The sequence below is a fragment of the Neovison vison genome, chromosome 13 (genome assembly GCF_020171115.1).
Source record: "Neovison vison isolate M4711 chromosome 13, ASM_NN_V1, whole genome shotgun sequence".
NCBI lineage: Eukaryota > Metazoa > Chordata > Mammalia > Carnivora > Mustelidae > Neogale > Neogale vison.
In genome coordinates this window covers 88,468,077-88,540,165 of record NC_058103.1, presented here as the reverse complement: position 1 = coordinate 88,540,165, position 72,089 = coordinate 88,468,077, and positions in this window count along the sequence as shown.

Here is a 72,089-nt window from a genome sequence, read left to right as displayed (position 1 = left end):
GGTCATTTATTCGTTCATCCCATATTGAGTAAGGGCATCCCTGTGCCGGATACCAGCAGTAGGAGCCAATTACGGGGGAAAAGACTAATGGGATCCTTACTCCTGGTGCTTAAGGTCTAGTAGCTCATTCCTCTTTTTCTCTCTCTGGCTGACAGCGTGGCCTTGCCCTTCCTTCCATTTAGTGATCAGACAGCTGAGTGGCTTGCTCAAGTGAAGAATGTGGTTCCTAGGGAGCTAAGAAGGAACTCCAGGACCAAAGCTTTACCCTCAAACCAGGCCAGTCACAAATGCTAGGGATTGAGTGTTCCCTGCCAGACACTGGTAATTAACCAACAAAAACAACCTATGATTAATGTTAAGATCAGAACAAGTTCCAAACTACCAGCAGAGTCAATTCCCCTCTAACTTCTTTTTTTCCAGGATGACGCATGTGTGTGGCAGCCCTGGGGATGTGTTGCCGAGATCCTTCTTGCCGCAAGAGCTAGTGGTGAGGCCCGCTGTCAGCAGCAGGGTCCCTGGGGATCCGGCCCGGCTTTGGGACTGATCGAGCACTGCCCAGGCCATCCTAGCCAAGACTGAGCTCACCGAGGCCCAGGAGCCCAGGGTTTCATCTCTCCCACCAGTCTTGGCCCCTGGACTTCTTACCCCACCCTCCTTTCTGCCCTTTACTGTTCACAGGGGTCAGGCCTCTGTCATCGTCGGAGGCCTTTCCCTACCCACTCCTGCTTCCTCTCCTCTTTCCCTTTCTCGGGGCTTATCTCTGGCAAATCTCTCAGATCCCTAACTTGGTCTTGGCGTCTGCTTCCTGGAGGACCCAACCAGTTCATTGTGCACCATCTTTTTTCTTTTGAGAAGTTACCCACTTACTTCTTACTTAAGAGACTTCGCATTTGCTTTTGGCTTTCTTTTTCTTTTCTTTTTTTTTTTTTTTTTCTGGATTAAAAACTCCCAAATCTGAGGTTCTAGTTTATTTGATCGAGGCCCACTTCAGTTTCAGTAATAAAGGAGGTGATGAGGGACCCTGGCAAGTAATCTGTGTAAAACAAACAAATCAGGAATGATATCAGTAACTGGCATTTAGCTCAAGAATGTCCCTGAGCCTGGCACAGCCTGGGACAGCCCTTGGCTGTCTTTCATGGAGCTGGATTGTGCCGGCAGACACAGGTGTGCGGCTGCCCCTGCCACACATGCTACCATAGCTTTCGGCACCGTGAAATCAGTGACTGCGTGAGAATGCCCATCCCAACACCTGTACCATTCACCTGCTTCTTCTTCAAGGCCTAACTCATCTCTCTTTTTTGTGAAGATTTTTCTGCTCTGTCTGGGAGCTTCTCTCAGTACCTTCGGTGTGCCGGTGGCGGGGTGGACACAGTTGCCACAGTGCGTGGCAATTACGGAACACGGGACTCCTCCCTCACTGGGGTGTGAGTCGGGGCGGAATGATGTCCATCTCAGATATTTTATTATTCTCCTTGGAGGTGTGGAACTAACATTTTGTAGGAGCCCAGTAAGTGCCGAGTGAGTAGTAGGTGCGGGCCTGTCTGGAACAAGGCAATGAACTAGAAACTTCTGAGGAGGCTCTTCAGCCCGTGAGTCCAGTTCTAGCTTTTGGCCTGAGGCATTCTTGGGCATCTGGTCAGTTCAGTAAATTTTGGCTGTTTTTCCCAGCAGGTGAAAAGCAAGGAGCAGAAGGGAGGAGTCCAACCCTGGTTCCTCATCAGATTTTGGTTTCCTTATCTCTGAAAGAGGAGATTGGCCAGATAATCTGCTGGGGTTTTCTAGCTCCAGGTGTGTGCCTTTGAGGACACGTGGCTGTGTCATCCACTGGCCACCTCCTTCCTTGTGGCTACCTGAAGACAGATTCCCCCCTCACTGTTGCCTGAACATCTCCCAGAACTACTTGCTCAGGTTCGGTGCAGAGAGAAACTCTTCTGCCTATGGGCATGGGCTCAGACTTGAAGGAACCCAGAAAGGAGAGATAAACATCTATCAGGCACCTACAACAGCTGATGTTTTCATGGATGTGACCTAATTTTTTATTCTCTACGACAACTCTGCGAGGTTAGTATTATGATTTCTAATTTTAAAGATGAGGAAATGAGACTGGCTCAGTTGGTTAAGAGGCTGCTTTCAGCTCAGGTCATGATCTCGGGGTCCTGGGATGGAACCCTGCATCTGGCTCTCTGCTCAGCAGGGAGTCTGCTTCTCCCTCTCCCTCTGCTCCTCACCTGCTTGTGCTCTCTGTCAAATAAATAAATAAAATCCCATAAAAAGAAAAAGAAGTAAATGAGACTCACCAGGCAAAAACAAAAAACAAAACAAAACAAAACAAAACAAAACCCAAGTGCCATAAGTCACATAGCTAATGAACTAATAGAGCCACGTGTCCAGATCTCCCCTGCAGAAGGAAGGCATGAGTAAAGGGACAGAACTCAAGAGCATCGAGAGTGTTTGGGAATCAGGAAACAGTGCAGACAGAGGGTGGAAAGCAGAGAGCATTTAAAGGGGGAGGGGTGAGACATGGCTGGCATGGTAGACTGGACATGCCCATCCGCCACTGACCATGGACTTGATAAAATGTGTGCTCTAGGGAACCATGGACAGTTTTGAGTACAGATAGACATACTCAGAATCATATATCACAAAGGTTAATCTGGCTGTGGAGTAAAATAGGGAGTGAATGGGGAAAGTCTATGGAACAGCCTTCCTCCATGTGAAGCCGCCCGGCAATCAGTGCCTTCTCTCTGCAGAGCACTGTGCTCCACACTGACACATACAGAGATGAAATAGACCTGAGTCCTGCCTTCAAGGAACTTACTATCTCACAAGAGATGACATGAAGACGGCGAGAACAGAGGGTCTTAGAGATGGAAGTGCTAAGGGGTACATTTGTATCCCTGCCCCAGGAAGTTCTCCCTTGGATAAAACCCACTGGTTTTAAAGGAGTCAGAAATGAGATTTTGGACATCTCATGTACTGCAAATTGGGTCTGAATGTTTGCCTCTCAATATAAAAACAAATTGTCACTCCCCACCTTTTCTCCTTCTCTCTTAAGCCTCCAGTCTCCTTCACACGGGTGAGTCAAGGTGTTAGAGACCGCGGAGGGCTTCACCTGCTCAGGTCCAGGTTGGGACCACAGTCTTGAGGCAGGGAGGCCAGAGCTTGCTTTGCTCCCAACTCCACCTGGAATTAAGGATCCTCTTATTAGCTCCCCCTCTTCTCCACCGAGTCCAGGACTTCCATTAGCTCACCAGGGTCCTCATATCCCTCTGCCTTGGGAGATGTGGAGCAGCTCCTGCTTCTGTTGTCTTTGGCTTAATGTGTTACCTGTGTGTTACTTTGCAGGTGCTCTGCACATTACAGACTGATCTGCACCTTCCGCTGCCCACTGAGTGCTTATGTATCAGTTCTTGGATATTTCAATTACAGTTTCAGGAGGGACATTCCTAGCTTTTAAAGCAAATTAAATTTAAAGCAATTAAACTTTAATTGAAATATCCAAGAAGGGGATACGTAATTTGAAATGAACATGCAGGCAAGAGAGGAACCAACACATTATTATTTTTTCACCACCCCCCCTTTCTTTTGGCTTCTCCTTTTGTGTGTTCAAGCCTCTCCTCTATGCCCAGGATTGTGTTGCAAGAGATGGAGCAAGGGGATCTGTTATTTAAGTATTTTCCAAAAATTCATAGAATGCTCTATGCCAGGTGTTTGCCGGAGACCCTCATGTTTTGGATTCCAGCTCCTCAGCAAAGAGCTGCCACTAGTTAGGTTGGTGCCTGTCTTGTTGATCCTGACTGCTTGAAGATCATGCTTCCATTTGTTTTTAGATGTTTCTCTCTCTTCGACAACCACCTGCACCCCACACAGCAGCCAGCAGGGAGAAAAGCCCATGGAACGAGAGCACAGAAAGTGAGAGGAATCCTAAACTAGAACCAAACCACAGCTCTTTACAAGGCTCCCCACCCTTGTCATCGACTTTCCCTTTTTGCAAAGTACTCAGGAACCTGCAGTAACCTTCATGCTAATACTGATAGTAGGAGCTTATCATCACTACCTAGGTTTGTGTCATTAAATATTTAGAGTTCCACCCAGCACAAGGTGCTGTGTCACACTTACACCTGGTGGCAGTTTCTCCAGAGCTGCAAAATCACAATGTAATAAGGTCAACCTGGAGGAAGAAAAGCTTTGAGAATCCAAAGAGCCCCGTTCTGATCCCACCTCTGCCACCTGGCCTTAGTCTGTTGATGATTTAAGAGAGGCTTGGAGAAATGAGTTAGTGCTTCTAATCTCAGCACTTCTAATCTTCTCTCATCACTGTTTCCTTATTTTCCTTCCTTCCCTCCTTTCTATCTTCTTTCCTTCCTTACTAACTAATTTATTTATTTATTCAAGCTTATTTATTTATTTGACAGAGAGAGAGAGAGAAAGAGAGACTACAAGTAGGCAGAGAGGCAGGCCGGTGGGGTGGGGCAGGAAGAGGGAAGTTGGCTCCCTACTGAGCAGAGAGCCCAATGCAAAGCTTGATCCCGGGACCCTGGGATCATGACCTGAGCCGAAGGCAGAGGTTTAATCTACTGAGGCACCCAGGCACCCCCTTCCTTCCTTATTTAACCATCCTCCTCCCTCCCTTCTCTCTTTCTCTCTTCCTTCCGTTTCTCAGCCCAGCTGACCATCAACTCCATTGCCTTAGTTTGTAAGTAATAGCTTCTAGAACATAATGCACACCCAAAAAAGCATGATTGTTATTCCCAGCTCTCAGAGAAAAAAGAAAGAGAAAGTCACTCTTTGCCTTTATTGATGAACTACTAGGGAAACTGAGTCCCTTGTCTCTTAGCAATTTGTAGAAAAGTGGTCATTAGGGTTGAGACCCCAAAATGCTGTTCTCCTTAGCTGTAAGCTTTAAAAGAGGTTTTGGGGAAACCAGTGAAGGTGGGAATGAATTACATGTTGCTAGATCTTCTGTTCTCCTAGCCTGTCTCCTTGTCATGTAGTTTACCTAGGCTATGTGTTATAGCTTCTACCCAACAGAGTTGAAAGAAATTAGTTCATGGTGACCAAAGGTTATTTACTAAGTTCTTACTGGACTGGCAGGTAGCAAGTATGCATCCAGTGCTTTCTTTTGAAGGGGTCAGTGATGTACAAAGTTACACTTCTTGCGACTTTCTCAGGGGCAGAGGTTACTGAAGATGATGGCATTTTAGAAACAAGATTTGGAGAGAGGGCTTGACAAGCAGTTGTTTCCTATTTTGAGACTTACATGAAAATCCAGACACACACACACACACACAGAGTTTTGTTATATATTAAACGAATCACCTTTATTGCAGAGAATAGTATATAAAAATTGGGGTGATCTCAGAAAATTAAACATGTAAGGTCATGCTTGTGGCATGCAAAATCAGAAGCTGCAAGCTGTAAAGGATTTAAAAGTATGATCTTAGAAACAGTAAATGCAAACTTTGTCCCTTAGTGCTGTCACAACCCAGGAGTAGCTATGGGATTGGGGTGGGTTATCAGCTAAGGCATCTGTGGACATTCTGGATTCAAACTGGAAGAAAGGAATCGTCTAGCAGCTACTTTCCGTTTAATCTCAGAAGACTAGAGGAGATGCTCTTGCTGAAATATGCAAAACATGAGTAAAGATAAATATATTAGTCAGCTGGTGTCATCAACTGCTACCCAAATTCGCTGTGGTATGACTCTCGCCTTCTGCTCATTCGGACCAATTTGGGTTTAGGTCAAGACCCTGGAAGATTAAGAAAGGAAATGAAGTATGCCACAGTAACCACATTTCTAGGTGCAAAAGGATATGTAGGAAAATTTTATCCTAATCCTCATTACTTTAACCCAATAAAAGGAAAAAAGACATGGAGGGCAATATTCTACTCTGTGAAGGCCTAAATTAAGATGTATTTCTTTGAGTGGACACAGGGGCTGTGAGGATATTTGACTGCCTTTTCCCCATGGTAGCAGGATAGAGAGGCCAAGAATATTCCACATGGTCCTTCAGTACTCCAGTCTTCTCATAAAAACGCAAATCAAATTGTGTCACCTTCTGTATTAAACTGTCCTGTGGTTTTCCATTTTTTGGTTATTCTTGCCCTGGTCCAGTCCTTGGATTCCTACTTTGGTCTACACAGCCCTGTAAAGCCCTATGAAGTCCTGGCTCCCACACAGCCCCCCAACCTCATCTCAGGCTACCTCCCCCTTATCGACTGCAGTCCAGGCACAATGGCTTTCTTTCTGTCCCTTGAGCATGTAGAGCGTGCCCCTGCCTCAGGGCCTTTGTACTTGCATCCTTAGTCACTCTGACCTCAGCTTTTTGAATGGCTCCTTCATCTCATCCTTTGGATCTTAGTTCACTGACATCTCCTCCATGACCTTGTTTAACCTCTTAAATTAACTTAGGAAACCCTCACAATTATATAACCCTATTTTATTCTTTTCATAGTCCTTATCACTTTGTAGAATTACTATGCTTATTTAACAGTTTACTAGTTTATTGACTGTTTCCCAGATGTAGGTTCCTGGCACATAGTAGGTCCAGAATAGTTTGGGTAGGTTGGTGAATGATGTCAACCTGCCCACTACCCCATCTCCACAGCACTGACATGCTTCATGGATGGGACATAGCTTTCCTTTTGTAAAATGAGTCCAAGTGCCTGGTTACTACAGAGAAAGAGCTAGCCTAGGACCTACACCAGAGCACTTTTCAAGCTCTTGGAGTTTAGGGACAGCTCATGTATGGCATCTGATATTACCCAAGAGGGGCAGTATGATAGTCTCCAAAGACAGCCACCACCAATGTCTTTCCTCCCTGTGTAGGCATGCCACTTGACCCCTCAAGAGGTGCAAACCATTTCCTCTTCCCTTGAATCTAACCATGCTTGTGATTTGTTTTGACTAACAAATAGAAAGCAGCAGAGTGATGGTCTACATCCTCTGAGCCCAATCCTTATTAGAATTGGGAACATCTGTTTCCTCCTTTCTGGAAGCCAGCTGCCATGGAAGAAGTCCCAAACTCTGAGAACACTGTGCTTTGAGAAAGCCCATGCTATCCATGTAGAGAAACCCAGGGAGGAGCACTGGGGCATGGAATATATGAGTGAAACCTTGAATCTTCCAGTCCAGCCCATTAATTCAGCCTAGGGACTGACCCTAGACCATGTCCCTTGAAGCAGAAGAACCTACCGACTGAGCCAAGTCAACCTACAGCATCATGAGAAATAAATCATTAGTATTTCAAGACAGCACATTTGGGGCTGGTTTGTTGTGCCACAGGCAGCTGATGTCAGGCTGTTGTTGCTATGAAATTTTATACAACCAAATCCCGGGGCCTGAAGACACTTTGAGATTCTCAATCTTTAATCTGCCAAAAAAAAAAAAAAAATCATCAGGGCATACTGTTAAAAGGCAGTTTCTGATTCTGTAGGTCAAGAATGGGGTCGAGAGTCTGTATTTCTCAGCAGCTCCTAAGTCATGTGTATACTGATGACATAGCACACGGAGTGCTCTCAGAAGGGCAGGCTAGTCCCCAGGCTCCAGAAAGTTCCAAATGAAATCGTTGTAGAAAATCCATGTGTATTTGAGGAAAGACGAGTTTGCCGAAAAGGTTCTGGTCAAGTACATTTGGGAGACACTCCCGGCTAGATTCTACCACTAGAGGTTCACAACATAGATTTGCTGAGGGAAAGCTCTTAGAGTTCCTCCAGCCAGGAAACTTGTTTGGCTCTGATTAGCGCAGTGGTTCCTGGATCCGCTTTGTGATACCTATTAACGTCTTCAAGATCTGATGTTCTGTGGATCATTCCTGGAGAACCACAAAACCACCGTGCATGCGTGTTTTTTAATTGACTTAGCAGACTTCTCGCTGTCCCTCAATAATAAATCCTATGTCACAGATTTTCCTAACCCAGATGTTCGTTTTTTTTCTGGATCTAACCTAACACCCTGACTCTTGCTGAAGTGTAAGAAGTCCTTCTTCGTTTCTCACAGAGCCAGAGGACAAGCATCTCCTCATTGTCCAGCCCACTCTGTACTTGAACGTCTGCCTTCCTTCTCCAGGTCTTTGATCTTCCACTTCTTCCCATTTTTCTTCCTGTTTCCCAGAACTCCATTTTCTTTTTCCAGCTCTGTCGCTTAACTAGCTCTGTGACCTTGGAAGACTGTTTGGATATCTCTAAATAACAACCCCCGGGTGCAAGGTGGTGATACTTTTAGTATTTGGGTGAGTTTTATATGCATCAATCTATGTGGAATGCTTAGCGTAAGGCCTGCAGTCCTAATCACTCAAATGTCAGCTTTTGTTGTCACCAGTCTGGGTCTCAGCTCTGTCCTGGAACTCCAGCTCTCCAGCGTTAGGGAGGGTCATGTCCCACTAAGCTGGGGAGAAGGGGAGAGAAAGGGGAGGGGGGGCGTGCGGCCGATCGAAACTCCTCTAATTCCACTGCCTGATTTGAGCTGCTATTCTTAGCCACCTTCACACCAAATCTTCCCCCCCCCCCCCCCCCCCCCCCCCCCCCCCCGGTACTGCTGAACAGCTTCAGAAAGTCCAGGCTAAAGTTAGAATCCAAATCTGTGTCTCTGGAAGTCCACCCACTCCTCATCTCTGGGAGCTGTTCTTTGAGGCCGACACTGGCACTTTAAGGGTTATCTGCTATTTTTACATTTTTGTTGTCTCTTTGTCAAAACAAATCAGGGATTGTCTCCCAGAAGCCAGACTCAACACTGGTAGGTTTCCCACTGCAACGTGGCTCTATACAACGTCACCTCTACCGTCTGCCCTTTATTCCAGAGGCTACCTGTAAATGTGGCTGAATTCTTTGCCACTCTTGTTCCCCAGGAGCTTAGGAGAGAGCAGGCAGCTTCTCATCCATATTAAAAAGCTGTGGCACTTTTCTTTTCACTGGCTCCTCTCCCCTGCCATTTGCAGACCCCACTAATAGCATCACACTGTGAGGCTCTGCTCCTATAAAGGGCGCACAGAGTAATGCAAGCTGTCCCCACTTCTCTCTTCCGTGGCCTTAAAAGGAAGGAGCCCTGGTCACAAGACCAGCTTCCTTTTCCATGCCGTGGGAGAAAAATCTGCTGGATTTTGTTTGCTTTCAAGCGTCATATGGTTTCTTCGTGTGTGCCGATCTGATGGCGTTGTTATCATGTTTCTTGTGGGCACCCACAGATGTCCTTCACTCGGGCTACATCCGAAAGCCAGAGCAGAGGGCTGAGGGCAGCAGGACTTCGGCCGAACGCGACAATTCAGCTTCTCCATGTGAGGGACGTTAAAGCTCCCATTTCCATCTAACTCCTAAATAGAGGGGGACCCATGCCGATAGCTAGCGAAAATGTAACATGACAGATGATCCAGGCACTGGGCTAACAAAACATCGGAGCTGTAATCTCATCTGTGGGGGCATCTGCATTCCCTTTTGATGGCAGCTACCTGAGGGGTCTCAGGAGAAGGGAGGGGACATAACTTGCCTGGGGAGCACCTGCGTCTCACCCCTGTCTGCTCCACACAGCAAGGAGGGTGCTGTCGCTCCTATCTGAAAATATTTGGGAGGGAAGTCATTCCATAGCTAAGTCTGACCAATCTTATGGGGGTTTCATGACCCCAAGACAGGAAGCGTTAGTCTGAAGTTTCTGACTATTTGCGTCTGAGAGAAATCTGTGCTGGAACGAACCAGTGTTCTTCTCTCATTAGCTTCCCACAGATAGGATCCAGAGAAGTTGCGACTTGAAACTGCAGCGCACATATGGTGCCCGTCTTAGGACCGTTGTGGATCCAAAGAAAGTTTTCTTTTCTTTTTTTTTTTTTTTAAAGATTTTATTTATTTATTTGAGAGAGAGCGAGAGCGAGAGAGAGAGAGAGAGAGAGAGAACAGGAGAAGGGGTGAAGACCAGAGGTAGAAGCAGACTCCCTGGGAGGCAGATGGTTAACTGACTGAGCCACCAAGACGCCCCTACAGAGAAAGTTTTTATTACCGTTCTCATTACAATATTTATTCTGCTTCTGATACAAATTATAAAGGATAAAGTGGCCATGCCTTTAGTTTCAAGGTGTTTTTGTCCTGCATTTTTTTTTAAGGGCCTTGCTCCTCAGAGTATGTCCCAAGGACCAGTAGCAGAGCACCTGATAGCTTGTTATAAATGCAGACTCTTGGGCCTTCTGGTGACTCAGTCCTTAAGTGTCTGCCTTCGGCTCAGGTCATGGTCCCAGGGTCCTGGGATCGAGCCCCTCATTGGGCTCCCTGCTCAGTGGGAAGCCTGCTTCTCTTTCTCTCACTCCTCCTGCTTGTGTTCCCTCTCTCACTGTCTCTGTCAAATAAATAAAATCTTTTTTTTTAAATTAATTAAGTTATTTTCAGCATAACAGTATTCATTATTTTTTCACCACACCCAGTGCTCCATGCAATCCGTGCCCTCTATAATACCCACCACCTGATTCCCCCAACCTCCTACCCTCTGCCACTTCAAACCCCTCAGATTGTTTTTCAGAGTCCACAGTCTCTCATGATTCACCTCCCCTTCCAATTTCCCCCAACTCCCTTCTCCTCTCTAACACCCCTTGTCCTCCATGCTATTTGTTATGCTCCACAAATAAGTGAAACCATATGATAATTGACTCTCTCTGCTTGACTTATTTCACTCAGCATAATCTCTTCCAGTCCCGTCCATGTTGCTACAAAAGTGGGGTATTCATCCTTTCTGATGGAGGCATAATACTCCATAGTGTATATGAACCACATTTTCCTTATCCATTCGTCCTTTGAAGGACATCATGGTTCTTTCCATAGTCTGGCAACCGTGGCCATTGCTGCTATAAACATTGGGGTACAGATGGCCCTTCTTCTCACAACATCTGTATCTTTGGGGTAAATACCCAGGAGTGCAATTGCAGGATCATAGGGAAGTTCTATTTTTAATTTCTTCAGGAATCTCCACACTGCTCTCCAAAGAGGGTGCACCAACTTGCATTCCCACCAACAGTGTAAGAGGGTTCCCCTTTCTTCACATCCCCTCCAAAACATGTTGTTTCCTGTCTTGTTAATTTTGGCCATTCTAACTGGTGTAAGGTGATATCTCAATGTGGTTTTAATTTGAATCTCCCTGAGGACTAGTGATGATGAACATTTTTTCATGTGTCTGATAGCCATTTGTATGTCTTGATTGGAGAAGTGTCTGTTCATATCTTCTGCCCATTTTTTGATATGATTGCCTGTTTTGTGTGTGTTGAGTTTGAGGAGTTCATTATAGATCCTGGATATCAACCTTTTGTCTGTACTGTCATTTGCAAATATCTTCTCCCATTCCGTGGGTTGCCTCTTTGTTTTTTTGACTGTTTCCTTGGCTTTGCAGAAGCCTTTGATTTTGATGAAGTCCCAAAAGCTTATTTTCGCTTTTGTTTCCTTTGCCTTTGGAGACATATCTTGAAAGAAGTTGCTGTGGCTGATATCGAAGAGATTACTGCCTATGTTCTCCTCTAGGATTCTGATGGATTCCTGTCTCACATTCAGGTCTTTTATCCATTTCGAGTTGATCTTTGTGTATGGTGTAAGAGAATGGTTGAGTTTCATTCTTCTACATATAGCTGCCCAGTTTTCCCAGCACCATTTATTGAAGAGACTGTCTTTTTTCCACTGTATATTTTTTCCTGTTTTGTCAAAGATTAATTGACCATAGAGTTGAGGGTCCATATCTGGGCTCTCTACTCTGTTCCACTGGTCTATGTGTCTGTTTTTATGCCAGTACCATGCTGTCTTGGTGTTCACAGCTTTGTAGTAAAGCTTGAAATCAGGTAACCTGATGCCCCCAGTTTTATTTTTGTTTTTCAACATTTCCTTAGCGATTTGGGGGTCTCTTCTGATTCCATACAAATTTTTGGATTATTTGCTCCAGCTCTTTGAAGAATACCAGTGGAATTTTGATCAGAATGACATTAAAAGTATATATTGCTCTAGGCAGTATAGACATTTTAACAATGTTTATTCTTTTGATCCAAGAGCATGGAATGGTCTTCCATCTTTTTGTGTCTTCTTCAATTTCTTTCATGAGTGTTCTGTAGTTCCTCAAGTACAGATCCTTTACCTCTTTGGTTAGGTTTATTCCCAGGTATCTTATGGTTCTTGGTGCTATAGTAAATGGAATCGATTCTCTAATTTTCCTTTCTGTATTTTCATTGTTAGTGTATAAGAAAGCCACTGATTTCTGCACATTGACTTTGTATCCTGCCACACTGCTGAATTGCTGTATGAGTTCTATTAGTTTGGGGGTGGAGTCTTTTGGGTTTTCCATATAAAGAATCATGTCATCTGCGAATAGAGAGAGTTTGACTTCTTCATTGCCAACTTGGATACCTTTTATTTCTCTTTGTTGTCCAATTGCTGTTGCTAGGACTTCTAATACTATGTTGAACAAGAGTGGTGAAAGTGGGCATTCTTGTCTTGTTCCTGATCTCAACAGGAAGGCTGCAAGCTTTTTCCCATTGAGGATGATATTTGCTGTGGGTCTTTCATAGGTAGATTTGATGAGGTTCAGGAATGTTCCCTCTATCCCTAAACTTTGAAGCGTTTTAATCAGGAACAGATGCTGGATTTTGCCAAATGCTTTTTCTGCATCAATTGAGAGGACCATGTGTTTCTTCTCTCTTCTCATATTAATTTGTTGTATCACATTGATTGATTTGCGAATGTTGAACCATCCTTGTAGCCCAGGGATGAATCCCACCTGGTCATGGTGGATAATCTTTTTAATGTGCTGTTGGATCCTGTTTGCTAAGATCTTGCTGAGAATCTTAGCATCCATATTCATCAGTGATATTGGTCTGAAATTCTCCTTTTTGGTAGGGTCTTTGCCTGGTTTGGGGATCAGGGTAATGCTGGCTTCACAGAAAGAGTCTGGAAGTTTTCCTTCTGCTTCAGTTTTTTGAAACAGCTTCAAGAGAATAGGTGTTATTTCTTCTTTGAAAGTTTGGTAGAATTCCCCAGGGAATCCGTCGGGTCCTGGGCTCTTGTTTTTTGGGAGGTTTTTGATCACTGCTTCAATCTCGTTACTAGATATTCGTCTATTCAGGCTGTCAATTTCTTCCTGGTTCAATTTTGGGAGTTTATAGTTTTCCAGGAATGCATCCATTTCATCTAGATTGCTAAGCTTATTGGCATATAACTGTTGATAATAACTTCTGATGATTGTTTCTACTTCCTTGGTGTTAGTTGTGATCTCTCCCTTTTCATTCATAATTAAATGCAGACTCTCAGGCCTCATCCCAGAATTATGGAATCAGAGGCTGTATTTTAACAGCATCCCAAGTTTCTCTGTGTACACCAGACATTTGGGAGCCACTGTCTTCTGGAACTAAAAGCTTGAGGGTGGGGGACAGATGTCTAAGGCTAAGACAATTGCTCACCAGGCTGGTGGCACCTTAGAATCACCTGGGGAACTCTAGAACGTATTACAGACTGGGTCCCATTGTTTCCGGTGCTGCATTCATTTATCTAGGGCGGAAATATGCGAAAAAGTTTCTTGGGTGCCATCAGGGCTTAGCTTCATGGCCCAAAGGAAAGCCAAGTCCTGGCTGTGTAGCGTTGGACGAGCCGTCATGAGGATGTGGATCTGTACAAGGACGAGGACTCTCTAAATCTTCATGGACGTAAACCAGGCTCAAGGAAGGACATTAGAATAAACATCATAGTTCACAATAAAGCCCTAGCCTGTGTAGATTGAGTGATTGATTTTTTTTTTTTTTTTGAGATAGCAATAAAAAGGGAGCCATGGGAACTAGGTTCAGAGAGAGTCAAGATTTAGAAAAAATGCACCAATGTTATTCGGACTCCGTGGAGGGAGTGTTTATGGACAACATCTAATATCCTTCATTCAATGTTTGAGCATCTTTTGTTTAGGGCATGTGCCTGTTTTAGGGCTGCTGGAGTTAGGAAATAAAAAATACAGGATACTCTCTCGAGTCTGAATTTCAGATGAACAAAGAATAATTGTTCAGTGTACCTTTCTAGTATGCAATATTTGGGACATACCTTTAAAAAACCGTTCACTGTTTATCTTAGATTACCTTAGCTGGGGGGGGGGGTCCTGTGCTTAATCTGGCAACCCTCACCTGTTTAAAATAGTGAACCTCAATCAATGCTTCCAGACACAATGGTATATTCAAAAAAGAGGCCCTTGATGCACTGTGAGAGTGAGTGGCTGTGTGTGGGTGTGAAAGGTATTGAAGGGGCAGGGATGCTCACTGTTGGGAATGAGAAGGGAGGGGAAAAAACACCATTAATGGTAAAAAGAATGTCAGGAAAAAATTCACCTATAAGTTAAAGACTGAAAACACTGAAGAAGGCTTCATGAAGGAAAATTTTTTTCTATGATAAATTGATTTTTGTGTGTGTGTGTGTACAATTATAGAAGGGATATATGCTTATAAAAATTTCCAACTGTGCATACAGGTATAAAATAGAAAACACATGTATTACAACCTTTCATTGTCATCCCTAGAAGTTATTGCTCTTAACTTTCACTTGTGTATCCTTCTAGAAATTCTGTAAATTTAACGTGTATATATAAGATTTTTTTGAATTTCTTTTTTTTTTTTAAGATTTATTAGAGAGAGAAAGAGCATGCACATGCAGGCAAGGGAGAGGGAGAGAAGTAGACTCCCCTTTGAGCAGGGAGTCCAATGTGGGACTCGATTTCAGGACCCCAGAGTCAGCTCACGACCTGAGCTGAAGGCAGACACAACCGACTGAGCCACCGAGGTGCCTTCAATTTCAATTTTTAAAAGCTTTTACATACTTCTGCAAGTTGCTCTTACGTTTACTTAACAGTATGCTTAAATATCTTTTCCCATATATGCATGTAGGTGTGCCGACCTGATTTTTTTAACAACTGTATTATAATTTATTTACTTGTAGGTCTATTTTCATTGATCATTTATTTAAGGGACACTGAAAGGTACTTTCTCTGTGCAGAGCTTCCTCTGTGTGGGGCCATAAATGGTTGTTTCTCATCATTCATATTCAATTTACCTTTGATACCTGAACTGAGTATCAGTCCAAATAGCATCCCCTCCAGGGAGCCTTCCTGTTCGCTGCAGCAAAAGAAGCTTTGTGCATACCCAAACTCTCAGTCTTCCTAAGCAGTTACCCTGTGTGGTTTCTTCAGTGGTGATTATTTCCATCTGAAATGATCTTGCATGTTGGTTTCTTCCATGCTTGATTGCTTCCTATCTGTCCTCCCCTACTGCCATTTAAGCCTGCGGGCAGGAACACTGTTTAGTTGATGACTGTCTCCCCAGCACTGAGAATATCACAAAACACACAGTGGGTATGCAAAACATATCTGTTAATGGGTGAATGATCACATGATGGACTTGAACATACGGTGGTATATATCAAGATAGACAAGGCATGACCAGGGAGCCCATGATTTCTTGAATGGGGCCAGCAAGTGGAAATCACTTTAATTTAAGGCATGCTGTTTTAAGAAAGGGATACTGTCCGTGCTATGGGGAGCCCATGCAAGCACAATTCACGCAGAGGGGGCAGAAAGCAAAGGTGTCCCTGACTGGTGGAGACTGTGGGCATGGTTGCCCAAGGCAGAGAACCTGTCTAGACGGAGTCTGGAGATGGTGGCTGCCCAGCATGTTTGGGGAGTGGTACCTTGACCACCACCAAAGGAGCTCAGAATGCATTTGCAAAGGCACCATGGGTTGTGGAGGGATTTGAAGGCTGTACTGAAGAACTTTGATTTTTTTCCCCCTCTAAGCCCTGAGATATATGAGAGGTTTTTAAGGTGGAGAGTGGTGGGTTAATTACCTATCCTGAGAAGACACTATTGTCAGCAATGGAAATAATTGTTGGAGGAAGGGGACATAGGGACCAGGAAGAGGTATTAACAGAGGAGAGAGATCTGCAGGTGTGGCCTTTCCTGATGGAGAATTAGTTACTTTGATGTTTTCCCTCAAGATCAGGAATTTGCAAAGGAGGGCCCGAGGGCAAATCTGGCCCACCCCTATTTTTGTCAGTGAAGTTTTATTTGGAAACAGCCACACCCATTCTTTTACATATTGTCTGTGGTGTGGTAGTAGCTGAGACCCAATGGCCTGAAAAGCCAAACAGATTTCCTTCCTTACTCTTTCCAGACAAATTTCGCTGGTTCCTAGTCAAGATTAACAACATCTATATATCCTAGGTCTTGGGCGCTCAGATCAGTGGTATGGTAAAAGAGAGCAAGCTCTGTCCCAATCCTCTGAGAACCGAGAGTCACACTTTCCCCATCAACCAGCAGCAGCTGTTTGCCTTGAGCTTTGTCCTAAATTCCAGCGGAGTTAGGAGCCGTGAATGGCCGAAGCCAGGATACACAGCTCTGGAAGGCTGATTGGGAAGGAGATTGTCATCCCTGGGCAGCTACCACATAGCTCAACTTCCTCAAGAACTGACCTCTGCCTTTGCAGAGCCCACACAGGACGGCTGCGCTCAGGGCCCTATCTCCTTGCCTTTGGAGCTGCTTGCCACCCTGTCTCCAGTCTCCAGTTGGACTTCCTCCAAGCACAAGTCAGAGTTTCCTGATCTTCCTTAGCATAAAGTAGAGCGGCCATGCCAAGACCCCCTTTCAGAATGCTGAGGGACTTTACATTCACGCGCACATGGAGACTTATCTCAAAGAGCCTGAGTGGGGAACCTCACACTTGGCAGACAGCATGTTACCAGCAGCCCTGTTGCTAGGATACTTGTCATCTGATTGATGTTTCCAAGATCCTGGTTGAAATCCCTTTGTTTCCTGAGTCTTAAGGCTAAGTCTTCAAGTTTGTATGTTTTAAATGGAGTCTGCGGTTATTGTCTAAAGAAATGAGTTGACATTTTCAACAAGCTGAAAATGCCCCAAAACATCATCTCTCTGTTAGTAATAGTGACACAGACTTTCCATTTTGGTGAATGGCCCTACCGTTCCTCACTTCAAGATGCTGGGTGAAGGGGAGTTTCCTTGCTGACTTTTCTCACCTTGCTTTTTCTTTTGACCTACCCACTTAACAATCAGTTTTTGCATAGAAATAGCTCCTACTTCTTTCTAGATTGGAGAGTTTGTTTGGAGGTTTTTTACTGGGATCTCACCAGCTGCTCAGGGGAAAGCTAATTTCCTTTTGAAAATTGCCATTCTGACGGCTGCACATATTTGATTGCATCGCCAATAGGAACTGAAGGACATGTATCTTCATGCTGAGTGATATACCAGCAAGCTAAATAAAAGTGATCCTACTCTTGCAACCAAAAATAGATAACATTGATGGGAACTGACCCTACTGTGACATACACAAAATTAACTTTCAGGCTCTCTGAGCCATTATCCTTCAACCAGAGGCCTGGATGACTGCCAGTCAAGAGAGACAAGCCATATGTATTAAGGCTCTTTGAATAGAAGAACTAAGCGGTAGTTTCAGATAAGTTTCACATTGAAAGTGACGAGGGCAGATGCTTCAGTTTATAGGCAATGATTTGCAAATGAGCTATTTCATACCCTGACAACTCTAGGTGGTGTGCTTCAGGCCATGGAGCTTAGGGGCAGTGATTCTCAACTGGGATGATTTTGCATACCCTCCCCCCAACAAGGGAGTGTGTGGTAATGTTTAGAGATATTTTTGATTGTCACTACTGGAAATGGGGATGTTACTGCCATTTAAAGCGGCCGGGGATGCTGCTCAACATTGTACAGCACACAGGACAGCACCACATAACAAAGAATACAAATAGGGCCAAGGTTGAGAAACCCTGTCCTAGGAATTCAGTTCTTTTACCATGGTTGATGATCGGCCTGGGCAGACAGATAACGCTACATGCGTGCTTGTAGTAAAGTGTCTGCAGTGAGACCCATGAAGCCCACTCAGTAGGTCTCACTGGGAAGCAGAGGTGGGACAAGGGAGTCTGCAGTGAGTTGGGGTTGGTGGGGGTGGGGGGGCGTGGTTTCCATGCCCGGGTGTGTGGAAGGAAAAGTTTGGTCTGGGGACAAATGGAGGAGAGTTTGATAGACAGTAAGCGATGATCCTATAAATGGGAGCAGTGGAACGCCTGGGTTGGGGGCAGGTGAAGAATTTCTTGCGAGTGCACACATAGCTTTGTGCGTTCTGGCCTCTGTGCCCACTTTTGCTCCAAGTGTGATGCTCCATGAAGCACCCCCTCCTCCGTGGAGGGAGAAGGATTTCCACCACTCCTGGTGCTCCCCCTGCTCACCTCTTCTTCCAACTCTCCCTTCTAGATGGACCTACAGGAAAGCAGTAACAAGCTGTCTCCTGGAGACCCCTGGGCAGCTCTCAGCAAGTGAAGAGTATTTAGTGAGCTCCTGGAGAGGGACAGTCATTCTCCAAAATGATCCAACCTTGCTAAAACCGTTCTGGGAAAAATCAGGAGCCAGATGGGATTGCTTATCATCAATATCATTACTTAATATTGGCTTAGGGATTCTAGTGAGCTCAATGGTGTTTTAAAAAATGAAATAGTTTGTATAAACTTCAAAAAATGAGAGAAAATAATCCCTCTTGCTGGATCTGCAGTTGTATTCTTGGAAAATTAGTGTCTAGAAAAAAAATACTAGGAGGAATAAAAGGATTGTGTAGGTGGCTATGTATAAGATAAGCACATACAAATCATGAGATTTTCCCCATATTACCATAAGCACCTAAAATAAACATGCAGAAAACAATCCATTCTCAGTAGCAGTAACAATTATAAGAGATTTACAAAGGCATACTTTGTTCTTGGAGAGGAAGATGTAGAATTATAAATACATTTTCCTAAGCCTAATATAAAAATCAAATCAAGCTTTAATGAGACTCTCAATAGATTTTCCCTTGGAATCAGATAAAATAATCTTAAATATCACATTTGCAAAGTGAATGTCCAAAAATAGCTTAAAAATGAGACTAAAAAGGAGGATTTTCTAGAGTTGGATTTGTACTCCAAGATATCAGAACAATTTGTAATTGTATAAATATGATGTTGTCTTAGGCATAGAGAAAGAGACAAGCCTAACCAAATAAGGAAACCAGAAAACAATTGAAATATACGTGAGGAATTAATATGCTTCAAAAGTGACGCAGTGGGGGAATGATGAATTTTTACGTAAATGGTGCTGGTACAACTGTTTCTTCATCTGGATAGAGATAAAATTAGACTCGATCTTATACCATGTTCAAAAATCAAATAAATTTCAAATGGATTAAAGATGCACATGCCAAAAAAAAAAAAAAAAACCCACCACAAAAAATGCAATAAAACCTAAGAAACCTCATGAATAATTGAGCCTACAGGATACTTTCTTAACTAAAAGCAGATGCTATGAAAGAATATATAAATGTATACATATGTATACAAAAATACCAGTGAATTCAGAGACCATGAGTGATGTCCAGAAACAAATGATAAATATGGAATAACTGCTCCAATGTAGAAGACAGAGCAAGATTTTCTCTGTAATATTTGAAGAGCTGTTATAAATAAATCCATAAGACACAAATCATCCAACAGCAACAATAACAACTACAAAATGGCAAAGGAAATGGAAAAGCAATTTACTACAGAAAAATAAAAATGGTGACAAACGTGGGAAGAGGTGCTCACTCTCAGTCAGGGAAATGCACGAGTAACAAAAAGCCATCTCTTTAATCTCACCGGACTGGGAACAGTCTCTCAGAGCCAAAATATCTATTTCCTCCGAGCCAGCAATCCCCTTTCTGGGTATATTTTCCACAGAAGTAAACACGGAACATGAAGCTCTACTTGTAGCTCTTCCTGCAGCCTTGTTTGTACGGTTAGAATAATTGGGAGACAAGTAAGGGCCAGTTCAGAAGGAAAGAACACAAAAAGTATGGGCCCATCACACCATCAGATATTGCGCAACTTTAAAAATTTAGGGACTCCTGGGTGGCTCAGTTGCGTAAGCGGCTGGGCTGCCTTCGGCTCAGGTCATCATATCAGGGTCCTGGGATCAAGTCACGTCCTATCAGGCTTCCTGCTTGGGGAGTCTGCTTTTCCCTCTCTCTCTGTGATCTCTTTCGCTCTTGCTCTTTTTCAAACAAATAAATAAAACCTTCAAAAAAAAATACAAATTTTCAAAAAAAGAATTTGACTTGGGGGGATTTTTGTGACACACTGTTGACTGAGAAATGCATGATGTTAGAAAGTTTGTGTAATAGAATTTCCATTATTGTCCAATAAGTCATGACCCATTCTCAGTAGATGTACTAGTGTGCATGTCAGCATGGAGAAAAAGACACAGAAGGATTCCTACTAGATTTAGCACCTCATGGGGAGGATGTGGGGAAGAGAAGGCCAGAAAAAGGAGGAAAAAGAAAAAAAGGGAAGAAAAGACTGCAACATACCCTCACTCGCATATCTGTGACATGATTTAATTTATAATTTAAAAAATACAATGTTATATTTGTGTGCATATTTATTTTTGTATGTGTTACCAGTGTAACTGGTAAAAGAAGTTAACACAAACTGTGATTTTCAAAGACATGCTAATGCTACCTTGAGTTTATATAGCTCTTTTCTCTCAAAGAATTCTTAATGCTTTTATGTATACCATTATTTTTCTTCCTCATGACATCCTGGGAGGTGTGACCTTTAAATGTCGAAGCCCATAGGGCTCTCTGCCTACCTCCTCCCTCCCCCCCATGATGGATATCTACAGGGAGACTCTGGGAGCAGCCAGATGCCATTCTTTGTGGGGGAGCTGGGCTCTGTTGCCTGGGCTCTGCTGCCCTGCGGGGGTTTCTCTAGGCTGCTCTGTAATGTGCCTTCTCCCCGAGATAGAGCTCACTCAGAGCTCACTCTCTTACGGGAAAAGGAAACTTCAAGGTTTTACCAGGGTTTGGAACACAATCAAGGCACCAGGGAAGAGAGAAAAATCAATCAGTCAAGGAAAAGCCTAACGAATGGTTACCGGGGACTGTCATAGCTAGATCACTAAGTGAGAGAACTAGTTCTAGTAGGGAGTGAACTCACGGTTCAATACAGCAAAATCATGGGGCTCTTCCCTCAGAGGCTGCGGGGATGGGCGGGGAGGGTGGGGGGGTGCGGGTCGGGGGACACATGGGGAGTATGTGAAGAGCATGGGTTTGGAATGCAAGAGTCAAGAATAAAATCTTGGTTTTACCACCGTGGAAAATTATTTAACTTTTCTGAGCTTGAATACCAAATCCTTCCCCAAATAACTCTTAGACGTGCTAGATTATTGCAAGGTCATAATGAGGGCTGACTATAAAAGCATCCAACACTGTCTGGCACCTAGGAGGAGATCAACCAGCAGATGGTAGGAAACCCGTGGCTGGAAAGCCTGTGAGGATTTGGCCTGTGTTCTCTCCATTTCTCCTCCCCTCCCTCTCAAGATTTCTCCAAACTTTTCCTGAGTTGCTGTCACACCAAATACCGGGCTTGGCACTCTCACAGTCTAATGAAGGAGACGGAGAGGAATGAGAGGAATACAAATACTCCGCCGTGAGCTAAGGGCTTTTATTTTATTTATATTTATTTATTTTATTTTTATTTATGTATTTATTTTGGCTAAGGACTTTTAATTGAGAGACGACGTACCAAGTGCTGTAGGGGTGTAGGAGGGTGATGGCGCAGGTGTGCAGGAGACAGGAAAGGTTTACAGACAGTCTGTTGCAGAGCTCAGCTGCTTGCTGGGGGTGGGGGGAGGGAGAAGAGTGGTGATGGGTACGATGTACCAGTGTGAAATAAGCTCATGGACAGGACGACAGATATGTAAAAAAAAAAAAAAAAAAAAAAAGGCCAAAAGATGAAAAACATTGCTATTTATGGCTTCCATTTTTGGTAAAAACCAACAGGATTTGACAAAGAATTTTGTGCAACTGCTTTTTACGCGGACTTGCTACAATGATTTAGACCCTGTAGAAGAGAAGTGTAGCAAGAGGATGGCAGCTTATAGGGACAACTAAATAAGATCTTTTAAGTCAGAACTGGGACAGGCAACCTTCTGGATGGCCCCCAGTGATCCCTGCCTTCTGGTTTCCAAGCCTTCATGCAGCCCCCCTCTCACACTCTGCCAGGGTTGGTCTGGGGGATCGATAGAATATGAAAGATCACTTCCGAGTGGAGGTGATCACATTCAGTGGCTCCGTCTTGGGCTCTCTCCTTCTTGGGTTGCTTACTCAGCAGGGACACTCAGGCAGCCTTGGGAGTCCACATGGAGGAGATCAGGTCTGCCCACAAGCATGGGGTGAGCTTGAGAGCGCCTCTGTCAGTCATCGAGCCTCAGATAACCACAGCTCTGGCTGACAGCTTGATTGAAACCTCATAAGAGACAACGAGCCAGAACCACCCAGCTAAGCTGCTTTTGGATTCCTGATCCACAGGAGCTTCCAGATAATAAATATTTGCTATTTTAAGAAAATGTATTATGCAGCAATAGATATTCATTCCTTATTCTTTGCCCCCCCCCTTTTTTGCATCAGTGCCCTTTGCTATATAATAATGCAGTTTCTCCCGCTACAGGTAGAATGTATTTCCCTACTCCACTGACATTAAACTGGGTCGTGTAACTTGCTCTGGCTAAGGAAGTGTGGGCAAATATGACAGTATGTCTGTTCTTAACCATCTAGGCCTTAAGATGTAGCATATGTTTCTGCCCAACTTTCTGGGAGCTTCCATATTCCTCCATAAAGAGGAGCTGGCAGCTACTGCTCTGGTAGCCGATGCCCTTTGAGCCTGGGTCCCATAAAGGGCACACATTAACAGAGCCACTCCCGCCAATTTGCAAACCTGGGAGCCTGAGAACAAATTATTGTTTCAAGCCATGAAGTTTAGGGAGATTGTGACACAGAATTAATGTGGCAATAAATGATTGGTGCTGTCTCCTTAGACATGTCAGCAGAAAAGGCACATGAAGATTGGGAATGATGGATGAGGTTGGAAATTCAGGTCATGGCTACCTTGAGAAGAGCCTTGAGAACCGAGTTACAGAGTTTAGATTTTATTCTGTGGGTCCTCCAGAACAATTCATTTTTGGAAGAACACTTCGGTGACTGTGCTGAGCACGGGTTAAGGAAGGCAAGACTACAGACCAAAGTCCATGCAGGAAACTTTGTAAGAGCCCATATGAGAGGTGGTAAGAGCCTTCATTAGGGTAGTGACAGTGAAAGGAGAAGATCAATTTAAACTTGAGCTTATCTCCTGAAACAACTTCTCTGTTTACCAAGGGCATGTATAAAGAGAGAAAGTCTCCCACTGCAGACTTATACCTGCCTTAAGCCAGGAAGCCCACTGATGGGAAGAGTTGGATTAATTTGATTAGATTTCCAGGCAGCTCTCGTTCTTCACTCCTCTTGGATCTTTGGGAAAAATTCGAGTTACTCCATACGATGTTGGGCAAATCCATTGTCCAAATACCTACCAGGGTACAACTAGCCTAAAGTGGGTGTCCCACCCTGCTTTCAAGAAAACATTCCCTTTGCATAGACGTGGATAATTTCTCTTTCTTTCTTTGACCCCACTCCAGCTGTTTTCTCCAAAGTTAGGGGAATATGGATTAGCTGTGGGTTTCTTTATTAAAAGAACTCTCAGATGATGTTCAGATGTTGCCTATAGAAAACGTGGTTGAAATAAAGCAAAGCCTTCTTGAGAAATCTTTTCAGTTTCTACCACGAGGTATGAATTAAAATGAGTATTACAAGTAGGACAGGTTTGGAAGACTTTCCTCCCCACTCTGAAGTCACAAGTTGGGCCAGCAAAATTTGGATCCATCTGGCCTTGTCTCTACTTTAACGTATTAGCTGGGAGGAGTCATGTTATTGTCAAAGGGTGATTATCATGCCTACATGTTGGAACAGAGGTGTGTTTTTTTGCACGTGGGAGTATGCTCAACAAAGCCCAATAGATACTTATTAATGTGAAGTAGTCATAGAATGAGATTGGTGTAGTCCACATCTGTCTGGCAGAATTACAAAGTTCATATTCTTAACAGTGAAGATGGATTTTGAGAAACCTGTAAATGGATCAGGGATTTCCAAGTGTGAGAGACTTAGAGCAAGGAGAGACAGGATCATATCACTTTGGTCAACTTGTGATGTAGTGAAGGGCAGTTCACGCTCTCCATGTCTCAGTTTTGTCAAATTTCACTATAGAAATTTCCCTCTTGGTCTGTTGAGAGAATTAATCAGCATTTGCAAAGAATTTACAAAGACCTTTGATAACTGGACAAGCAGCTAGAGGGTGTAACAGAATAGCCATTTCCTCCAAAGGAGGGGAGTATGGATTGCTGCGGGCTTCTTTGTTAAATGAACTCTGAAGCTGGGGATTAAAGACATCAGGAACAGTGTTTTTGGTATGATCTGCAGTGGCAGCTTTTACAGCTGGTAGTAAGATTCAGAGCTTCTAGCATCCAGGAGACTGATATGACTTGAAGAGAAGTTTGAGTTAAGTGTGAGGTTGAGTACAAAGACCCATTCTGAAACCACAACCAACTGTTACCTTGAATATCACAGCGAAGATGGCTTCACAGTAATCTTTTTTGGTAACAGTGCCGTTAAGTCAACAAGGGCCATAGATACCAGTGATGGCAATGACCCCATGAGTCCCGGGCACATTGGCCTCAAAGATAAGGAATCAGGGTCTGTCAGTGCCAAAATGTGGTTGTTCTGAGAACTAAACACAAAACTTGTCCTCACAAACTGCAGTTAGACTTTAGGACTTGTGTGGATTAAAAAAGAAAAAAAACAACAAACCAAAAAACACAGGTGCCTGGCTGGTTCGGTTGGCGTGACTCTTGATCTCCGGGTTGTGAGTTCAAGCCCCACATGGGGTGTGGAGTCTACTCGGAAAAAAAAAAAAAAAATTCTGTTGTGTTTTTGTCTAGCTCCAGGGGCTCTATCAGGGGACTTTTTGTGGTATGTGAAAACAGGAAAGGTTCCCTGAGGATTCTCACTTTGGGGAAGAGGATGAGGGCAAAGAGGTGAAGTGACTCCTCCAGGTCATAAAGCTATTTGGTTGGGATCAAGGTGGAGCCTGGCACAAGTTAGGTCTCCTAATTTCCAATCTATTAATTATTCTTAAATTTTGCCACTTTTGTTCCCGCTTCTTGAAATTGATCATATCCCACTCCGACTCCCAGAAGCAAGCACCTGCCTCTTTCAAATGAAGTAGTAGATTAAACTGCTTCTGATTTCCCTGCTCCAGCCTAAGGAGCTTCTTGGAGTTCTGCCTGCCTCCAAGTATAGTGCTTGCCCATCAGCTTGGGCTTCTCCTGTACCAACCTCACCAGACCTGACCTTTCTCCTCCACATATGTTCCCTTCCCCCCAACCTACCTGAGCAGCAGAAAAATCTTCCATACCTACATTTTATGTTACACTTCTCAAGGAATATTTGAATTTTACTAGCTCCTTTTAATATAAGAACCCAAGGGGTGATTCATGGTAGCAAGTACGTACTTAGGGAATCCACTTGGGGAATTCAGTTAGGACAAATTGATTTCCTGTGCTCTTGAAAATCATATCTTGTAGCTGGCCTCTTACCCTGCCAAAGCAGACAGCTACACTTGGACCTACTACTTTGTCTTAAATAAAAAAGGTGACTCAGTTTGGAGGATGTTTTCATATAAAGTAAATTAGTAGTATTACAGGGGCCCCTGGGTGGCTCAGTGGGTTGAGCCTCTGCCTTTGGCTTGGGTCATGATCCCAGGGTCCTGGGACCAAACCATGCACTGGGCTCTCTGCTCAGTGGGGAGACTGCTTCCCTCTCTCTCTCCGCCTGCCTCTCTGCCTAGTTGTGATCTGTCTGTCAAATAAATAAACAAACTTAAAAAAGAATTAGTAGTATTATAGTTGTAACCCATTCTGTGAGTTACTAAGCAAAGAAGTTGAGATAGGGATGGGCAACCATTAACATGATGGCCAAATGGTAGTTAGCCTATTGCAAAATGTAAAGGAATTTTTAAAATCCTACCACCTACTTTGCAAACGTCTGTTAGTTAAATGGGGTATGATAACCTCTCTGCAATATAATTACACCTTACTTTTACATGTCATCACACCAGAGAATAACAATGGGACACTTTCTAATATTATCCTTTGTGACCTTACACAAGTAAATTGCCTTCCCTTATCCCTCGGTCTCTTTATTTGTAAATAGGGCTAATGCCACTTTATCACATCTAAAAAATCAGGCCCTTTGAACTTAACCACCCTATATTTCCTAAAATCAACTGTATCAGTTACCTGATGTCACACTAAAGTTGTGTAACAACCAACCACAAAAATTTCAAGGACATATAATGTTGATTTTCTCAAAGGTTAGGGTAACCGGTGTGACTACTGTGAGACAGACTTGAGTCAAACTGTTTGTTCATCACTCAGTCTCCCATAAAATCTTACTCTGACTAGTGGACACAGTGGTACTCTGGATCTCCAGGAAATTAGGGAATGTCCACTAATCTCTAAAAGTGTGATTAGTGTTCCTTCTCCAGTGTATAGTTGCACTGATAAATGGCCATAGGTACCTTTGGGGAAAGTTAGGAAGATTTACAATATAAATTGTGCATGTGGCAGAGTTCTTATTCAAGGGGTCAAGTGGACCCCTCTTTATTCAAGGGATTCTGGGTCTGTGAGCTGGCTCAAGTCTAGGAGTTGGTTGTTAGATTTCTGTTGATGTAATCTGACAAAAACATTCAATTCTTTTGTTACTTATTCTACCTCCTCATGACTCATGCTTTGTACCTTGCTCTCTTGGATCTTTTTGGGACTTGAGTCTAATTATAAGAGCAGTAAGAGGTGGTAGGATTTGGTTTGAAGGAAGATCAGCAACTCCCTGCAAGGAAAAATATCTCTGGGGTTCTTCACGCAAAAGGACCCTAACCTCCATAGACAGGGAATGATGGGCTGCTTCTCCTGACAAAGTAGAGTTCCAGGGTTCAAGTTGCCCATCTTCATTAGAATATACCCATAAAACCCCATCCTGATACTCAAGGTCCCACTCTTGCCAAATAATACTCTAATATGGGAATCTGTGTGACAGGGAAGTCAATGTGCATCACAATTCAGCCACATGCAAGAGTGGCTTTTGGAAATCTTGGCCCTAGGGCTGTAGGAGATAAAGGATTCTATTAGGGAAGTCACATATTTTGGGCCCCTTATGCAGATCTTGAGCTGGGAATTTGCCCTGATTTCATCATTTTCTTTCTCCAAGTCTTCTAGAACATTTAGAAACAACCAACCAAACCACTCCCAGAAACAAATTTGATATTAGTCAAGGTTCAATCAGAGAAGCGGAAACCACTATGAGCAATTCTAGATCATTATATCATAATAAGGAGTTTTTTACAGAAATCTGACCTTCTGCAATTGTGGAAGTTTATGTGTCATTGTCGCAGTTGTATTGGTATGTTGTATACATGTTATTTACATATGTGTTTTACATAAACACATATATACATGCATGTATATATACATATGTAAGTGTATAGAGGATGTAGAAAATACATAAGATGTAAATGCATAGAAAACATGTACAAATATGTGGCTGTATACATAAATACACACACGCACAGCTATGTAGAAAATCTGTGGCTTCTGGAAAAAGAGCAGACCAAGAGAACCCGAAACTCTCCCACTATAAATTCTGAGGAAAGCTAAATAAAATGTTTAAAAATTCTTTGAGGGGCGTCAGAGTGGCTCAGTGGGTTACCCCTCTGCCTTTGGCTCAGGTCATGATCCCAGGGTCCTGGGATTGAGCCCCACATTGAGCTCTCTCTGCTCAGCAGGGAGCCTGCTTCCTCCTCTGTCTGCCTGCCTCTGCCTACTTGTGATCTCTCTCTCTCTGTCAAATAAATAAATAAATAAATAAATCTTTAAAGAAACAAAAATTAAAAAATAAAAATTCTTTGAAATGTATATCTGAGCCTACAAGAAAAAAAAAAGTGAGGGGGGAATCCCTAGATTCCAGAAATAAAGAGAGAATTGAAAACCAGATCAGTAAGCTTAGAAATGGACATTGGCTGCCCTTGGGGTCAGATTATGGGTTCCTACAACCAGGGCCTTGGGCTTGTAGGACTAGTGCATGTGAAATGAGCTAGAGTTTACATGGTACAGAGAGTGAACTTGATCTATCTGAAAAAGCCAAGACATTCAGAGGCTGAGACTGTAATCTCAGTGAAAGGGCAAAAAGGAAAAAAAATCTACTCTTAGGAAACTTTTCTGTTTCTATATGGTTCTTGGTGAAAAAAAAAAAAAACTCTGACCTGAGAAAATGAAACTACAGACATATGCCTTGCATAGGCATGATATCCAAATTTATGTTCCCCACATGGTCCAGGAATTCAAAATGCATAATAAATGATGTAAAACTTAGTGATAAATTGTCAAGCAGTGATATAAATAATAACAGCACCCAAAAAAATGATGACTACTGTAGGGATGTAATTTCAAGGTGGAATTAAAGTAGATGGTAATGATGATATGTAGGAGAGTTTACTGACTTAAAAGTTCTAGTGTCTTCTATCATGTTTGGGGAAGTTAGAAATATTGGTTAAATTTAGATTTTGTTGATTAATCATGTATGTAAAATTTTAAGAGTAATTCTCAAAATATAGAAATTAAAAAAAAAAAAACTTCAAACACAGTAGAAAGCAAAGAGGAAGTAGAAAATATAGTAAGTCCAGAAGAATTTAGGAAAAGCAAAAGTAACAATGATATGGGTCACCAGGAAGCATAATATAAAATTATAGAAATAGACCCAGCCAAATAGATCAGGAATCATGATAAATGTAAATGGGCAAAATTCTTAAGTCCAAATACAGAGGCTCAGATTATATGTAAAACCCCCCATGATTCAGGGGTGCCTGGGTGGCTCAGTGGGTTAAGCCTCTGCCTTCAGCTCAGGTCATGATTCCAGAGTCCTGGGATCCAGCTCCACATCCAGTTCTCTGCTCAGCAGGGAGTCTGCTTCCCCTCTCTCTGCCTGCCTCTTTGCCTACTTGTGATCTCTCTCTGTCAAATAAATAAATAAAATCTTTGAAGAAAACAACAACAACTACAAGAAAAACAAACCCCACGATTCTATAACCTAGATATATGATGGCTTCAAAGTACATAAATACAGTGTCACAAAAAGTTGAAAATAAAATACCAGTGAAAGTGACACCATGAAAACACTAATACCAAGAAAGCCTAAAATCAAATAAAGCAGACTTTAAAAACACCCCCCTCAATACACACGCATTATTATAAATGATGGTTATTAAAAGCAATTTCTAAAAAAGAACAATTTTTGAGAAAGGTATTACAACACAGGGTCAAGTATATAAACCTTAAATTGAAGAACTCCAAAGAGTAACTGATAAATCAGCAACCACACAGTAGGAAATTTTATCGCATATATTGCTTAGAATTTGATAACTCAAGAAGATAAAAAACAAGTTAGGACATAGGAATTCTGACTAATACAGTTAGTATAGTAGATCTGATGGACTTTTATAAAACCCTATATCCATCAATTAGAAAATATATGTTGATTTTAAGGACAATTGTAGCATTTACAAAAGTTGATTATTTGGAGTGCATTGATTAGGGCTGGATCTCGGGGATCAGTTGTTTTAAAGCTCCCTAAGAGATTCTAATGTGAGTTGGGGTTGAGAAACACTATAAAACAATTAAAAATGAATGCACCAAATGCTCATCACAGTAAGTGTACTCTTATTCTCCTTCACCTATTTCACCCATCCCCCACCCACCTCCTCTCTGGCAATCACCAGTTTGTTCTTTATATTTAAGAGTGTTTTTTGTCTCTTTCTGTCTTTGTTCATTTGTTTTGATTCTTAAATTCCAGATATGAGTGAAATTATATGGTATTTATCTTTCTCTGAGTATTTCACTTAGCATTATACCCACTAGATCCATCTACATTGTTACAAATGGCAAGATTTCATTCTTTTCTTATGACTGAGTAATATTGTATTGTGTATATATACACCGCATCTTTATCCATTCCTCTGTTGTTGAACACTTGGGTTGTTTCCATATTTTGATTATAGTAAATAATGCTGCAATAAAAATAGGGGTAAATATATCTTTTCAAATTAGTTTCAAAATAGTTTCTGTTCACTATATTGTGCATCTGAAATGAAGATACCACTGTACGTTAATTATATTGGAATTTTAAAAATAAACGAATGAAAATTCTGGGAAAAAAAATGAATGCACTGGGGTCCCTGGGTGGCTCAGTAGGTTAAACAAATGACTTCAGCTCAGGTCATGATCTCAGGGTCCTGGGATTGAGCCCTATGTTGGGCTCTGTGTTCAGTGGAGAGTCTGGCTATCCTGTCCCTCTCACCACTCATGTTCTCTCTCTCTTTCTCAAACAAATGAATAAAATCTGGAAAAAAAAAAGGAATGCACTATTTTTTCATATATTGATAATGGGTACATCTCATGAAGCTAATGTTAAGGAAAAAATCTAGCTATAAAAGGATCACATACTATGTTTATGTCATTTGAAAACAGAACAATGGTTCTGTTATTTCTAAAAAATAACAAATATAGCAAAGTATCAAGATGTTTAAATCTGATCATAGGTGTGTGGATAGCTGTTACATGATTTTTGTACTTTTGTATATTTGAAATGTTTCATATTTTAAAAAATTGAACAAAAAATAAATTTACAGATGAATTAGATTTATGTCCACGGGTAACTCAAAGTCAGGCTATTGACCAAGGAAGAAGTAGTAACAGGACTTTTTTTTTTATAGTATTTTATAGGATGACATTATCTTGGTGATTCTACAATGAACCTAGATCTTTCAGACTCAAAAGTTTGATTTGATAGCAAATCAATTCACAGTGAAAAAAGCATTCAGTGACCTTAATATTCCTGGTGTTGGACACCTTCTCAGGCTTATACAATGTTGGAATAAAAAGTCCTAAGGGAAGTTTGTTCAATGCATACCGGATCGGACTAAGTAGAATTGTTTAAACAATGATTTTGTTTAACAGCATCAGGCTCTGATAACACCAGAGGCAGCCGTCTCATAATTAGGTTGACCTTGGCAATGTGATTGGAAATTCTCTAAGTCCATTTGCAAAGTTTGTCTATCCTCTGGAGAGAGCTGGATGGGCAGAGTCTACATTTGACTTTGTGAATGTCATTTTTAAGGTATTCAAGACTGAGCAATACTTCCCCATTCCTTCCACTTCCAAGTATCTTTAGATTGATTAATAGAGGTTCTAGTCTGCAAAGACTTGAGACATTCTGTCTCCTTATGGTAACTTTCCATTTCTTAGCTTTAATCAAATTTGGGTTGGTTTCATAATTTTGCTCCAAGTATCATCTTGTTCTTTTATTTCCAAAGAACTTCAGGGATAACGTTGGACTGTATGTCCCAAAGGATAACAGAGTGACCATAGCACTTTCCTGCTTAAAATATTTCTATACCTTCCTCTTTCAGGTTAAGGCTCAGGCTCCCTATAATGGCAGGACCTGGTTCCTGCCTATAGCTAGTCTTCTCCTCTGCCCTTTCTGTTCTAGCACAATACACTCAGAAATGTTGCACCAATGCCCTGCTTCCTGTTTCCCATACACTGACCTGTTTCTCTCCTCTGTCTTGATTCCACCTGCCTAGAGCACAAACCCATTCCCTGCTCTCTTCACTTGCTAGAGGCTGGCTACTGTGCACTACTCACTTGGGTGTTACCTTCACTAGAGGCCTCTGCTACCCTCCACACCTCCATCTTGAACTCAGCACCCTACTCCTGGACCCCATAGCCTCTTTTGCAAACTTCAGTCTTGGCACTCAGCACACAGTGTTTGAAAATTTCTGTTTATGTCTGTCTATCCAACTGGATTGGTTGCTCCAACAAAAGCAAGAACCATGTCATTTTAGTTGTCTGTCTTGTAACGTCTTTAATGCTGGTCACTGACTGTCTCTAGTTCTCTGCTTCATGGTAGGATCGTACTTATGCTCCTTCTGGAGCCATGTGACCGGTTCTGGCCAATGATGTGTGAAAGTGATTTGTGTAAGTCCTGGGCCAGAAAAGTGAATTGTAAATGGGAAACCTTCTAGAATACTCTGGCTTCTCTTAGCTGACTGGCAATATACTTGTACTGACGGCTCTGTCAACCTAGTCCCAGAGTGAGGATGATGAAGATGGTGAACAGATAGATCCCTAGACAACCTATGGGGCACATTTATTATGAATATAAAATAAACTTTCTCTGTTTTAAACAACTATGATGTGGGCTTGTGTGATATCACAATATGAGCAACTCCATCCCCAGCATTTACCATGGCACTGGCACCTGCAGGTTCTTTTTTTTTTTTTTAAAGATTTTTTATTTATTTATTTGAGAGAGAGAGAGAGTGAGAGAGAGCATGAGCGAGGAGAAGGTCAGAGAGCGAGCAGACTCCCCATGGAGCTGGGAGCTGATGTGGGACTCGATCCCGGGACTCCAGGATCACGCCCTGAGCCGAAGGCAGTCGTCCAACCAACTGAGCCACCCAGGCGTCCCACACCTGCAGGTTCTTAATAATGTTCTTAATAAATGTTTACTGAAAAAAAACCTCAGCTACTCTAGGAGAAAATTTAATCAGAGTGTTTGTGAAAGTACCAGGCATCTGGTAGGCACTTATTAAATATTAACTGGATCTAAGGAAGACATCTATATTTTGGGTTTCTTTTTAAATAGTTACTTCAATTGTATGTGAGAATAAGTGTCTGCTGGAATAAAAATTAATTACTAAGTTAGAAACAGTCATCAGGAAGAAAAAGAATATCATTTATAGCCAAAGATGAAAAGTGCTTAGGGAACACATTTCCCTAAGTAGAATATGTAATATCCCAAATTAAACAAGCATCCTATTAAAAAAGAGTCAGCATTTGATATTCTGTCCTAGGTCTCTTGTACTCTTGGCAGGCTGTATAATTTGTTTTATAATTATTCATTTAGCTTTTCACTGCCCTTTCCAGATTCTATAGGTTTTTCTGAGGCAGAAAAAGACACATTTATTATCAGCAGTGGGGGATGGGAGGGATAAGGGAGTAAAGCATGGGAAATGTTTATTTTGAATCATTTTCTTGGTTTCTCTCATTGTTGCTGCTTGCAAGAGCAGCATGGCAGCTGAAACTGGATTCTTGATAGCCGAACAAGTAAAATTAATAAATAAGCAGCCACTAATGTTTACTGAGAATGTGATAATGTTCTAAGAATTCACAGAGTGCAAAAGAGAAATAAAACTCCCACAAGAAACTTAGAAAGTGCTTAGATAAACTTTGCATGAGAAGCCACTTGCAAAGGTACAGGGATCTTTATTGATTTGCGCTGGTCAAAGACCAGGTGTCTGTGTTAGCAGGTGTGAACATGTATTTTCCTTCTGTGAAAAGGAGAGTGCTTGTATATGTTAACTAGTAATCTTCACACTGCTTTTCTCTTCCAGGAAGAAGGGCTGCAAGTTCCTGGGAAAATAAGAATGGTGCTCCAAATCTCAGACAGTTTGCGGAAAAAGAAAGGAAGATGGTTTTTGAGCATATGAAAATGTTTAAAGCCTTACTTTTAATAACAGAAATACATACAAAACCTCACTGGGATACAATATTCTTACCTAACAGATTGACAGAAACGTAAAAGATTGACAATATATTTTGTTGGTGAGGCTGTGGTGAAAGAGGCAATCTAATACATTGCTAGGGGAATGCAAGATAGTATAGATCCCATGGATGGGAATTGGACATATTCAGTAAAATTACATAAGCATTTGCCCTTTGATCCAGTAATCCAACCTGTGGGAATTTATCCAATAATATGTTGGAAAAGTAAAAAAAAAGCCTTTAATATATGACTATACACTATAGAATTTTTTATAATAGTAAAAGATTAGAATATATTGAATAAACAATGGAAAGCTCTTACAGTGGAATACTACGCAATTATAAACAGGAAGGTAATATCTATATACTGCTAAGAGTTATCAGCTCAGTAAGATATTTAGTAAAAAAAAAATTAGATGGCAAGGTGCAATAGTATTCTAACATTTATCTAAGAAAGTGTGATATGAGTATATGTGCATATACTTGCTGATAATTAAAGAACCATAAAATAAAATAATTACTTAAAGGAATAAGAAGGAGAAGGCTGAAGAGGATAGAGACAAAGTTAGACTTTTCTGAATGTACTTTGTTTCATAGATATAACATTGGTACAATATAAATGTCTTACCTAGTGGTAAAAAATTAAATCAAAATTAAAGAAGCAATTCCTTGAAATAAAAAACAAGTTATTTAAACTTGTTATGTGACTATATTATAGCCCTAGTGTGAGGATAAAAACAACTGCAAAAAAACCCCAAAACAACAAACAAACAACTTAATGATGGCATGGTCTGTCATGAAATGGCAGTTTCCTGAAATGGTTACAGATGTTATAGTATAAAGCAAATAAATGATTATGTTAGAGAGATTAGAAACTGAGATTTGCCACGTAAGAGAAGAAAGGATACACAATCACAGAAGCAAAGATTTGTAATCCTAAAGTTGAATTCACAATAAAAGTATGAATTTATGATACATTAAAAAAATACTTTTTGCCTGGTTCTATCAACCCAATAGCAGTAAACACCTCTGTGTCCAGACTATGGCATCTAAAGGACATTTTCCAGTAAAAAGAACCAGGGCTCTTTGGAGAAGTGGATGTTCCAGATCTAAAGGCAGAAAACGGGCAAGAGGAACCTAGATATCTTGTCCTATTAGATCACAGGGAAGTTATCAAAGACTATTAGGCTTGTGTCAAACTTTCTCAGGAGCCAACTAAAGCTAATCAGTCATCTTTGGGGGATGCCGAAGGACAAATGCAGTGCCCTGAATTATTCACGGTAAAAGGAGAAAGTCAAGCATTTATCTTTCCTTTCACGTGACAACTCTTCTCAGGGTAAGCAAGTAGTTAATGAGAAGAATTTTTCTCTTTACAGGAGTATTACAGCTCATAAGGAAGAACGACAGAATCGGGATAGCACTATTTTACAACTCCTAATTGAAATAATAGATCTAGGTATCAACCGTCCATAGCTCCTAATAGCACTAAGAGAGAGACAGCCAGTGGATGCACACAAGTGAAGTATTCTCGTAAAAAGATTAAATCTGAATCGAACTCAGTTTCTAGATCGATAATCAATTTACACAGGAAGTTGAATAGGCAAAACTGAAAGTGAGGCAAAACAGTGAGAATCCAGTCAGCCAAATCCAGAAGGTGAGACTCCAAGGTCAAACAAACCAGTTTATTCAACAAATACATTTTTTTTAAAAGGCCATATATAGATGAAAATAGCCCTAAGGTCACTATCAAACGCAGGCTACTGCACTCTGTTTAGAGCCTAATTTGGATGAATCAAAATGAACAGCAATAAAAATTATGTGCAAATCTAGTCTTCAAATTTTCCTGGTCATCTTATGAAAGGGAACATGGTCTGGATATTTGGTGATTTTAAAGAACTGTTCATTTTTGGAGGTAAAACACCGACATTATGGTTAATTTTAAACCTTAGTCCCTAAGGTTTTTGGAAGTTTATACTGAAGTCTTTGTGGATAAAGTGGTATGATGTCTGTGATTTCCTTCAGAATAGTCCTAAGTATGAGTGTGTTGGAGGGGCAGGGGAAGACTGGCAGTGGATGGAGTTATAGATAAAATAAGAGGGACAATGAGTTCATGCTGTTGTTGCTGAGTGTTTCTGTGTGGTTTGTTACGTTGAGTATTTCTGGATTGTAGTTGCTCAAGACAAGGCCTGGCAGATTGTAAGCACTCAGAGGTTGGGTCTCTGAGGGGATCTGGGGCATGGACATTCTGGAGTTCTGGGAGACAGGGTAGAGTAAGTTCCTTTGTGGATCCTAGATAGCCCATGTGTGGAAAAACGAGAGGAGACTTTTTTTTTTCCCCTAAATCATAGCAGCAGACTATCCACATTATTCTGTACCTTACTTTTTATCACTTAATAACATCTCTTGGTAATTGTTCCATATCAGTGCCCAGAGAGCTTCCTCATTCTGGTTTTTTTTTTTTTTTCTTGTAACTGTTCTGTTTTCCACTAATGGTTATGCCATATTATATTTAACCCACTCTTTACTGATGTCTGTTCCCATTTGTTTTTTCGTTTTGAGTGCAGTATTTAAGAACTCATTCCCTTAGGACGCAGGAAGGGTTTTATTTCCCACAAGGGGCTCCGTGGCTCCAGTAACTTGCTCAGCTGTCAGAAACAAATCAAGACACTCTTGTGACAGTTGCAACCCCCCAACCCACCCCACCATCGCAGGAGTGCACACAGCGACTCTCACACAATAACAATTAAATCAACTTATTTTTGAGTAAGCACCTTAAGGGACACACCCCTCGAGTGTGGGTTTAGTTTGGTTTGCCTGGGGTGTGTGTCGAGTGGGTGGGGCAGGATGGTGAGTTCTTTTTTATTGTTGTTTGTTATGTTTGAATTTAGACCTTCTTCACTAGCTGGGGCCAGAGTCTTCAAGCTTCCAACAGGAGTTTCTAGAGCCCCTGAACCTTCAGAGAATGATAGCAAAGCTCCTGGCAGGTGTAAGAGAGTCAAAGGAAGTGCTTTTACATGGGGCTGCTTGGAAATGGGGCAAGTAGCTAGGTTAAAAAAAAAAGTGCAAAAGCAGAAAATGGCCTAGGGTATTTTTAAACCTCTTACAAATAGGAGCAAAGCCCAAATTTAACACCGGCTCGTTGTTTAATGTGGCTTTCTCTTTCACCCACCTTCTCTTCAAAGGGATAGTTTTTTCCTCTCTCTGCTGCAATATATATGGGCTCAGGTAGTAACTACTGAACTCCAAGGGGCAGAGCAAGAGAACACTTGTGAGAACTTCGCTCAGAAAGCAAAGGAAGCTGAAGTTAAAACCACACCTCCTTCCCCTCCAGGTGACAAAGATAACCTTCCCCCCGTCTGGCCTCAACGCTCTGGCAGTAAGCACGCTGAAGCGAAGGGCAAGAAAGAGAAAGCAGAACTGGGGGTCCTGCCCACCTGCCCAGTTCGCTTACTCCTCTGTCTCCTGGCCTCTCCAGTTCTCCATCCCCCCCACCCCCACCCCGCCGCCAGAGCGGGCCCAGCACGGAGAACTGCCAGGGGAACTGGCAGCACCAGCTGTCTCAGTCTGAAGTACTTCTTCAAGTCCCTTGAACATGTCTTCTCTTCTCTCAAAGTATCTCTCAGAAAGGGTGTGATAAAAATGCATTCACATTACGGTATAGAAAGACACCGTAGAGGCATCTATGCTATAGATAATTAACGAGCTTTTATGTGCCATTCCTTCCGGGAATACTCTTAACCTTAAGACAAATGACTCTGTGGGGCATGGCAGGCATCTGAGATTCATGAATGGGAGATGGAGTGGGAGAGGATCTTCTGCCTCTAAAATCGTACGAATGGCTACCTACACGCCTACGCAGAAACACAGCAGTCTACAGCCCTAAACACATTTAAAGCATGCATAAACCCTCCCTATTAAGTGACCTGTATTCCTACACTCCCGTGCAGAAAGGCAAAGGACCCTTGATCCGAGTGAAACTGGCACAGAGATGCCAGGACCAGGGCCCAGGCTATCGAGCCCATCCAGCTGCAGCCGGCTGGCTCGCTGTAGCCTCCAGGTCTTGAGGTTTATATAGTATGAAGTTCCATCAAGGAGCTTAGGTCAGAAGCTTGGTGATACTCTCAACATAAAAACATTCATCCATTTCATTATTCACTTATTCACATTCAACATTTTGGTGGCCCAAAGCATAGCATCTGAAACTCTGCCCTGTGTTGGCCTCTGTGTTCTGGGACCCTCCGTCTGGAACAGAAGCCATGCAGGGTATACTCAGACTTGTCCTGCTGATTAATTCATAAAATTGATAACTCCCTGGCTTTAATCCCTGAAACGAAGTAACTTCAAGGGCTGGAGTGAGAAGGTACTCAGGCTGAAAATATAAGCAAAGCGGCATGCAGATGAGAAGGGCCAGCAGATTTCAAGTAAGTAACCCTCCTGTGTGTTCTCCTCTGCCCTTGTCTGGGAGCCACTTTCTTGCAAAACCCCAACCTTAAAACTATTGGCTTGGTGATTAGACTCTGGGTTTTGGGGTCAGGAAGTGAGGTCGGGGAGGGGGGGTGGAGTTTTTCTGTGGCTGTCTGAGCAACCTTAGAAGAACTCTTTGATCTTTGCAGGCTTCAGAAATGATAACCACCACCTCCAGTGGGCCTTTGGTAGGTGATAGGCCATGGTGGGGGTAACTTTCTACCTATCTTTGAAGAATGTGGGACTGGGTCAGCGAACTGAAATTCAGAGGGGCTACTCTGAAAGGGGGCCAAGCACCAAAGGCCAGATAAGTATCTGAGGGTCACAACAGAGGGGCAGGGTTCACGCCTTCACAAGCTAGCTCCTCCCTAGGTTCTGACAGATTCTGGAAGTATGCTCTAGTGACCTGACTTTAAACCATCCAGAATCCTTGAAATTCTCACTGTGAAGATCAAGAGACCATGAAATCTTCAGGAGAAATCTGTAGACAGATGTTAGAATGATGTCACTGAGTGTCAAGGTTGTCCAAGAGGAGTTTTTTACTCTCTAGCCATTCTGACAGAGGGAAATGCATCCAAGAGATTTCTATTTTCTGAGACCCATCTAAGGAAAACAGTAGATCAAGTCAAATCTCTTCATAAGAAGGTGGGAATAAAAGCCCCTCTTTCTTAAAACTCGATGGTACGCTGACAGGCACTCTCCCCACCTACGTTACACAAGAAGCCCATCGTTAAAATGCAAATAAACACAAGGGCCTGTAATTTCCTTGTTTCAGGAGAAGATTATGGCGATGTCTCCTGATGTCTCTGAGGGATAGAGTCAGCATGCAAATAGGAATAATGTCTAAGCAGGATAATCTGGGCGGTACTTCTGAGAAAAGGACACACAGGGAAACAGGAAACCTTCCTTCCAAGGAGGAAGAGCTGGGGAAGGGCCCATCAGCAGGACTGAGAGGGCCTCTGAGCCTCAGAGAGGAGAACCACGCAGTAGAATTCCTAGAGAGGAGCTCTTCAGGACTTGGTGAAGCAGGGGAAATACTCCTTTCAATCCCTAGCCAAGGAGGGTTTTCTAAGGAAAAAACTTGCTCCTCTAGACACTAAAGGGAGTTGACAGCATAGTCTACATGGGACTGGAAGATAGATCAGGATTTGAATAAAGAAACTGCAACCCTAAAGATAAGGTTCCAGACAGCTCCATTCAACAGAAATACAATGTGACCTACATATACAAGTTTAAATCATCTAGGGGCCACATTTAAAGAAGGAAGAAGTAGGTAAAATTAATTTTATGAATGTATTTTTACTTAGCTCAATATATCCAAAATATTACCATGAACACATAACCAATATAAGTAATGCTTGAGATATTTTACACTAATTTTAATGTTGAGTTAATTAAAATTAGTTCAAATAGAAAATTTGGCTCCTCATACATTTCAAGTACTCAACAGCCCACGTGACTAGTGGCTACCATGTTGGACAGTGCAAGTCTAGAACAAGGGCCCTCAAATTATGGAACAGAAGCACTTTAAATTTGTAGCACTTTAAATTTGGATCCAGAAAATGCAATTAGATGAAAATCTATGTTTTTCCTGAACTTCAGAGTTTATTTTCTCTTGTGAAATTTAGTTGTGTATGGTTGAACAACCATAGGTAGAACTGTGGTGTCCAAGGTGGAGAGACTGTCCTTGAGGTGACTCTAAGAATGTAGGAAAGGGTCAGAAACGTAGTTGTCTTTACTAGTCAGGATAGACTAAATGCTGGTGGCTTTACCCAACAAAAGCTGGGTATGCATCCAACCTGGGCTGGTGAAAGAGGGATTTGGAGGGATGTGGAGACGCTCTGCAGGCTGGCTCCTGATCTAATCTGGCAGAGCGATTGCTGTCTGGAACACTGGTGGTCACCATAATTGAGGAGAAAAGTGCTCTGAACAGGCTCACAACTAAATGATGGACCCAGAATTGACGTGAGTCGCTTCCCCTCATTGGCTACAACCAGTGTCATGGTTACACCCAATCCCAAAATGATCAGGAAATGCAATTCTGCAATGTACCCAAAAGTTAAGCAGAGAGGTGGATAACTTGGTCAACAGGACTTGTGACTATCTTTTTGACCTTGGCTTGTTGTTGTGAAGTAAACTCAGATTATATCCAGGGATAGGAGCTCGATGTTGAGCTCCGTGGAGGGGAAGGTCCAGAAAGATACATTTTCAGGCAGGGGAGGTTCAAATAGGAGACAAGGGAGCAGTTATTTTTTTTTTTCTTTTTCTTACCTCTGATAAGAAATCAGAGATTCAGCTTCTTAATTGCTCTGGGACAAGAGCAACAGTTTCTGCTCAGATACCAGATATGGTCAAGAAGCAAAAGTAAACACAAAGGCATTGCCTGTGTTTGGAGAGCAAATTCTTCCCAAGCACTAAACAATAAAAAAATAACCAAGCTCAGATATATTTTCAAAGGTAGTGTGCTGACATTAATTAGGGGAAAGGAGGTCATTTAAAATGGAAAATATTGCTTTGTTTATTTTTGAATCACAGAATCATCATCTTTGCAGCAGGAAGTCTTTTTAAAAAATTATTTTTATTAACATATAATGTATTATTTGCCCCAGAGGTACACGTCTGTGAATCGTCAGGCTTACACACTTCACAGCACTCACCATATCACATACTCTCCCCAGTGCCCATAACCCAACCACCCTCTCCCTACCCCTCACCCCCCAGCAACCCTTAGTTTGTTTTGTGAGATTAAGAGTCTCTTATGGTTTGTCTTCCTCCTGATCCCATCTCGTTTCATTTTTAACTTCCCTACCCCCCAAGCCAAGCCCCCTGCCCTGCCTCTCAAATTCCTCATATGAGAGAGATCATATGATAATTGTCTCTCTCTGATAGACTTATTTCACTCAGCATAATACCCTCTTGTTCCATCCACGTCGTTGCAAATGGCAAGATTTCATTTCTTTTGATGGTGCAGCAGGATGTCTTAACCTCATTTTACAGATTAGAAAATCAGTAAAAGAGGTTAGATGCATTGCATGAGATTGGTACATTGTAAGTCATTGGCCTGGTTGGCATTTAGTGCTGAACTCCTAATTCCCTGATTAATGATTTTTTTTTATCTTGGTGACATAATTTACATATTAGCATAATTGGCGGGTCCTCATTATTTCCTTCCTTTCTCTTCATTTCTAGCTCTGTCTTCACGTCTTAGTAGATGGAGATAGATGTGAGCTTCATGAGTTCAAGGACAAAAAAATTCTCCTATTTAATTAACATTTCTCTTTGTGGACAAAAAAAATAAAGCTTGGGACCAGTTTTGGACCTGATTTTATGATCTCTCTCTACCACCACCTCCACCCCACTTCATATGTCAAAGTCCTAACCCTCAATGTAGCTATAACTGGAGATGGGGCCTTTAATGAGATAATTAAGGTCAAATGGGGATATAAGGGTGGGGCCCTAATCCTGTAGGACTAGTGTAGTCCTAAGAGGAAAAACTCTCTGGTATACACAGAGGAACAGCCATATTTAAGTCTCTAGTGTTTTGTTATGACAACCCATGCTAATACAGAGTCCATCCCATAATTCTCTCTTCTAGTGATACAGAATGTCTTACTAGGGTAGAGTGAACAGGATATTTCACTGATGTGTTCAGTTGCAACCTGAATTCAACCAGGCCTACATTTGTGGTTGGCACCCTACTGGGTGCTAAAGGGAACAGGAAGCATAAGACACTGTCTTCCAGAAGTGTAGAGGTAGAGACACAGAGATCACCACAGGACAAATCCCTGTGGTCTAAAAACAACACTGTGAGTCCAGGAAAATGAATTCTGACTGGGAAGTGGAAAAGCTTCCATAGAGGAGATAGCAGTGGTTGGGTAGGCCTTCTTCCCTCAACACTCCCATCTCAAATTGTCCTTTTAATTTGGTTTATTTTTACAGCATCCACATGTACATACCATTTCTTAGTGAAATCAGGAAGAGAGTGTTTATTAAAGAGAAAGAAACTAGCATTTATTGAGCACCACCTATGTATAAAGCCCTTATAGATTTTATTTCATAGAAACCTACAATAGCTCAATTTTGTATTTTTAAAAAATATTTATTTATTTGAGAGAGAGAAAGAGCATGAGCAGGGCAGGGGAAGAGGGAGTGGGGGTTAAGCAGACTCCCTCTTGGGGCTGGAGCCCATGATGGGCAGAGCGGTCCATTTCGCAACCTTGAGATTGTGACCTGAGCTGAAATCAAGAGTCAGATGCTTAACTGATTTTGTGGGTTTTTTGCCCACTTTGCTGCCGAGAAAACAGACTTAAGGTGACTTGTCTGAAAAGGATAAGCTTATTAGTGATAGAGCTCAGATTTGAACCCACATCTGTCTGACACCAAAACCCCCAGCATATTGTCCCTATAAAGTAAAAAATGTTGCTGCTAAATATGTCATAAATATTTCTCAAAGATCAGTTAATCGGTGGATTTGACATTTCATTTGACCTATAGGTTTATTTAACTTCTCAAATTTAGATGTTCTTGCCACTGTTCTTTTCCACTGATGTATCCTAGGTGCCTTTATTAGTGCCTGACACATAGTACTAAATACTTGTTGAATAAATAATTGTTTTTAGTTCTTTAAAAAAAGATGTAAAATATAGCTTTTGGAACCATAAATAGATACTAATTCAACCGATCCCTTTACTTGATTGAAACGTAAGGAGGTAGGATTTTTGAAGATCAAGTTTGGTGCAGAGGTTCTTTCAACCTGATGAAAGTTTTCGAACTTCTGAAATTTGGGGAGCCAGAGATTTGAGGAGCTAACCAACAGGCACCCAGCAAAGCTAGCCTAGAGATCAAGACAGATCTCTGGGGCTATTTTTTTTTTTTAAGATTTATTTATTTATTTTAGACAGAGCACAGGGAGAGGGGCAGAGAGAGTCTTAGGCAGATTCCGTGCTGAGCTAGAGCCCCTAGTAAGGCTGGATCTCACCACACTGAGATCATGACCTGAGCCAAAATCCAGAGCCTCCCACCTAACCAACTGAGCCACCCAGATGCCCCTGTGGGCTGTGTTTATAGGAGGGTATGGAAGGACAGAGTTGAGGGAGAATTGTAGGGCGAGGCTGGAATTCGAAGTCTAGTTATTCTGACTTCCTGTTAATAGGAGGCAGGTATGTTCCAAACCAAACTATTGTGCTTTCATTCCCCTGCAGTATCAGCCCCTGATCAGTCATACCTTCTACCTCACGTTCTTTTCTTTATGCCCCTGTTGACACTTTTTTTCCCTTTTCTGGACTTAACTTCTATATGCGGCCCCATTCTTCAAATCTGATTTCTGTGAAACTCTCCCTGACTTTGGCTCCAGATGATTTATCTCCTGAGTTTCCACCACTTCGCTATTTTTTTTTAAAGCTTTTATTTATTTATTTGTCAGAGCGAGCACAAGCAGGCAGAGTGGCAGGCAGAGGCAGAGAGAGAAGCAGGCTCCTTGCTGGACAAGGAGCCCACTGTGGGACTCGATGCCAGAACTCTGGGATCATGACCTGAAATGAAGGCAGTGAGCAGCTTAACCAACTGAGCCATCTAGGCGTCCCTCCACCACTTCACTATTAATCCAGTGATCTTTGCTTTTCTGATTGCACATCTCTACCAATAGAGTGTTTCTGAACGTATCTTCTGATAACGTCCACTTACTTTTTCTTTAAACTATATACATGCAACTGCTCTAAAGTATTTTACAGAAATGAGAGAAATTTTAAAAGATGAGCTAAAAATGAAATAAATAATATTTTAAAATATGATGCTCATTGTTATGTCTTCATGTTCTCATCAACTTATATCTCCAGGGGAAGTATTCCTTTAGGGGTAGGGCTCATAATTAACGATACTGGATGTAAATTGACACTTCAAATACTTCTTTTTTTATAATTTCAAAAATTTGTTGACACCCGGCCAGATCTGAAAAGATCATCCTTAAGTTTCTCTCCTATTGAAGCTGATGATGAGCTTGTACCAGAAGAGATGGAAGTGTCAGCTCTGCTATCTTCTTGTAGTGAATTTGTGCTAAAGTTATTTTCAACCCATGGAAATTAACAAAAAGAAAATTTCATGGCATTTGTTCACTTCGTGGGAATTCTATTATCTAGTCTTTACTAACCAGTTGATAAATCCATTCAAGCAGGGACACAGAAGTCCATTGGTCACAATTATTGGAAAGCAGAGCAGCCACTGTCAACTCTTCCTCCTTGTGAGAATTCCATTCTTCCCTCATTACCATGACTATCTGGCATAGGGTCTAGGCAAAGATCCTAGGGTCACCCCTCTCTTGCAGTATATGCACCCCCTATTGGGCAACCGTGGCCCTCTCTACATTCCAAAGCACCTGACTTCTCATTGGTTTGAATTCCTCTGTTCCTGTGTCCTGCCTCTCTTTAACTTCTCAAATTGTTAGTAACTCCTTGGAGGTTGTGATGACCATGTTGTCCATCTCTGCTGATGGACTGGTGACCCTGCACTAATTCTTTCCTTCTTTATCTGTGTCACCTTTTTCATGAAGCTTGAGTCAAGGGGAAACTAGGGTTCTAAGATTATTCAAGAGGCTAGCATTTCTATATATGTGATATATGTGAACAAACCACAAGAATCAAGTCAAGTACCTACACCAACGTCTATTGTTTCTCTCTGAAATCTTCAGTTTATATCTTTTTTCAAGGAAGGTACTCCCCCTTGAAAGCCTTGCAAGATCTTCACTTTATAGCTTTTAATTAGAAAGCTCTATTCTTATACTCTGTCAATCTCCCCTTCTCCCCCACTACTTCTCGCTCTTTCTGGAGTACAAAATTATCTTACCTGAGGAAGTTTATGTAAAAAACAAAAAAAACAAAACAAAACAAAAACCAAAAAACCGCAAAACAACCTGGGAAATTACATTTTGTTTAACTTCCCTCCCGAAAATAGTGAGTCAGAAATCACATTTTCTATGTAATCTATTTATAAGTAGCTCTTCTTGGCCTGAGTCTCAGCATTGGGGCCTAACTGAGCGCTTTCATATCTGGTGTTGTGAGTGAGGGCAGACTCACCTAACCTTATCGCTATATGCAATAAACACCTTAGATACAGTGACTGACAGCAGCTAAAAGACCCCTCACCATGGTGACATGGGGTCTTCTCTTGGCTCTTTCTACTCATCATGGCAGATAAGTCACTTCACTTGTATTTCAACATAGACAAAATTCCTACTCACTTCATTAGCTTGTTTGGAGGATTGTTCAGAAATGGTATAATAAACATACTTTGACAAAGTGTAAGATATACATTTGTATACAAGTATACATTGGTCCAAAACCATAAAATGTAATATACCAAGACTGAACCCTAATGGAAACCGTAGTCTTTGGGTGGGAATGAATCATCCATTTAACACCTGTATCAGTTGGGTGGGGGATGCCAAAAATGGGGAGACTCTGCATGTGTGGGGGGAGGGATTTGTGGGGTATCTCTGTACTTTCCTTTCAATTTTGTGGTGCACCAAAACTGTTCTCAAAAATCAAGTCTATTTTTAAAAAGTATAAGGTATGATACAAATGCAGGACATCATAACACATTTTTTTTATCTTCTGCAAATATTTTCCGTTCTTCTGCTCTTATCACCCTGGGTAATAGGCAGTACTTAAGTTTCTTCCCGGGAAGAAGTGAGATGAAGGGGAAATTGTTTCTTTTTAAATCAGTGCTTAGAAATGATTTAATGCACAGGAATATCCGTGGTGGCAGAGAGTGGCATTTTAGACTGGATTAAGGACAATATGGGTAAGAGTGGAGAGGGGAGCTCCCTTGATCTTTGTTTTCTCATTTATTCTTTATTCATTAGCCCCTCTTTCACCATTCCCATGTGCTCACTTACACAGCATACTGGCAGCTTGGGCTAAGGAAATGGCTCTATATCATACTATGTATGTACATGATTCTTTATTCAATGGTTAGTTTGGCAGCATTTATTTAAAAATACCGAGATAAATAAGAAATATTCCCTGTCTACATGGAGTCCCAGTTCATGACTTTTGTAGCCATTTAAATATAATACTAGATTATTTTCTCCTCAATGCTAGATTTCTGCAGAAGTCAAGTTATCAGGTTGAATGTCATAGTCCAGGAGTGGCCTGTAGCATGTATCCAGTTAACTGTATCCAGAGACCTTGGGAAATAAAGCTTCTTGTAAATTTCCCCAGTTGTCATTCACTCTTCTCCTTTCATGGTGCCCACATCAACCTAGCTAAGCACCTTCTCCAAGAATTCCCCATTGCATCACTAAGTCAGGAAGCTATTAGCATGTACACTCTCCTAAGACAGGCGATGTCCCTCTGGGTTGAGACTATGAAGTGGGTGGTAGGGCTGCTTGAGGATCTTCGATTTGTACTTTTTAGTAGGAAATCATTTATATCCACAGAGTTGTAAAGTATGGCATGTGTATTTTCAAAAAAACTTGCCTAGTACTGAAACAAGGGTCATTTTATCAAGAAGGGGCAGCTTCTTTTCATGGAGAAATTAAGGCATAGGTGGAGTAAACGATTATCCATCATCTGAAACTCCTAAGTTGTAGAGGTAAGACTAACATTCTCCCACAGAGACTACTCAGTAGTAACAGTCTGCTTCTCATCATGTGTTGCCTGTATATTTTATGCTATGTCATCCACGTCATCTCATATCATGCTGTGTCAGGCTAGTTAATTTCTTGTCATTTTTAATATTCACAAGTATTTATAGAGCATTGTTTTATGCAAGGCAGTGTTTTAAGGAAGAGATGGACGTAGTATGTTCCTTTTGTCCAAAGAACTTACAATCTTTTGTTTGTGTTTCTATTAATGCTCCCAACTCTGATGCGCCTTCAGCAAAGGCACCCACTCCTGATGGCACAACTGGGGATACTGACACGCTGGAGAACCCAAAGCTCAGCAGCAAACATCATGGTGAGTGTCCCAAGGCAATGGGGCCAGCAGTGACAGCAAGTGTCTGGAAATGATAGCATCAGCAAAGAACCATAGACAGCATGCCTTCCTTGTATTACCTGAGCCTGGATCTCATCCTTTCTGTCAGTTCTCTGACGTACACAATATCTTTCCAAAAATTTATTATTCTAAGTTAGCACTAGCTTCTGTTGAGTGTACCCAAGAACCCTGATGTATTTTTCCAAGAAATCATATATGTGTATACATATATACTATATATGTACATATATAATTGTATGTAACACACACATACTCATATGTGTTTAGAAATATATATGTAAAAATATGATACTCCAAAGAATGATTCTAATATAACTACGTAAAGTCCAGATTTCCATGGCCACTCACACAGAATGCTATCCAAGGACCACCATTCCATGTTGCTGCCCCTGGTCTTTAGCACTGTCCTCCTTGTCCTCTGTCCCCACCTGATCTCAGAGTCTTACATCCCCACACTCAGTGTAGACTCAGTTTACAGGGTCAAAATGGAGAGAGAAATGTTACTGAAGGCAGCAACTCATACTACATGAGCTCTGTCCCTCTTTTGGAAGCAAAGCATTGCTGATTTAAATTGTTCTAAAATCGAGCCAGTGGGTAGAGATCCATTATAGCTATTACAGATATATCTGCCTAGAACATGTCTATTTTGCAAAGAGTTCCAGGGCCATTGTGAAAGGAAAGAGTTTTTAGTCAGCTGGGGAAAGATTTTGACAAGAGACTGTCTTAGAAAACCACATAATGGGGTAGAAAGGTAGTGCTTGCTAGAGACAAATCAGAGTGCATTATCCATAACAGAAAATGGCTCCAGACTTGAAGTCCGAAAATTCTGGAATTTTCTATGAACCTTAGATTCATCCACTGACACCTACAGGTCTTGGAATAGGCACCATTAATTTCATGTCCCATACAAGGCTTGTTTATACATCCAGAACTTTTGACTAAATCAATAGGCAAAACTGATTTTAACTGAAGTTTCTACAGAATCTTGTTACACTCTATAATAGGAGGGGTTCTCACTCATGGCTGCACATCAGAAACACTAAAGGAGCTTTTCTTTTTTTTTTTTTTTAAGATTTTATTTATTTGACAGTGAGAGAGACAGCAAGAGAGGAAACACAGCAGAGGGAGAAGCAGGCTTCCCACTGAGCTGGGAGCCCGATGTGGGGCTTGATCCCAAGACCCTGGAATCATGAGCTGAGTCAAAGGCAGATGCTTAATGACTGAACTACCCAGGTGCCCCTGAAGGAGCTTTTCTAAATACCGATGCCCAGATTTAGAGATTCTGATATAATTGGTATTAGTTGGGTGGAGGGAGACTTTTTTTTTTTTTTTTAAGATTTCCCTAGGAAACTCTAATGTGAGGCCAGATTGGATACCATTGATACATAAGAATGAAAACATTAACAACAACAAATGGTTGATTCGGTCAAACATTAAGGCAAGGAGGAAGAAAAGAGAAGATCTTAGAAATTTAAAACTCAGAACAACCTTTCAAAGTAGTGTCTTCATAAATCATGACTCTCTTATAATGGGCATGGCAAGAGCCAGTAGCTAAAATCACTGATCTCCTCCATTCTACAATAAGAAAAATCTTTGCTTTCTTGTACTTCCCAAAGTGTCCAGTATGGAGCTGTGCTCACAGAGCTACTTAGCTAACATCAATATTTTGCATTTTCTCCTTCATAGATCCCTTTGCTTCTAGCATTCTTTTCTATTCACTTACAGAACCCACTCACCTGCTTGTTCCTCAGTGGGTTTTATCTGTGGGCGGACAGACAACTTAGGGCAAATAAATTGAAATCAGATAGCTTTAGGAAGCCCTGGAGATCTTCAGATGTGTTGAATTTAGAGCTATAGCTCTCGTCCCTCAAGGAACCCACCATAACAGCAACGTCGGCTGGTACATCTAGACAGCTGTTTTTTTTTTTTGGTTTCGGTTTTGGTTTGGTTTTTTGTTTTGGTTTGGTTTTTGCTTTTTCTCTTCTATTTTTAGTGGGGGGTGGGCGTTGAGATGGATGCCAGAACTCTGGACAAATGCTTATAGCCCCATGGTTTGCCTGAATATGTATGCACACATGCGAACGTTTCAAATGTTCGTGAATTCCCATCAAGAACAAAACTATTAAAATTGCAACACTCTCCATTGACACCTCCAGCTGAAGAGCAATTTTATGGCATAATTATAATGCATTGCATAATTTGGAAAAGCTTTTGTTCTCATTGTGATTATCTTCGGAGAGCTCCTTTTTCACCTCCCCCTTTCCACACTGACTGAAGTAAGAATATCCGACCCTCAAAGGCTGTTTTTCCTTCACAGAATAAAAGTGACGCTTTAAGATGAAGTGCACAAGAAGTGATGGGTGGGAGAGAAATTTTGGTACGTGACTCACCTCTTTCTTGCGAAGGCAATTATGACTGTTCTTAGCAACTTTTTCTCCTAGGATTTCACTGGGGTAGAGGGGAAAGGGGCCTGTGGAAAAGAATCGTAGGTATCAAAAACCCCTGAAAGAGGTTAAGGTTTACTAGTTTGTTCAATTTTCTCACTTTTAAAATGATGAAACTAGTCCAGATGACCCTTGAGATTAACACCTAAATACTAGGATTCTATTTATTCTGTTCTACTCTGATTCTGTTTATTTAATTCTATTCTGTTCTGTATTCTGGGAATGTAATATGGGAGGGAGCTAAGGAAAAGACTAGAAACCAAACATCAGATCAACTCTTTATAGACATCCAGAAAATGGAACGTTCTGGTTCACTTTGGATTTGCGTTTTCATGGGATAAAGGATTTTATAATGGTCATATTTCCAAGTCCCCCAGAAATGTTGCTGACTTTGCTCTAGATAAGAGTGTCTGATTTTACTATTGGGCCATGAGCAAGACCCCTTCAAAGGGAAATAAGAGTAAATGAGAGTAAAGGCTTCAAAATATACGGTCAATCTTGAGGCACTCTATATTGGGACTTGTTTAGCAGGAATAATATAAAAAGAACACCTGAAGCTTCTCTCTTTCTTACTAAGCACGGATTTTTGAAGGAGTTAGTTTGTTGTTTTTGTTTTTCCCCTGCCAGCTGTACCTAGCGTACCGAGAAGGTCATCATAGGGATGGTAAAAACATGAAAGGTACTTGGAACCTCAGGGCCTACCACTGCCTGTTATAAATCATCAAGACAATACCCACACGCAGTGAGGCATGAGCTGGTATGGCCAAATCCAAAACGACAACCACCAATTTTTATTTGATTCCTTTCTTCACTTAGTCCCCTTCTTATAATTTTAGCTGTCCTGGTACTTACCTCGATAACTAAATCATATGCTAGTGGTTTTATTTCCTGATTTCTTCACTTTGGACAGTATTTGTTTCTTCTTTCTATGAAGGGTAAGGATCAGATGGTTCCTACTGTTTCCCCACCCCCTATGCCTTTTCCGATTTTGGTTACTAATGCTATTGATTTTTATGTTCTTCTCTTTTTTAATTTTGGGACTTAAATCCTGTGACTTTTCCTCTTATTTCATGTTCCATAAAGCCATTAAATGTCCCCACTCTATCAAACTGTCTGGCCAATCCCTCCATGGGATCTACTGGCTCACTCTTCTGCTGTTAATCCTCACCCACCACTTCCTCCAACACACTGTTTAAAATGTTCTCATTTTAACTAAAATGTAAGTGGTGGCCATTCTTTCATCGTTCTTAGTCCATGCATGCACAACACTAATATTACTTGTTATGTATGGACTTGCTTATATCCTTTATGATGCATGCTGGTCCTAACTTCCTACCTATCCCAATCAACTAACGGAGGTCAGACATGGTCGTCATTTCTTGTCTGTCCACAGAAGCCCACGCAGACAGAGCTTTGCACCAAAGTGTGCTCAGTACATGTTGCTTGATTAAAATAACTAAAGAGACACATTCCCATCCCCCAAATCACTGTTGACAATTTCAAGTGTCAGTCCTAAGTCACAGTTTGGGAAGAAAGTGAGATTCTTTCCAGCCTAGGAGAGCACTTCTGTTCACCTTGAGGGAGCGTTAATTAACCGATTTCTAGTGTCTCTACCATCTCTTGAGAGTTAACACCTTCCTCGGCAGTCAACCAAATAGGCTGGCATTAAGCTTTGCAGAGATTAAATAAAGGTCAGGTATTTTCCACACATTGCTTTTTGGATGTGGACTTGTTTTTTTGTGCTGTCCATCCATTACAAGTTCAGATGGCTCTTTTTTTTTTTAAATAATTTTTTAAAAAAAGATTTTATTTATTTATTTGATAGAGATCACAAGTAGGCAGAGAGGCAGGCAGAGAGAGAGGGAAGGAAGCAGGCTCCCTGCAGAACAGAGAGTCTGATGCCGGGTTCGATTCCAGGACCCTGAGATCATGACCTGAGCCGACCGCAGAGGCTTTAACTCCCTGAGCCACCCAGGCACCCCCGGATGGTTCTTGATTCCTGATCCACTTTTCATTCTGGGTAGATGAAAGTGAGGGGCACAGAGCGGAGGGGATATGGTCAGAGGAGAGGGCAAACGACTGTCTAATCCTGCTGTGGTTCTCTCCTTGCCATGGTAAAATGGGTGGAGCCGGGGGGAGGGTACTGGAAACACTGGAAGATTAGGGATCTCCTGGGTTGTAGCATAGACATACAAAGGCTTTTAATCTCTCTATTAATTAGCTCTTACCTTTTGATAAGGTTTGTTATGAAGAATTGAAAGTACTACAGAGTCTCCAATGCCTTTTTAAAATCATCAAATCCAGACTAAATGAAATTCTGTATAATCCCAAGTCTTTGAACAGTGGCAGTATCTGTGGTTAGTGGAAAGCATTCCATTTCCTGAATGTGGTGGATCGTAAACTTTACTTATAAACTCTGAAAGGTGTTTCTTCTCCGCCTTATTCTTGTGACCTCCTCTTTGCAGGTTAGCCGTGGGACGAAGGCCCACCGCTGCTCTGTGGTGACCGCAGCTCAGCACGCTTACAAATGAGGCCTTGCTCTGGTGTACCCTTCAATCATATCCGCAGTTTAAATGGGGAGGGGATGGCGGTGAGCATGGGCAAGCTGCTCACAGAGAAGTTGACCCTTCATGGTAATACAGGAGACCCTTGCTTGCCCTCCCCGCTTTACCTGAAGGCAGTTACCAAGCCCTGAATGGAATTTTATGGGGTGAATAGATGTGGGCTCTATGTACAATTTTAAAGCTTCTAGGGGGCGGTAGTCAAAGTAGGGGCCTGTCTAGGGTGCAGCCGGTGTGACCACAACAATGGGAAGGGCCCCAAGTGGTTCTATCCAAGAGGGGCTTCCAAAAAAACCCGCAGTATTTTTCCAGAGTCCACGATTGTCTATTCAAGAACATTTTCTGGTAAGTGTCAGAGAAAGCGTTATGTGGGAGGCAACATGGTACAGCCTTACTATTGCCTCAGGAAAGCCAAGCACAACCTCCCTTAATGATGAAGAGCCCGTCCCCAGCTATGGCTGAGGAAGAGTTTCTAACACATTATAGTACAGAATCACAGAGATGGAAATTGGTATTTATTGGCTTCTAATTTGCTGTCTGTCTTAATATTTATTTGAAATACAAACACGACAGGGGAAGAGCACTATAGCCCTCACAAGGATGAGGCCATTTTCCTCAGAGCAGGCTGTCTTTCCTCCGGGCTGCTGTGAAAGGGGTCACAGGGAGGGCGTTAAGAGATCAATGCCTTTGGCTCTGTACTTTCTTTTCCCACAGTGATTGCCCAGAGTGCCTTAAAAATAATCCCATCTTTTCACATGGAGTGGATTTGCAGGTCTGGAGTCCTTAAAGCCAATTTTCATTTTTAATCTGGTTTGAGCCCATCTCATTAATCAGTCAAGGCCTCCTTTTCACACTTGCCTTGGGACACAAAGGGAACCCAGTTATGAGCTGTTAATTAGCTATTAGGGGACTGGGAAACTTCCAATGGGTCATTATTCACACTGTTTGAGGCTAATACTTATTTAATTAGAACTATTCCGTCCTGTCATAAATCCCTAGTTAAAATAAATTTAGCTCAAAACGTCAGCTCAGCTTAAAAAGAAACGGGTGGCTAATTCAAATTCTGACTTTTTATGGGACAGATGCTCAAACAATTGCTGTCCTGCCAAGCCAAGCACAGTGACTAGGAATCAATCAGAACTCACACTTAGGGGACGTAATGTGTACATGTGAAGATGGAGAATGTTTGGTGAGGCCAAGAACGTGGGCTCCCCTTGGTTGTGGAACACTCCCCTGTATGTTTTCTTCAGTGTTTTGAAAACTTTGATAAGAACCCAAGATCTGCTTATGGTAGAGAAGGAGGGAGAGGGACGGGGTAGAATGGCACCGTCCTTCCTCACAGACATTCATATGCTACGCAAACGCAGCTTCCTATAAAGTCACGCATTCTGAGAACCAGGATTAGTTGAGGCACTTGAGGAGTGGTGTCCTGACTAATGAAGTTTCTAGATAAACAGGGGTTTGGAATAAAGTCTTTTGTTTCCATTACTGAAGTTTGTGAAAAAAGAGCTTCTCTATTTTCCTCCCGTTTCAGTCATCTATGGCTGTATAGCAAACCACCACACAACTTAGCAGCTTAAAACAACAACCCTTTATTTGTGAGTCATGAATTTGGTAGGGTTCAGCTGGGGGTTTCTTTAGATTATATGGTGTCTGAGGGGATTCACTTGGCTGTATTTGAAAAGGCTTTCCCTCATGTCTGGCACCTCAGTGCTGCTCCAGAGGGGGTCTCTCTCTCTCTCTCTCTCTCACTATCATTATGGCGGGCTCAGGCTTCTTCATAGCATGGCAGTGGCAGGGGATGGGGGTGTTCTGGGCTCTGAGAGACAGTATCCCATGTGGCATGTTGGGAGTTGCAAATCTCTTAAGGTCCAGGATGAAAGTCACCCAGTATGACTCCACTGCGTTTTGTTGCTCAAAAGTCCCCAAGGACAGCCCAGACTCAAGAGAAGGGGAAACTGACCCAGTCTCTCAATGACCTCCCAATGACAAAGAATGTGGAGCCTCTTTTATGCACCTCATGAAACCTGCCACCTTCAAAACCCAACTCCTGTTTGTTGACTGAAGACTACGTGGGGTCTCTTGACCATCATTCAAGATGCGAACGGTGAGTACAGTCATGTGGTGTAGGAGATGTGACAGACCTCAGTTTCAGTTAAAGTTGCTTTCGGCTGTGAAGAACCAAAAACTTCAATCTGTTAAGGTAGCATGAAAACGTGTTTGCTTCTTAGTAGGAAGTCCTGAGATGGGGGCTCGCTTGGGTTGGTTGATCCAGTACCTTACTGAGGTCATGACTCTCGTTCCTCTTCTGTGACATTTGCAGTACTGGCTTTGTTCTAACTCCTCTTCTTACGGCAGGAAAGCTGCCCATAGTAATTGTGGCTTCTTGGTTCCTTGTTCACATTCAGTGGGTGAGACAGACACTGTGGTTCTTTCTTAAGAGAAAGACAGTTTTCAGAAGATCCCTGTCACAGCTCTTCTCGTGTCTTATTAGCCAGAGTTGGGTCACATGCCCACTTGTGAACCAATCACTAACGAGAGGAACTGGTTATTCCTTCCAGTCTGTCCCATCGCTGACCTGAGGAGGGGGGCGCTTCCCTAAGAGACGTGAGCTAACATGGAATGGAAAGTGAAGTTGGGGTTTTATTAGGAAGAAGGAAGGTGTCGAGATTGTTGGATAGGCAGCCAAGAATGTCACTGCATTGCTTGAAAAATAAATCCATGGCATATTTATTTTTTAAGATAGAAAAAAAATTTTTTTTTTAATTGTGGATTGAGTTTAGGGAGAAATTATTGTAGGATTGGGCAATGTTAGGAGACACACTTAGAATTCTGTTTCTGTATTGAGAAATCTAAGTCTTGGTTTTCTCTCCCTAAAGTCTAGATAAGAGGCCATGCTTCTCAGGGCTGGATTTCAAAGGGATAATGTATGCAGGATGCCAGCAGACAGAGTAAATAGCCCTATGCTGGAAAGCGGTGGCATGCTGCATCCCTCTGAGGGGAGAGTGGACATTTCTGGAGCACTAAGGATAGAGGGAATGTGGAGCAAAGCAGCTCTTCAAGGCAGAATACCAACACACCTATAAGCTCAAAATGTGAGCTTTTGCAGCTAGAACCACCTGGAGAGGGGGGAGATGGTGGCACAGAGCTGGGGCAGATTTTCTTTTGGGCACTTCATCTCCCACAGCATGTTTTTTAGAAGTGAAATCAGGTTACAAAGAGCACCAAGGCAGCTTGAAAGGGAAAATCGTAAAAGAACAGGCTACAGCTTGGGGACATGAGGTGTACGGTATGCTTATTGGGGAAGGGGATATGGGAGAGTGGGCGCACCTCTTTGGCCTTAACAGATGGCTGGTTGGGTCATTAGCTGATGGTCTTACCTCCTTCATGCTTCCTGCCTGGGTCACAGCTCGGCTAAAGACCAAGTGGGATATCCCAGGCCAGTCCAGGCTCTGGGCCCACTCACCCCACCCAAAGGATGACTGTAGAGCTCTCTGTCTCCCCTACCAATAAAACGTGGCGGTTGTTTCCCCTTCTCTTGACTATGCTCCTCTCAACGCTGGCAGGGCCTTTCTGCTCTACAAACCCATTTCAAAATTAAAGGAAAAGATTCTCAGGGAGGAGAAGTTTCCATCTAGGCATCGTTCAATCAGGATGGTTTTTCTCATGCTTGTTATCTCCCCCCAACATGTCAATGTATTTGATGCCTGAAGAGGTAAATTACAAGGTAAGATCTTCTTCAAAGGTGAAAAACAAGCCCCAGATGTTTCCAAAAGCAGTTAAGAGCCACAAAGTGCTTTGAAAAATCTTCTCTAACTTTGTTTGATTCTATCCCGGGCAGACTAGCAAGATAACGTAAAATAAACATTCACTTTAAAGAGTAGATTTTAATGTGGCACAGAGCTTCAGGTTTCCAATATTTGAGACAATTTTTGTTGTATTTGGGGTGATATTAAACCTGGAAAGAATGCCAGACGCATGTAGTCACAGACCAAGTCAATTCCAGCCCTTTTTGTCTTATACCCGCTTCCTGCCGGTACAGTTCCATTTCCGGATCCTGTTTGGCTCCTTGCCAAAGGTACGTTATGCACCCATTGGGAAATGTGGGCTCTGGCTCTAGCTCTCATTAACAGGGAGGCCCGGAGAAGCCCCTTGCCTGGTGCTCAGACGGTCTCTGATTCTGCTCTCAGAGACCTTCTGAAAAGCCCTGGGAAAGCCCAGATTGCTTTAGCTATTTTGCATGCCCATCTGAACCCTCATTTAGCCCTTTCCTGCCTCTTAGCTCCCCTGAGGGGTGTGGCTGGGGCAGAGTCTCATGCAAATGTCGTGGAAGGAAGGAGCCAGTAAAAGAATCTAATCTGTCTTGGCTGAGAGAGCCACCTTTGACCCAGCCTCCTTGGAATGAGGCACTGGAAGTGGGTTGTCTCAGGGAATATTGCTCCCAAAGATCACATTTGTCAACTGTCCAGATTGAAAAGTAAATGAGGTTTTTTTGGAGTCAGTATCACGGATCTCTGAAAGAGATTTTGGCATACTTCCAAGGCAATATAGAAAATGAGGTCACAGGGACACACCTGGCCATTGACAAACTGCAGGAGGTGGGGTCAGGGAGGGAAGGGGTGAGATTCACTGGCTGGCTTCTCTGAGACCATGGCTTTGGAAAAGCGGGAGGCAGTTCCAGGCATTGTAGAGATACTGATGGACTGGAGCTTCAAAGTAGGTGGTAGAGGGAGCACCCAAAGAACAAGATACGGGGACAGAGAAGGTGCTCATTGAAAGAGACTGTAGACAGGGATAAGAGGTCAGCTCTGGGTCTGCTGGATAATGACCCAGTTATTTCCTCTGCTTTTTTTTTTCTTCTGAGGACAGTTGCCTGGGATAGAGACTGCATCCAGGTCTCCAGGTCATCCAGGTGGTGAGACTTCCTGTAACTTCACACCGGAAGATGGAGGAGGACAGGGGTGTGCGGATGTAGACAGATTCAGGAGACCTTTGGCTACCTGAAGGACAGCCACCTTTTCTTATAAATGATGCCTCTCTTCTCATTACTTCCTCTCTCTATTTATCCAACTCATAGCTCACAAAAGAGTTGCAGAGCTCTGGTTTTTATTTTTAGTTTCAAGGGGGACCTTGAAGGAAGCTCAGGCAAACCCTTCAGTGGCCTTGGCCCTTGTGGATGATATGTTCCTGTTTGTGAGGGGTGAAGGCCTCCTACTGCTCGGAGCTAGCCAGCAGGATCTTTGGGGGCCAAGGCAGGGAAGGACTCTTTCTTGTGGAGAATGCTTTGAAAATAAGAACACAAAATCCACCCTGGGTCCTGAATATTTGGGCTTAGTTTTCATGGCTGCAGCTTGTTCTGAGATACTCGGAGTGAAACCCACATGAACTTGTTGTCAATGTACCATACACGCTATACCAAACCACACAGACCAACTAGAATACAATGCAGGGAGATCCCAGCTCTGTCTGAATAAAAACACCACAAGTCATAGGAAGATGTCCTCTCCCACCTCATGGGGGATTTCCTTTAATAGCGTCCATGATATATGGCTAGTAGTTTCCTTTTGAACAGTCTCCGTGATGAGAAACTCAAGGAAAGGACACTTCGGGGTACCCCAATGACCTCTTGTTGAATGATGTTCCTCTTTATACAGAGCTGAAGAGTGCCTCCCAGTAATTTCCACCCACAGGTTCTAATTCTGGAACCACAGGCACAAAATCTATTTCCTCTTTCAGATGACAGCCCTCTAATACTGTGTGACCGCTTTCTTGCCCCTCATTCTCTTCTCTGTTCTTTCTTGGGTCTCAATGTCTAGGTCTGTTCTCAGCTGTTCTGCACTGACTTCCAGACCCTTCTTCTGGAAACACCCTGGGCTGTCAGCGTCCCTTGTCCTGGACAAAGGATTACAGACGGGCTTGCCCTAGCATAGAGGCCGAGGGGCTGTGATCTCGCCTGAGCCCAGCAAGGAACTGCTGTTCCAGCTCACTGACCCCAGAGGATGACGTTCAGTGAAAGATGACACAAATGATTACAGACTGTAGGATTCCTTGGACGTGGAGTCCAAGAATAAGCCAAAGAGATCCGCGGTGAACATCAGAAAGTGGTTCCTCTGGCCAGAGGGGAAAGGGTGACTTCACTGAAAAGGGGCACAAAGAACTCTCCAGGGTGTTGGCAAGGTTCCTTGTTTTGTTTGCGTTAGTGGTTCGTGGGTGTACAGTTGTCAAAACTCATTAAACTCATCATGGATCTGTGTGCTTTACAGTAAGTTGTACCTCAAGATAAAGAAAACACATATTTCTCATATGGGAAAACCACCTTTCTTTCCCCTTGAATTCGCTTGTCATTTGTGCAGCTTGAGGTATTGATAAGGTAAGGAAAGTGCCACGAATGTGTGTCAAGAGCAGTTGGTTTTTCTATTGTGAGTCCATTAAATGTGCGTAAATTTGCCTTCTCCACCATGTGATTCTGCTCTTGTCTATTGAAAGAGAAAAAAAAAAAAAAAAAAAAAACAACCCCAAGCACAGGTAGTATTTTTATGCCAATTATCTTCATGAAAACTAATTGCTCATTGGTATTTTCTTAAAATGGAAGGATTATAAGTGATTCACACAATATCTCTATGGAGCTGAAATAAGACATGCTCTTACCATGGGGCAAACAGTACCTTCAAACAAATGGGAATTAAATAAAAGCTAATGGAAATTGCCAAGTTTTTTTTTAATAGATACTACAGGGCAAAGAGTAGGTCTTTTTAAAAAACAGATATTCTGAGACTTTTCCTTCTACAATTTCCAATGCTCAGAATTTGCACATTAGCTTAACCCACCAAAGCAGCAGAAAGAATGCTCTCTTCAGTGAGTCATTGGGGATGTTTCCAAAGTTATCCAAAATTGGATACAAAGAAGCCAAGGAAGCCCCATAACCCCAGTCTTACCATGAAGAAAGTGTCAGACAAATTTCTACAGAGAAGCACCTGGGATATATCTGCCCAGTACTCCTCAAAACTGTCAAGGTCATAAAAACCAAGGGAAGTCTAAGAAACTGCCACAATCAAGACATGACAACTGAATGTGGGGTGGTACGCTGGATGGCATTCTGGAACCGAGCAAAGCCATTAGGGAAAAACTAAGAAGACCTGAATAAAACATGAACTTCAGTTAATAATAATGTACAAATACTGCTTCATTAATTATAACAAATGTGCCATGCTAGTGTTAGAGGTTAATAATAGGGAACACTGAATGAGAGGTATATGGGAACGCTTTGGTGCTATTTTCTCAAGTTTTCTGTAAATCCAAAATAAAGTCTAGGGGCGCCTGGGTGGCTCAGTTGGTTAAGCATCTGCCTTTGGCTCAGGTCCTGATCTCAGGGTCCTGGGATCAAGCCTACTCAGTGGAGAACCGGCTTCTCCATCTCCTTTGTGCTCCTCTCAAATAAAAAAATAAAATCTTAAAAAAAATTAAGTCTAAAAAAATAGGTTACTGATTGGTTTGCATAGCATGGAAAGAAGTCCAGAAGGTTATATACCAAAATATTTTCAGAAAAATGAAGTGTTCAGAGGTTACTTACATATCTTCATGATTAGAGTAAAGACTTTTTAAATAAATGGAAAAAGGAAGCCATGGAAGAAAGTACCCACGACCTGAACACTTTGCATACTTTGGGTCTAGGGGTGGACAGTGTTAGCCCCAATCATGTGTTCTGACTACACATGGTCTACTGTCTGAGGATTATGAGACTGACTTTTGATCCCCAAATCAAATGGTCCACATTATGGCCAACATTTGGTAATATCAGTCTTTTTTGCAATAGCTATGTTAGTGGGTCAGAAATGGTTTCTCACCGTGATCTTAACTTGTATTTTTCTTTTTAAAGAATTTATTTATTATTTGCCAGAAAGAGAGAGAGCGAGCACGCACAAGCAGGGGGCGTGGCAGGCAGAGAGAGAAGCAGGCTCCCTGTTGAACAGGGAGCCCAATGTGGGACTTGATCCCAGGACCCTGGGATCATGACCTGAACTGAAGGTAGATGCTTAACTGACTGAGCCACCCAGGCGTCCCTTAGTTTGTATTTTTCTGAAATGACAACTAACATCAACAGTTTTTCTCATATTCCTGCCATTTGAAGATTGGTCAAAAAGGGGTGCCATCACTATACTTCTCAGGGATGCTGGCCTGCCCTCCGCTCGTGTACTTATGGCTTTCCTGTGGAATGTAATCCCTGGGTGGGGATGGTAGCCCAGAGAAGAGTATCTACTCAACACACGCACCTGTCTGAATCTTTCAATCCTTTCTTCCAGCATCTGCTATGTAATTCTGACCTGTCGTGGTCCCTTGTAAGGAGCCATTGCTTTGTCCATCCTTCTAGGAAACAGCCTAGTGGCAAGTATGTCCCACTTCTGGGGGTCTTTCCAGGGTGTTAAAATCTGTACTTCAGTAAACGTCCCTCTGTTCAGTACTATGTCCTGGCCTCCTTGATCAAGTACCCTAAGGATCCAGTCCCGCGCAGGTACCTGCTAGGAGGTCTAGGGCAGCGTATTTGCTGCTACTGTAAGCTGCAACTCCACCCCAGGATCAGGAGGAGAGGGAGAGGCCTCTGCATCCTCTCTATAAACAAGGGAGCGGTCCTAGTTCTTCACGGGAGAGGTGGAGTATTTCTTTAGGCTCTGAGGGGTTAAAGGAATCTGGAAATTAGAGAGCTTGGAGGAAATCCACCCAGACAATTAATCTCAGGAGTCAGGATTCAATTTCCCCAGTCGAATTTCGGACTCTGGCACAACAACCAGCCTTGATTGGGGTTTTCACCTTCCCTGAAGTTTGGGATTCCCTTACGGTGCAAGCCTGGGTCTCCACATTCTGTATGTTTTATAATCTACGTTTCTCATTGATATTTTATGGACAGTTTTCTCTGACAGTGACTATAAATCAATTTTGTCATTTTAGTGGCTGCAGAGAAAGGCTTCCTTGAAGGAGAGGCTGGATGGGGTTTGTCCAAGAAGGAAGACTCTGGAACCACACTGTCTGGCAGCCGTGTTAGCTCTGTATGCACCGGCTTGCAGGGGTGGGATGACTTGGGGAGTCTCTGAGTCCTTCAGTCTGATGCTGATGGCATTGGAGTACCTGTCTTTTGGGAAGATTAGAAGAGCTACCATGTGTAGAGTGTTAAGATAAGAACCTGGCGTTTAGGAAGTGCTAGGTAGACGGTGTTAGTGCTTTGTATGAAACACCACCATTTATTTAACCTAAGTCTCCACTTTTTGCTATTTTCTCTGATAAATAATGTTGTGATGAATGCCCTTCTACCTGGGGGACAATCTAGGATATTTATTTGCTTAGTTTTCTCAGATAAATTTCTAGAATTGAAGGTGCTGTGTAAAAGGGCAAGTGCATTTCAAAATCTTTTAATATTTTGTTGCCAGAAAGACCCATCAGAATGCTGGTCCAGCTTTTCAGAGCCAGCACTATTGTATGAGAACACCCGTTTCCCCCAGCACAGATCTGATCATTCTTGTGAAGCTTTGCCAGTCTGCCAAGTGGAAATAAGGCTTTGACTTTGTATTTATTTAATAACTAGAAATGTTGACTTTTTTCATAGCTTCATTTGTTAATTCTACTTCTTTGGACCAACTGGCTACTTAGGGCCTTTGCCTGTTTTTCTAGGAGGGGTTACTTTTTCCTTATGGATTTGAAACAACTCTTTGTATATGAAGGCTATATCCTGTATATTTTACAAGTATTAAATATAAAACTGGCTTATGAAGTTTCAATTAAATATTGAAGTTTGAGCTAAGCGTGAAATCTATGTTTGATATGAAAGAGATAACTGCTTTCCCGAAACCCTATTTTAAGTGAATCTAGGTAAAGGGTAAGTCGGTGTTCTTTCTACTGTTCTTTCATTTTTGTGTGTTAGTGTAAAGTCATATCAAAATAGAAGTTCCAAAAATATATATAACCCAAAAGGAAGCTGCCTTGTGGGTGACTGGGGCCTGGCTAGCCCAGCCAGAAAACACCTGACTATTCTCTTCGACTATGCATGTGTGCTGCAGCTAGAGATTTTGTGGCCGCCGCTGTGGCTAGCCCAAGACAAGTCTATGAGCTACCTCTGCCCAGACAAGCCACCTAGCACTCTGCCTACCCCTGACCCAAACCCAGACCTGCTGGAACAATCATACCATCCTGGTCTGTTACCATGTGCTCAATATCCTGCTGGAAGTGGTTACCTTAGCTAGCCTCTTTGGTTATGGAGACTCCCTATCCTCCCATTGGTCTTAGGAGGCCTGGCGGGGACCATGGAGCTTGCCTTTGTGTTCTCCATTCTCCCAAGTCCTTGCTTCTTGTGCAAAGGCCCACTCACTTGGAGCTAAAGGACTCATTCCTAGTCTAACTCTGTAACTAGAAAGTTAAGCCTTAGACTAGCATATTTATGAGGTTATGCCGCAGAAACAAATTAAGGCCCAAATCCCTGTGGCTTAATTCAATAAAGATGTCTGCTACCTAGCCTCCATGAGCCGTGGAGGTCATGGAGCATGAGGATTAGTGATGGCTCTGCTCCACACAGTCACTCAGGGATAAGGGCTAACGGGGGTCAGTCACGTCACTAGCTGTTACAGCAAAGGAAGAGAGAAGCGTGGAGAAATTATACTCTTCTCTGCTTTGGCTCTGAAGTGTCACATGGGATTTCCCCTCACAGCCCATTGCCCCGCACTAGTCACAGGGCCCCACCTAACGGTGAGGTGGCTGGAGCATGTGGAGAAGCCCACAGACTGTGGGGTAAGCTTTGCTGTCTCTGCCTGCTCCCAGTCCGAGTCTGAACACTGCCTCCAAGTATTGTAATTTAATTATTTATAATATTTTGGTTAGTGTCCGTCTTCTCACTAGACGTGGACCTTTTGAAGGCTTGGGACTCTCTTTTTGGGTCCACTACTGGATTCTTAATGCCTTAGTAAGGCTTCAGGCATAAAGTACACCAACAGAACTGTGACCTTTGATGCCATCTGGTGGTCATATCCATGTATTGCAGAGCACTGTCTCAAATTCTGTAGTGACTAAGCTCTCAAACTTCCATTGTTTTGGGGGTGTGCGAGTGGGTTTGTGGGGAGGTGGAACAGAATGTTTGAAAATGAGAGATGCTTCAAGATTTCAGTAGACAAACACCCTAGAGTGAGAATGTCTGCATGTCATAGGGTAATTGTCCTCTCATTTCTGCCTTCCCCCACCCCCCAAGTCTTCCCCCTTTCCCAGTGTGACTTGTGTCAGAGCTTCTGAGGTAGCCTGGGTTTTCATAGTTGTCAGGAGACAAAAGGGCTTTCAATTTTATACCAGATAGAATTTAAAAATCTCCCCGTAACTGATTTATTGGTCTACCTGAACTCTGGCCTGCCCACCCTCAGCATTGGGGACAGAAAACAGATGACATTAGCCACCTTCCCCTTCCCATCCCCCCACCCCCCCACCCCCACTGCTAGTCCATCACTCTTTCAGAATCCACATTGAAGTGGTTGCCGTCAAAGCTGAAAATATTCAAGGTAAAGAACACGTTTGGGAGGTTTCCAAACAATGATCTGGCTCCAAACTTGGAGATTTCTGAGAAGTGCCAGGGCCAGCTCTGCTGTGTCAGATGAAAGCTAATAACCCCAGGGGCGGACAGAGGGTTTTAAAGAGCAAAGCTTAATTGGAGGTAAGAGTCGGAGGCAGGGCAAATTGGAGAACAGTAATGGAAGGAGTGCATTAGCGAGATTTCTGCGCTGTCATCTTGCATCCAGAGACTCTGGACTCTTCCACGTAAGTGGCCCCTTGCTCTCCAGAATCCATTATCTCCCCAGGATGCCCCTGGAGGCACTCAGTGAGATGGAAACGCAGTGCCCTGTTACTGGCCCCACCTGGTGGTGCCCTGTTACTGGCTCTGGGGAGGAGGAACCTAAGGCAAACACCATTTCCCAGAATACAAGAAATGAAACAAAACGTAGTTAAGCAACAAAGAAAGCAGGAGAGGGAACCTCAGCCCTCTCCACAACAGGCTGAGAAGTTTGCTTTGCTTTGGGAAGAACTAATGCAACAAAGGGCAATAAGCTGACGAATAGAGAATTACAAATACGTATTCCTTGCCAATATCATTTCTGGAAGCAATCAAGAAAAACGATGAGAGAAAGCTCACTGAGGCAGCAGCCTTTTTGGAACCGAGGAGGACAACCTGGAATTTTTAATCAATAAAAACTCACATTTCTGGGGCAGTTGGTAGGGCCAGGCTGTACAAGAGTGCTAAATGATGGTTTATTCCTCAGTTCTCACAGGCATTCTGTGTTGCTATGATGTTGCTGTGACCCCTATTTCAGAGGGGAGTAGTGGGCTCAGAAGGGTTCTATTACTTGCCTGAAGTCATGTAACTAGGAGGACTGGGACCAGGACTCCACTCTAGGCCTGCTGTCCCCAGAGTCCTGGCCTTCATGACGGGTCCATACAGTGTTCACTCTGTCCTTCCTGCACCCTGAATCCTAGCTCCTAGATCTTGGCATCATTAGAGTTCCTAGCGACTCATTTTGTCCCTTGATGCCACCTTTCCTGCACCCCTCCATTCTTCCTTGCCTAGTTAGTGATAAAGCGCCACAATCAACATCATCAAAACCTATTTATTCCGCAGTGCCTGGAACTAGAGACATAGCCACGTGTGAAGGAGGGACCCCACTGTTCCCAGAAGTGATGTATTTGGTCAACCTAGGTTTTGCATGGCTGGTTCTTCTGTCTCTTCATTGCCAGTCCTCCCACTCTTTCCCCTCCCCCACCAACCACTTTTCTTGGCCTTATTCACACTTCAAAACTCAGAGCTTGAAGGCACCCAGAGAGATCTGCCAGAGGCCCCAGAGCCGCCCTTTCCTGTAAGAAGGTTCTTAGAATTCTTCAAAGGATAAACCCAGCATTGCAGGGTTACAGGGTATCACTCAAACACCAAATCAGAGTTTAGTATCTTCTTCAGCGAAATACTTTAAACTTGTTCAAAGTCAGTTTTTTGAAGGTCAGTTCGTGTTTGCTCTGACCTGGGCAGGGATAGTGCAAAAGGTAATTCAGGTGAATTACCTGCTGGGTGAAAGGTCTGCTGGGCTCAGAGCTCGCCTTCTTGCTATGTGAATGAATGTTTGCACCAACACACACGAAAAGATGGAGGGTGGTAGAAACCTCTCTGCAGAACAATGGGAGAGCGTGCCCAGAGCCCAGGCTGCAGAAGCAGGCGCAGAACAAGGCCGCAGGCGGGTGGATGGGGCTTGGGGGTGGTTGTATTTTTTAAGCACAGGGGAAGTGTGCCCGGGGATGGCAGTGATCTTGGAGTCAGCATAGGGTCACAGTAAGGGACACGGTTTAGGACCAGGAATTGGAAGATGAGGGCATAAGCTTTTGCTTTGTCAGTGACAGTCCAGGATTCTAAGTGGGTTCTCTGCCTTGGTTTCTCTATTGGTAGAATGGTAGGGGTGTGGGAGGATAGTGCTGCTGTCCTGTCTCATGGGTTCTGTTAATTAATGGAATAAATCAAAGGTAGTAAATTATCTGGAAATATTCTGGTCAAACATTTTTTTTTTTAAAGATTTTATTCATTCATTTGACAGACAGATCACAAGTAGGCAGAGAGGCAGGCAGAGAGAGATGGGGAAGCAGGCTCCCTGCTGAGCAGAGAGCCTAATGTGAGGCTCGATCCCAGGATCCTGGGATCATGACCCGAGCTGAAAGCAAAGGCTTTAACCCACTGAGCCACCCAGGCGCCCCTCTTTTTTTTTTCTTTTTTAAAATTTTATTTATTTGAGAGAGAGAAAGAGAGAGAGCACAGAGAGAGAGTGAGAGGTAGAAGCAGATTCCCTGTTGACCAGGGAGCCCAACATGGGGCTCGATCCCAGGACCCTAAGATCATGACCTGAGCTGAAGCAGACACTTAATCAACTGAGCCATCCAGGCACCCCTGTCAATGGCCTTAATACTAAGTAGATCTGATCACATTAAAATCTGCTTAAAAATCTGTGGCTCACAGAAGAGAGTCACATTTCAGCATGACATACAAGTTTCTTCACCAGCTAACTGCAAGGCCATATTTCTTCACCCCTCTCCCTACCCTATGTGCCCACCACACCCACCTGTCTGCAGGTCATGACCAAAGACACTTCCTCACACTCCTGTCCAGACTGTTTCCTCTGCCTCTGATGCCCTCACTTCCCTTGTTTGCTCTGGAGCTGGACATTGGCCTTATGCCCCTTCTCTCCCTGAGGCCCCAAATCCTCCCTTTGTAAGCCAAATGCCTCTCTACAAATTATTCAGCTCATCTGAGCAGTGGTTTACTCATCTCCCAGCTGTGGGTAATAACAATTCCCAGGGGTACACCTAGAGATTCTGAGGTGAATGTGAGGGAGCACAGTTGTTATCCCAGACATGACTACCGTTATGACCCGGATGAGGGGCCTGAGAGGAAGGAGTGGGGGTGCTGGGTCTGTTCAAAGTGCATCGAAACTTCACTGGTCAGAACAAGAGACGACAGAGGAGATGGTCAAAAGACAAGGCCTTTTAAAAAACACATTCACTCTCCTTGATGGTAGAAGCTGCCCGTGTTTCTGAGGTAATTTCCAGACTAGCTGAGGTGAGGCCCAAGGGGAGAAAGGTTCTGTGGCATCTGGCACAGGACTAGACACACGGAGCTCCTTGAACACGAGTTATGACTTCTATTTTGGTTTAACTGTTCTTTTGTTATGCTCCCCTGGTCCACTACGGTTAACTTACAATGTCACTTACTTTTGAGACGTTGCGAACCTTCTTTGCACCTCAGGGCTCCTCAGCGGTCAGTCGGGAAGGAGGACAGTGCTGATGTGTGGTGGTGACCTGAGGTGATATATGAAAGCCCGCTGAGTGCTCAGCACCTGGAGTGGAGGGCTGTTAAAGGTCATTTGCTGGGAGGGAATCCAGCAATGTGGTCAGAGTGACTGGGTCTGATAAACATCAGGTCAACGCAAGGATATTTGGGAAGAACAAATACGTTGAGACTTCCTCGAGTGAGGATCTCAGGAACCCTAGCCAGTGATTCTTGCGCACCCGCGGGCGTGGATTTGGGGCACTTGCTTACCTCCTGGGTTTGGCTAGATTTATGGAGAAACCAGAGGCCTTCAAATATAAGGAAAATTGAACATTTTAAATGTCATAAGCTCTAGCACAGGTGAGAGGTCGTGCTAGCCTTCCCTATGGCTGTGAAATTGCTTATGGATGAGACTTTGGAAAGATGCTTTTTCCAAAGACCTACAGTTAGTCTGGGTGACAAGTATTGGTCCTAAAGAAGAGATATTAGGCGTCGTGTTGGCACCTCTCTATTCAAAGCATGCATGTGGAGTAGGGGAACGCACTGAGGCCTGGGGCAGGGCGGGGGAGGCATTCCTCAGCCAAGGCCAGGGTTCTCGGCCCCTGGCCATTCACCACCATTCCCCAAGTCTGCCTTTCTAGTTCTCTCATTTTCCACCACTTCCCTCGAGAGACAACCCTGGGAAGATGATTGACCTGGGAGGATGAAAGAAACCGAGGGGGCAGGAGAGAGAAAGTTGGGCCAGGCCAACAGGCTGGGAAGATGGAGAGAAGACAGAGGGGAAGGTCTTCCTTCTTACAGGAAGTTGCGGCTTTGGGAGTTATGGAGGGGTGAGGCTGGAGCAATGCCAACTGGCAGTCCATTTCTATTGGTCTCCATCTTGCCTACCTTTCTATCTCTCATAGTTCAGTCTAGTTCAGCATCCCTAAAGATATAAGGAATCAGAAAGAGTTCTTCAACTCAATTTCTTCCCCCCAAAAGCTCTCCTCAGTAGGATCCGACTTGATCTTCAAGGGAGGAAGGCGAAGTACCAGAGCAACCCTAGTTAAGAGTTTGGGACCTTCTAAATGCAGGGCGATGCCCCGTGACACCATGCTGGTCTTAGCCCAAGGTGGGAAAGTACTAGGGTGTGGGATGGTGGTGATGTGGAACCAACAAGGGAGGTGGGAGGTCTGTTACTGCCAAAGTCATACAAGAGAAAGTGTTAGTTAGCATTTCCTGTTCTAGAAGCAGTGTACTCTTCATGGAAGCAAGGACACACTTTCACAGGGCTTCCGTGGGGAGAACATGACTGGGATACACATGACGATTCAGGCTTGGGAAATAGGGCAGAAAACGCAAACTCAGTGGCCTTACAGTATGGTACCATCTAGATGACCCTGTGTTTTGAACTTGGAAGCTCACAACCCCAGTGCTAGGAAAAGTCACCCCAATGTGAGGATCTGAGTCCTTCAGGCAGTGGCTTCAACACCCAGCAAAGTGTAAAAAGCATCTTTTACTCATGTGAATGTGCATGTGATTCTGTCAGGGGAGAAGTTTGGAGCCTGAGAAAATAGCAGGCATCAAGTCGATGTGTTCTGAAGTAGAGAATAGGAGATTAGTAATTGCAGACCAAAAAGCTCTTCTCTCCGGAGCCTGAAGGCGAATGCAGGCATTGTTCTTCCCTCAGGCACTCTTGTCACCTAGCGTGAGTGCTTCAGAGCGTTTATACCTATTACGGTATGATCATCACAGCTTGTGACAAAGCCTCAAAATTATACCTTTTATAATCTTGTTATTCTTTTTGTGCCACAAAGTCTTATGCTGTGTGTTAACTTAAGGCAATTAACTTTATCAGGAAGAAAAGACAGACCAGCCTTGACTTTTTTCTTTCTAGAGGCTGAAAGCGCCGGATGAGATGGTCTGGTAGCATCGCCCACAAGCGCCCCCTTCAGGCATCTCCTCCGTACTGCTGTGGCAGAAATTCTGTTGCCATAAGCAGAAATACAGCCGCTTGTGGGATCTGGTACAAGACCTGACTGCTTTTTACTGCAGATTTGATTATTTTATTATGACCAAATAGTAAGGGGATCTTGTCTGGAGCTTATAATTTCTGACAGGTTTCCTCCTTGCTATCAACTTGTTTTGTGTCACTCGGGGTGGCTGACAATGACTTAGTCCTAAAGAGGGGATACAGGAAGGCTAGACCAAAGGATGCTGTTTTCATCCTTTGAGTACCTTTGAGGTACTCCCCTCACCCTCCAAGATGCCCCTGCCAGCACATTTTAGGCAGTAGAAAAAGAAAGTGACAACTCCCACTGGCATTTGGGGTTGTTTAGTGTGAGTGGCCAAGAGCCATTTAAACGAGGGGGCATTGAGCACCCCCGTCTTGGTAGCTGTTCCTGCCACTAGAAGTCTGGTTGGACAGAATGAGGTGGTATAATGTGGACAGAGCTGAAGGATATTAGTTATTAGGGTGTGGCTTCCAGATGTAGGATTCTAGAGCCGAGGACAGTCAAATGCTCTCCCCACTTCCTCCCATCTCAAGTCTGGCCTCCAGCACAGAGCCTGAGATGCTCCTGGCCAAACACTAGCCTGTGCTTGTCAGACTGGGCTGATAATTTCTGTGTGATCTGTCACCATCACCCTCCGTGCCCTGGCTTTGGAAGCACACCCAACCAGAGGGGTTGCTGCTCAGGTATGGCTGGTGCCCGTCAGCTCAGGGAGGCTCAGGACTGGAAGGAACAGTGGGGACAGGCCCATCGGGAGGTGGCTCCACCTGGGGCTCTGCTGGGTCTGCAGCCTCCAGGCTGAGAGCGGACACCATGCTGACTCACTGTGATTGTGGTTGAGAAAAACCCAGCAGACTGGTGGCTTCCATGAGCTCGGGAGCTGCAAAATATAGGTCAGGGAGCTTCAGCCAGAAAGGTCTTTAGTTGAGTGAGAAAAATCAACATTTTTTCTCACCATCTCTCTTTTATAATGTGACGTTACAAGGGGCTCAAGAGGACACTGAGCATTTCCATCTCTGGTCTCCTTGGGCAGGGGGAGGGGCCTGAAGCCAGGTCAGAAAACAGGGTAAAAGGGGGAGAAGCATCTGTCTCCAGTCCTCTCTGGAATGTTGCTTTTTTTTTTTTTTTTTAAAGATTTTATTTATTTATTTGACAGAGAGAAATCACAAGTAGATGGAGAGGCAAGCAGAGAGAGAGAGAGAGAGAGAGGGAAGCAGGCTCCCTGCTGAGCAGAGAGCCCGATGCGGGACTCGATCCCAGGACCCTGAGATCATGACCTGAGCCGAAGGCAGCGGCTTAACCCACTGAGCCACCCAGGCGCCCCTGGAATGTTGCTTTTGTTGTCTCTCTGCTGTGGATGAACCTTGGATCCAGCCGAACTCGATGGACCCTCTCCAGAGATCTCCAGCAACTTCTAGACCAGGTTGTAGTCTGCATAACTCAGGGATGAGGGTATAGCAGTCAAGGGGTTAGTAGGGTGTGTGGGGCTTGGGGACAATCCACACTGCTTTCTATCAATGGCGCCCCTTGGAGAACTACGAAGGAGCCTGAAGACACCAGTTTCCATGTGCAGCCCCAAGTGTGAAGCCCCAAGTTAGGCTTCTACCGTGGCCTAACTTCCCTAGAATTAGCGCCTATCACTTAAGTCAGCACCTGGCTCTCTCCCTGGCCCCTTAAGGCACTAGATAAATACTTGTGGACTAGATAATGGTGTGGTCAACAGAATAATGCCCACCCCTCCAGGATGTTCATGTCCCAATTCCCAGAACCTATGAATATGTGACTTCATATGGCAAAAGGGATTTGGGGCGTAGGATTAACATTATGACCTTGAAATGAAGAGGTTATCCTGGGTTATCTGGGCAGGTCCATTCTAATCACATGTCCTTAAAAGCAGACCACCTTTCCCAGGGGGCAGTTGGAGAGATAAATATGACTATGGAAGAAGAGTCAGAGAGCTAGGAGTAGGAGGAGGATTTCATGCCCTGCTGCTGGTTCCGAGATGTGAGGGACTACACACCAAGACCAGAGAGAGCCCTTAAGAGCTAAGGTCATGTCCAGTCAACAGCGAGCAAGGAAATGGGGACCTCAGTCCTACAACCTCACGGAACTGCTGACAGCTGAGTGAGCAAAGGAATGGCTTCCCCCTGCGAGTTTCCACAAAGGAACAGAGCCCTGCTGATGCCTTGATGTTAGTCCAGGGAGACTCCTGACGCTACAGGCATGAAGACAGAGACATTGTGGAGGCTGAGAATGCCTCCACATTCTTATGTGGTTTAGCCTTAGCATAAGTACAGCCATCTTAGCTCTGGCAGCCATCTCAGACCCCCATGCCCAAGGGCTGAACTTTCCCCCACCCTGCTTTTGTAACCCCCTCCCTGTTTTGGTTCCCAGAAGCCCCCCCCTGCTTTAGTTCCAGAGACACCCACCCTGCTTTGGTTCCAGGAATCCCTATTAACAGGAACCCATAAATACCCCGCCTTAACTAAGCTCGGGGTCCAAGTCCCTACTCCGCTGCGTTGGGTATACTTGGGCCCAAGCTTAAGCTTGTTGAATAAACCCTAGTGTGATTGCATTGGTGCTTGCCTCTTTGGTGGTCTCTTGGATGTGAAAACTCAGGCACAGCAACATAACATATTTGGGGTAAGTATGGTAATTTGTTATGGGAGCCACAGAATACTAATACACATGGCTACAAAGCGGAATGTATTTTATAACTGAATGTAACACAGCTCATTTCTGTGGTGGCTGCTGGTGATAAAGTCCTTTTTCCTACTTGGCCATGTCCTAGGGGCAGGGAGGGCATCCTTCCTTCTGGTGCTCTATGCTTCCTGGTACATGTGGGTTTACTTCTTTGCTGCTATCTGCTACTGGCATCCCCACCCACGTGGCCCCTTGGCCAGATGTCGCTAAAGGCTGCCCTCTTCATGAAGCACATAGGGCCCTCTACTTTTTCCCATAATCTCTGCTGCTCGGGGAGGCCCCTCACCCCAGGCAGGTGGTCCACCTCCACCCCTCATACCCCTCTTCTCTCCTCCAAGGGGCTGGCAAGCATCCTTCTGGGGCTGGCAAGTTGTATCACATTCCAGCTAATGTCTTCAGACCACACTGGGTCCAAGGAAATGTGTGGACCTCCTCCATGACAACACATGATGTTGGGGAAGCCTGGATGTGGTTTCCAGCCCCTGCCACGTGACTGTGCCTTGCCCACTCTCCACCTTCTTTCTCTC